The following is a 69,049-nucleotide window of genomic DNA, read 5'->3' as shown; positions in this document are numbered from 1 at the left end:
AAAACCATTAAAATACTTACTTTGATGCCTCTTACCTCTTTCTAATAACAAAATACACACGTTAGTAACTTCAAGGAAAATAATAAACAACAATTAAATTAAATAATGGAAAGAGAGATTTGGGACCAAACCCTCAGAAATTAAACCTTTCACGTATAGGGCGAAGGCAACTTCGAATATGGCTAGGTGTGTCTAGATCTAATGAATGTGGAATTTTGTATGAGAAAAGCTAGTTTAGAAAAAAGAGAGAGAAAATTATAAAGAAAATCTTGATGAGATGATTATTGAAGAGAATGAGAGAGAATTGATGATTGCGAATGAAAACTGATTGTAGGTGAATGAAAACGGAGTTTTTACAACGTTCTTTATAAAGAAAAATCAGCCAAAAAGATAAAATTATCAAAACAGAGTCTGGCGCACATGAATAAGGTTGGCGCCAATGCTGGCTATTGGCGCCAGACGCTGGCCCTGGCGCCAGGCCCTATAGCTGGCGTTTGGCGCTGACCTGGAAATTCACGCGTTTTCTTAAAATCAGATAAAAATTGTCGTACAGGAGGATAAATTCGTATTTTCCTCAAAAATGCTCTTTGATTTTAATTAAAACTCTGAAAAGTCAACAAAAGTCAATTTATCAATGCTAATTGAATTAGGAATGAAAAAAACCTTCTAGAAGAATCTAGAAGACTAAAACCATTCCTAATTGCATTAGGAATGATAAATCTATATTAGGCCCTCCCCTATATCATTGGGCCGCATATAAGGCTCAAACCGGGCCCAGTTTGGTAAATTGGCCATAACCTCCTCATTATCCATCGGAATTGGGCTTATAATATATCGTTTGAAAGCTCTTTTCAAACCCCATCTAACTACACTACTATTGGACCCATATCATGGACCAACAAAACTGGATTGGCTGCTTTCTTAAAATAAGTTTTCAAAAATAGAGAGAAGAGAAAAGAAATTAAAACTATCCGCAACACTAATCTTTCCACACTTTCACTTCATTCGATTATGATTCGACGTGAAAGGTACTCATCACTGGGTTTGGTTTTGGGAAGACACAAATGGGTGTCTACAGATACCGAAGGTCGATATTCCTGAAATAACAGCTCATCTTCGTCCTATTAGTCTCTGCAACACCGTATACAAATGTGTTTCAAAATGTATGGTAAACCGAACGAAGAAAGCTTTGCTGGACCTAATTTCCCTCACTCAACATGCTTTTATAACGGGTCGACAAATGACTAACAATGTTCTGCTGAGCCACACGAAGTTATGGATAAGATAAATAAGAAAACTTCAGAATATGACTTTTTTGTTGCGGTTAAGATAGACATGAGCAAAGCATATGATAGGGTAAATTGGGACTTTTTGTTACGTGTGCTTAAATGTTATGGATTTCCAGCGACATGGTTGCAGATGATTCGTTAGTGCATTTCGAAGGTTTCTTACAAAGTCCTTTTAAACGGTGGCATGAGTGACCGGTTTAAGCCGACCTGCGGTTTGCGCCAAGGTGATCCCTTATCACCCTATCTCTTCTTATTTTGCATGGACGTTCTTTTAAGAATGCTACAACAAGGTTGCAATATGAGACTCTTCGATGGTATTAAACTAGGGCGAAAAGGGTCGTCCATTTCACATTTGTTCTTTGCAGATGATGCCCTTTTATTCTTCAAATCCACGGACCAAAGTTGTAAAGTTGTTGCAGATATACTCACCAGATTTTGTAACTTTTCGGGCCAGCAACTTAACCTTGGTAAGTCTTATTTCAAGGTTAGCCCAAATACTCCTACCACGGTGCAGAATTTCTTCAAAAGTATTTTGGGAATGATTCAGTATACTCAATTTGAGTCACACTTGGGTGCCCCTATTGACTTAGTGGGGTGGAAGGGTATGTCCTTTACATTTATAGTTGACAATATTAAGAAAAGGATTTCGGGGTGGAATGCGATTTGCCTATCACAGTCTCAGAAGATATCTTATCAACATAGTCCTCATAGCAATAGCATCCCATATTCTAAACTGTTTTGAGATGCCGGTTTATATTGCTAATAAAATTGACTCGTTGTTAGCGACCTTTCTATGGGCAAACAAGGAGAACAAAGGAATGCACTAGGCTAGTAAGGATAAAGTGAGTCTCCTAAAGGGTATGGGAGGCTGGGGATTCGAAGTTTGGGGATAGTCATTTGGAAGCCACAAACAAACTCCTTCGAAAGTAAAAGACACATGTTACAGATGTGGCATGACAGGGCATTGGGGATGTACTTGTCGTACGGCCAAATATTTGGTAGACCTTTACCAGGCTTCTGTAAAAGGCAAAGAGAAAAATGCAGAAGTAAATTATGTTAACGAAGAAAATGCTCCTTGTCCCAGCCTCGATGCATCTGATTATTTCATGGAGAACGCTGAAATTGGAAATGATTTCATCCTTGGAGAAAATGACAATGCTTAGGTTTCCCATCTACTAACGTAACATATATTATGTTTTAATGTATTTTCTTTATGTCCTGTATTTTAAATATCTAGTCATGTACTTTTAATCCCTATCATCAATAAAACTTTGTGTGATATTATTCTACGCTAATCTCAAATTTATTTTATGAAGATATGGCTCTGCCTGAAATTAGTTCCGAATATCAATGCCTTTGGACAGTGGAACAACACATACTATCTTGAAAGATAGAAAATATTTTTCACAACTAAAGTTGTTTCAAGCAAATGTAAACACTATTTAATTTCCGGGTCAGCTAAATTAATTAAAGGATCTGGAAAGGCTTGTATAATAATGCTTCCAAATGGAACAAATTTAATAATCAATAATGCTTTATATTCGAGTAAATATCGAAGAAATCTCATTTGCGTTAAAGATGTACGCCAAAATGACCATCATCTAGAAACAATGACAACATATCAAAAAGAGTATATATGCCTCACAACAGAAAAACATGGCAAAAAACATATATGTGAGAAATTGCCAGCATATTCTTTGGGGTTATATCGTATAAACATATGACTCATGGAAATCAATATGGTATCTAACCAGAAGTTAGATGACAAAAATTTGATTATTTTATGGCATGATTGTTTGGGGCATCCAGCAAATGGGATGGTGCAAAGAATAATAGCACATTCGGTTGGACATTCAATAAGAAATGTCAAAATTCCTCGATTAGATGAATTAACATGCTTTGCATGTTCACTTGGAAAATTAATAATAAATCCATCTATGAACAAAATTGCTACTAAATCTCCAAAATTCTTGGAAAGAATTCAGGGAGATATATGTGGACCAATTAATCCGGCATGCGGACCATTTCGATATTTCATGGTTTTAATTGATGCTTCTACACGATGGTCACATGCCAGTCTGCTTTCAAGTAGAAATGTTGCCTTTGCAAAATTACTTGCCCAAATTATTAAATGGAAATTTTGTTAATTACTACCTCAAAAAAGGGGTCTTTATGAATTACTACCCCTAAAAAAAATGTTGTTAATTACTACCTTAAAACTGATGAATTCTATAGATTGCTACCCTTTTCCCTAATCAGCCCCTAATTAGGTGATTTAATCTACTAATGATATCATTATCCGACTAATTTGTAATTAGTTACTTTTAAGGCATGATTAATTAAATAAACCCTAACACCACCTCTAAACCACCATTGCACCGCCTCCGACAGCCCCCTTACTCTATCCCCACCATCTCTGGCAGCCTACCCCCACCCCGCCCACCTCTAAACCACCCATTGCACCACCTCTAAACCCCCCAACAATCCCTCCTCCCCACCCACCGGCGACCCTAACCCCCTCCCCCTTGCCAGAGAACCCTATTAGGCCCTCCCTAAGCCTCCTCCATCCCCTTCCCCCCTTTAATCACCACCCTAATGTTCCAAAATTAAAACCCTAAAGCCCTAAAATTGAAACCCTAGTGTGGTGATTAGGGGGAAGGGGATAAAGGAAGATTAGGGATGGTTGTGCAAGGTTTTCCGACGAGGGGTAGGGGTCAAGGCCACCGCGGTAGGGGATGGGGGTATCGTAAATGGAAGGTGGTTTTAGGGTGGGCAGATGGTGGTTTTAGGGTGGGGAGTTGGAGGAGGTAGGTTCGGTAGTGGGTGGTGGGTGGCCGGAGGTGGTGCAATGGTGGTATGGAGGTGGTTCTAGGGTTTAATTAATTATTTAAGGTTTAAAAACAACTAATTACAAATTAGCCGGATAATGATATCATTAATAGATTAATCACCTAATTAGGGGCTGATTAGGGAAAAGGGTAGCAATCTATAGAATTCATCAGTTTTAGAGTAGTAATTAACAACTTTTTTTAGGGGTAGTAATTCACAAATACCCCTTTTTTGAGGTAGTAATTAACAAATTTTCCTTATTAAATTAAGAGCACAATTCCCAGATCATATAATAAAGAAAATAAGACTTGACAATGCTGGGGAATTTCATCCCAAATATTAAATGATTATTGTATGTCAATGGAATTGATGTTGAACATCCAGTAGCTCATGTTCATACACAAAATGGTCTAGGTGAATCACTAATTAAGAGATTACAATTGATTGCAAGACCATTATTAATGAGGTCAAATTGCCATCATTTTCTTGGGGACATGCTATAATACATGCAGCAGCTCTAATTAGATTGAGACCTGCAGCTTATCATAAATTCTCACCACTACAACTTGTTATGGTCGAGAACCAAGTATCTCACATCTAAAAATCTCTGGTTGTGCTATATATGTTCCCATTGCTCCACCCCAACGAAAAAAAGGGGTCCACAAAGAAGGCTGGGAATTTATGTTGGGTTTGAATCCCCCTATATAATTAAATATCTTGAACCATTGACTGGTGACTTATTTACGACTAGATTTGCCATATTCACTTTAATGAAACAGTATTCCTAGCCTTAGAGGGAGGGAAAGTGGACCCACCTAAGAAAGAAATTGAACTTATTTGGAATGCAAAACAATTGTTGGTGTTAGACCCACGAACAAATATGTGTGAACAAGAAGTTAAGAAAATTGTTCATTTACAAAATGTTGCAAATCAATTGTCTGATGCCTTTGTAGACACAAAGAAGGTGACAAAATCACATATACCAGCGGAAAATGTCCCTGCACGTATTGAAATCCCAACTGGTAATAAGGCCATAGAAAATGAATCTTAAGCATGCAGAAAGCTTGGAAGACCACTTGGTTCATAAGATTCTAAGCTAAGGAAATTGAAAAGATTGGATGTAATAGAAAATGAGACTAATGATGTTCCCCCGTCAGAAGGTCAAGAAAGACCAAATGTAGATGAAAATGAAGAAAATGATGATAATCCAAAAGGGCACGAACAAGAAGACAACCCTACGGGGAATGAACAAGACGTTCAAAACATCGATAACAATGAAATTTCAATGAATTACGTCTCTACCAAGACTTGGAGGAATAGGAAAGATGTTATCGTGGATGAAATATTTGCAAATTCCATCGCAATCGATATTATGTCCGATGAAAATGATGTTGAACCAAGAACAGTAGAAGAATGTCGACATAGGAGTGATTGGACAAAGTGGAAGGAGGCAATGCTGGCTGAGTTAAATTCACTTGAAAAACGAGAAGTTTTTGGAAAAATAACCCTTACACCAGCAGGTGTAAAACCCGTTGGATACAAATGGGTATTTGTGAGAAAATTTAATGAGAAAAATGAGATAGTTAGATACAAGGCAAGACTTTTAGCCCAAGGATTTTCTCAAATTCCAGGGATTGATTACGAAGAAACATATTCTCCAGTAGTTGATGCAACTACATTAAGATTTTTGTTAAGTTTGACAGTCACAAAAGAACTACAAATGCGATTAATGGATGTAGTGACTGCGTATTTGTATGGGACACTCGATACAAACATTTACATGAAAGTCCCTGAAGGACTAAAACTACCAGAAAACCACAAGCCTAGACAATTGCTTTCAATAAAACTAAAAAGGTCACTTTATGGATTAAAACAATTTGGAAGGATGTGGTATAACCGTCTCAGTATACCATATGAGAGAAGGATTCAAGAACAACCAAGTTAGTCCCTATGTTTTCATAAAGCGATCACAATCAGGATTCCTTATCATTAGTTTATGTTGATGATTTGAATATCATTGGAACCCCAAATGAACTCGAGAAAACTGAAAATACTTGATGAAAGAATTTGAGATGAAAGACCTTGGGAAAACTAAATTTTGCCTTGGACTGCAAATTGAGCACTTGAGTCATGTTATTTTTGTCCATCAATCAAACTATACAGATGGAGTTTTGAAAAGATTCTTCATAGACAAAGCAACTCCAACCAACTTCCCAATGGTTGTTCGTTCTTTGAATATGAAAAATGATCCATTCAGACCCCGAGAAGAAAATGAAAATATTCTGGGTCCAGAAGTACCATACTTAAGTGTAGTTGGAGCCTTAATATACTTAGCTAACACTAGACCCGACATAGCTTTCTCTGTGAACTTGTTAGCTAGGCACAACAATGCACCAACTAATGAGTCTATTTTATATATATTTTATTCCCCTTCCCATGATCATATTTGTGCTTATTTGAGCTCTACGGAGCTATTTTTATTACTAATATACGCTTTCTAGTGTTTTTGTATATAGAGTTGGTATTATTTTGTAGGAATTTGCAGATTTATGATAATTACCGAGCTTATTGAGCCACTACTAAGACATTGGAGTCGGATCGTATTATATGACCGTACATTTAAAGCCCAAGATCGAGTTAAAGAAACTTAGTTCGGTGATTAAGGGCTCGATTAAGTGGAAAAGGTCCATATTTGCAACAATAAATACGGATCAACTAGTGAAGGAACTTGGACTTAGAAACTCTAAAGCCCAAGTGCAAGAGTTGCTTGATCAGGCGGCTATGAGGCTTTCTAATTGCTATTGGGCTTGCAAACTCCTTGGGCTACTTCGTTGGTTTGCTCCAAATTCCCACAGCATTGATTTTGAGTGGGAATTAGAAGAAGTTAATTTGGATTAAAAATCCTATTTCTTTTCTTATTTAAGGAGGTAGGAGTAGTACGTGGGGGGGGGGGGGGGAGCTATAGTTTAGTTTTAGTTTGTTTAGCTTTTTCTTAATTAGTTTTTAGATTAGTTTAGTTTTAGTTTTAGTTTCTTTTCTCTCTCTCTCCTCTTAATTAAACTCTTAGTATTACTTTCTCTCTTGTTTCTCTCTCTAAACTCTTGGTTTATGCAATTTTATATTTCTTTCTTTTGGTGCTATCTCTTTCCTCCTTATTTACTTATTTTCTTTGCTTTGATCTTAATCATGTCTCCTTTAATTGCTTTGTTTAGTTTATATTTAGTTATGTCTGAGTAGTTTTCTTTCTAGGGTTTATGAGGATCCATAAATAATATGAAGGGGTAATTTATTGTTGTTAATTATCAATGCTAGATTAATTTCCTATTGATTGATTTAATGCTCTGTGACTAGATTAGGCCTGATCTTTTATGCATGAGTTTGACAATAATGTTTCGAGATTCGAGAGATGAGAATTGATGTTTAGGTCTAGTTTCAATAGGTAGGTTAATTTATAAATGGCTAAGTCGAGATTCGAGAGATGAGATTTAATGCCGGTAAATTAATTCTGTGATTGTAATACGTAGCGAAAGCCCTTTATGATCTGATTAATTTATGTATTGATGATTGATTATTATGTTTTACCCTGGAATGTTATTTATTGGTGAGTCTATGTCCTAGGTCTTTTATTCATTGATTTTCTCTATTCTTATTCTTCTCTACTTTTACTCTTAGTAGTTTAGTATTCCTTTGATTACAATATATTGGTTACTTTATAATTTAGATTGCTTTAATTAATTAGGAATAGAAAGACCAGTTTCCCTGTGGATTCGACCCAACTTCTCTATCTACATAAGTTAGAGGATTTAGGAATATAATTACTTTTGACTAGTTGATACAACTTTAGCCTGTCACCAACAAAAGGAATATAATTACTTTTGACTAGTTGATACGTCTGGCGCTAACTTCGTTTTTTCACGTCAGAATTCTGGTTTATTTTTCTATCTTTTTGGCTGATTTTCTCTATATATAGCCTCCTAAAAACTCCGTTTTCAATCATCAATTCTCATCTACAATCTACAATATCTAATTCTCTAATTCTCTTCTCTAAAGGTTTCTTTCTCTCTCTTTTCTAAACCAACCTTCACACAAAGTTCCGCATTCACAAGACCTAGAAACACCTAGCATAATTCGAAGTTGCCTTCGCCCTAGACATGAAAGGTTTTAATTTATGAGGGTTTGGTCCCAAATCTCTATTTCAATTATTTACTTTAATTGTTTGATTTATTATTTTCCTTGAAGTTACTAATGCGTGTATTTTGTTATTAGAAAGAGGTACAAGACATCCAAGTAAGTGATTTAATTGTTTGATTGATATTTTGATATAGAAATCATGTTTAGGTTGTTATTATGATTCCTAGCGTCATGTTAGGGTGTTTTGATCTTCCTAGTATCATGTTCAGGATAATAACTAAAAATTCCTAATATCAAGTATGATTAAAAGTATGATGCCTTTTATATTCTTTCCTAATATTCATATAGTATCATGTTAGGGCTAAAGCTTTGATTTTTATTTCTTAGTGACATGCTAGTGTTTGTTATTAATCTTGTTAGTATCATGTCTAGGATCTTGCTATTATTATGCTTTAATATTGAACATATTTATTTTTATGATTATTATAATTGTAATAATTATGATTATTATTATGTTGCTTGATACTTATTGTTTTTGCTTGATCACACCTTTTATGCATGTTTAAAGGGAATTGGTACTTGTAATCACGCTTAATAAGATAATTAATAATCTTATTTAGGGTTAATTTGATTATAATTCAAGTGATCGGCAATAATAGATTTATTTGTGCATTAATATTCAACCAACATAGATTAAGCAGGTTTGGGGTAAACCTATTGATTGTATGTTAGTCAGGAAGCGCACATGAATACGATCAAAATAAAGTAGAGACCTATTATTAGGGCAGGTTCAATCTCTTTTAGGTTGGATTTGTACATTCATCCCCGAACTACCAGTCATGGTTCCAGACCTATTGGAGTTGACGATCTCCTGGATCGTTAAGGGGTGTAACCTTCAACCTGTGAACGGTTTACAAGTTCCTAAAACTTGTTGGCGACTCTTTTGCTCTATCTTCTTTCCCTTTGAACGCCACCGTACTATGGTGTATGATCACAGTGGGGTTCAAGTTTAGGGATAACGCTTGAAATATTCCCTACAGTACTGCACTCTATTTCCCTTTGACCAGGTTTTTATCCCACTGGGTTTTTCCGGACAATGTTTTTAACGAGGCAGTATAGCAAAGCATATAATACACTATCGTTGTACTCTTTTTCCCTAGTTATGGTTTTTATCCCATAGGGTTTTACCTAGCGAGGTTTTTAATGAGGCAACAAATACCTTTTTATGTGTAAGTATGGACATTCAAGGGGGAGTGTGAGAAGATAATGTGAATGCCAATTATTGATTTGATGTTACAATGCTCAAATGAGTGCAAACCCTTGTGAACTCATATGATATGACTATATGTATGTAATTATTGTACTCCTAGTTGAACACTCGGCTATATAAAAAGTGTCATACAAGTATAAATGACACAAAAAAATTTATTGAGCAACACTACCAATTTCCCCATCTTTTCCCGTCAAAAAATAAAAAAAAAAATTTCCCCATCTTCACTTTTTTTTTTTTGAAGGAAGTTTCCCCATCTTCACTTACTCCTTTATTTCTTTGAATAAAATTTTTTATCAGTAAATATTTAACAAAATATATATTATATTTAAAAAAAAAAAAAAAAAAAAAAAGAAGAAATTTAGATAGTAAAGTAGAAAACTAGAAATCTAGGATTTGCCGTTGTGTGATTGGGTGTGACTTTTGCTTTTCCATCCTGCAAATTCAAAGGCTCAAAGATATGTCTTTCCCGTTGTGCGCTTCCTCCGTTCAAATTCTGAAGTTTCTTCCACTACATTCTCCCATTTCAAGTAAGCTACTTTCCCTTTTATTTGAAATTCAATTTTGTTGACGCTTTTTAATTGATTTTAATTCCTGCATTTGGTCAATTAATCGAAGGAAAATGGGAAAATTGCAGATTAAAAACTGGGATTTTCTACTCATTGAACAATCACTCCAGAAATTGTAAGAAAATCAGTTTGCAATTGAATTGTTGTTCAAAAATGGGTTCAAATGGAGATTCGAAATTGGTTTGGATATGGACTGAGAATAAGCAAGTAATGACTACTGCAGTGGAAAGAGGATGGAATACCTTTATTTTTGATGTCAATTCTAAAGAGCTTGCCAAAGATTGGTCTTGTAAGTTCGCTTTAACATTGAATCTTTCTACATTTAATATTTCGTATCGTAATTGGTTAATTGTAAGTTTTACGGCCCATTTGGTAGGCGATAATAAATGGTTGTGATCATAATTTTGTTTGGAGAGCCTCATGCCTAATGGGTTGTTAATTGTATTAGCGGCTTGCAAGTTGTAATTGTGATTACAGTTTGTTAGTTTTTTTTTTTTTTTTTGTCTGAATTTGGTAAATTCATTGGGATTTCTGTTAAAAGACTGGTTTAGGTTTTTAGGATATTGAGGACACCATTTTTTTCCTTCTAGTTTTTATGATAATGAAAGAATCAATTATTAATCGGTTGTTATTCGAATGGATTATAACGAATCTACATAAATTGTGAATAACATGGTCTAATGATTACTTCTTGTAGAACGAGGTGAAAAACATCTTTCTCTAAGGAGAGAGTCGATATACTCCAAGAGTTGCTAATTGCACTTATATTTGTTTGTTTTGAATTGGAATAATGTTAATTTCTAGTTTGGAGTATGTGGGAAACAGCATTTTGCATTTGCTAGATTATGGTGATTTTATATCTACTCACCCCAAATTTAATAAAGCAAAACAAACCAACCTTTCTTTAAGACTGTAGCTCTGTGCAGTGTGCACAAGATTGATGTTTCCCCTTCTATGTCCCATTTCAATAGACAAGTTTCTAGTGTTTGAGAATTAATTTGGGAATTTCATGCATACTGCTAATTCTTTGAGAATGACGCTAGGTTTGTTTATGAAATCACTTGTTTAATAGGTGTTGAAATGTTGTCTCTTCTGATCGAACATCAATAGTTGTGTATGTACCTTGAGTTCTTGATTATTGAATAGTTTAATGGAAATAAAGTACTATCATATAAAATTTTACATCAAATAGAAGACACAAAAACTGCAGATAATTTGGAGCTATTGTCTAAAATTGATTAGGAATGTAATTGAAAGATGAAAAATGCAAAAAAAAAAAAAAGAGAACACTGAAACACTGCTTTACAAAAGTAGGAATCGTGCAGAAGTTAGGTATATGGTTGTAGAAGTTTACATTGATCTTAAGTGAATAGCTTAAAAAGTTAATTTTATCAATTATGTGTATGTGTATAATTATGGTGGGATAATTATACAAAAATAAGGGCAATCAGTATAAAGCCACATGAGAATATCAAGTGTCTAAAAGAAATTATTCATCCATCATATATTTTTATCTTAAATATCATCTGTGCAACAAAGGGCAAGTGGGCAGGTAGTTGAAGCAAAGAGAGTGTATATTATAAATTGCTTTCATGGATTGAATCTTGATTATGAGTTAACTCATCAGTATTGGGAATGGTGGCCTGAAGGGGGAATAAAGAACAAGTGTCTCGTTTTTGCATTGGGTAGATGTAGCATGTAGGTCTACATGTTCTCATAAGAAAGCCTAGGTTTTTTTTTTTTTTTTTCCATCTGCTATCTCATTTGTTTAACTACGAAGCCAAGTTGGAGAATCACGTTAAATTTGCGTATGCTTGAATTTTTGCTCTATTATATCTTTTCTCACAAAGGAAACATAATGTAGCTTTCACAATTCTGTTTATCTTCTGACTGTTTTGATGATTACTGTTCTAAGTGTTGCATATATATCATGCAGCAATTGCATTGATAAATCCTGTGTACGCCAAAGACGGAGCACTGTTAGACCCGGAAAATAGAAGTGTAGCTTCATTATTGGAGATATCATCTCCTCAACAGCTAGACCAAATGCTCCTCACAGATTTGTCCGAGAACACTGTCATTCATTTACTAGATTGGCAGGTATACTCACTACTACATAACGTTAATAGCTTATATCTATAGAACATAGGTCATATGCAGTTCCAGAAATTAGTTTACTTCCTGATTCTCTAGGACTGTTATTAGTGGGTGCGTAAGTGCGTTGTCATCAATCTTATTAGTTATTGGCATTTGTTAAAATTTAACATTGTAATACTTCAATAAGGGCATCTGCCTGTCTGGACTCCAACCTTTCCATTTGTTATATCAGATGATTGCAAAAGGAAGTTTATTTCATCCCCTCTTTTTTAAGAATTGATAAAATGAACATGCAATATAAGATCTCTGTTATGAAGGGTTTCTAACATATGAAGTATATTGGAATTGTGCACCCTATTGTTAACACTTTGCTACAATGATTCTAGGATGCAATGGTTGATAATCTCTGAATTTCAGTTACTTGACTGTCTTAACTGCTTATGTTACCCTGATTGATTTTATTTTAACATAGCTGATTTGCTTCTTTAGGTGATACCTGCGGAAAATATCATTGCAGCTTTCCAAGGAAATGACAAGAGAGTTTTAGCTGTTGCCGAAACTTTCATAGAGGCCCAAAATTTCCTAGAGGTATTATGCCAATGTTCTACAAAGTCAATGCTTTGTCTTGCAATACTCATCCATGCCTTCAAAGTGCAATTAAATGATACTTCTGCTGTTTATAAAACCTGCTTTTTATTTTTAGAAAATAAGAAACTTAACCCCTTTCGAAATCATTGAATGTGATTTTTAGGCACTAGAACATGGTCTTGGTGGCATTGTCTTAAAAGTTCAGGATATTGACCCGGTTCTCAAATTGAAGGTAAGTTTGCCAGATGTAGCTGCAAATCTGCAATGCTATTAATTGTGTATTTTGTACGCAATTTCATAATAATAGTTGTCAGGATTATCTTGACAGGAAAAATGAGGCCAGAAATTGCTTGACACTGATAAAAGCAACGATAAATCATGTACACATGGCTGGAATGGGGGATCGTGTTTGTGTGGATCTCTGTAGCCTTATGAAACCTGGAGAAGGACTTCTGGTCTGTTCTTTTTCTTGTTCTCTTGTTTATTAATAGTTTTGCTTGACATTCATATAATGTTCTGAATTTTGTCTTAGGTGGGTTCTTTTGCTCGAGGACTTTTTCTTGTGCACTCTGAATGTCTGGAGACTGATTACATTGCTAGTCGGCCTTTTAGAGTTAATGCGGTGAGTCTTGCAGTTTCTTTCTTAATTTTTTCAGTCATCAAACTTCATGGTTATTAGTAACGGTAGGATGCTTGCAATTGTGTTTAAAAATACAATATAAGATATGCACGCTATGCGTGTACAGTATAAGAAATATACTAATAAATTATTATATGTTCCTATGAAAGTTGAAAAACCATATGTCTAAAACTAAAAACACACTTCTTGTACATACTTGGAGATAATGAAATGACGCTATGAAATTAACTTTGCAAATATTATCCTTTTGAAACGACAAACATATTTTGTTACTTGCATTGTTTTGGTCTTAAAAAGATTTCATTAGTTATTTAAGACATTTCTAAGTATCTAACCATAGCTATGAAATTAGTTGATAAAAAATCTAATTACTATGTATGTAGAACGTTACAGAAAATAAGGGAAGAGAACTTCTCTATAAACAAAATATGTAGTGAACTTCTCAAGCATGTTTTCATAGGTAGGCGAGTAAGGTCTAAAGTCCATCGACTAAAGAAAATACTAACATATCATTAAAATCAAGAAACAAGGTGTAAGAAAAGTACATGAAAACCGTCGCTCATTCTCATCAATGGATTTTCAAATTTGAATCCCTTGTTCATTTATTTGAAATTTCGTTACAAATTTGGTAAGCATTTAAATTAACCTAAGGCTAATAACCAATTTATGACCGCCCCCCCCCCCCCCCCCCTAAAAAAAAAAATCCAACTATTTCAAAAACATTAGAGAAAGCTTAAATAGTTGATTAGGGCCTTAGGGGTAGCAACACCTCACTTAGACCACATTCTTAATTGATAAGGCTATCTATATGTAACCACTAAACCAATATATTCAAGAGCCATATATTTATCATAATTATAAGCCGTAACTAGATTAAACTAAGTATTACAAAATGTCTAGCTTTGATCTTGTGCGATTGAAGTTGAGCTAATGCCATTGCATCTTGGGTATCTTTGATCTATTTCTCTTGGACTTTCAACAAATGAATTTAATTTTTCTTTCTAGCATCTATTGTTAGTGATTTTGGTTTAGTATATTTCATGAAACATTTATAAATTATAACTAACAATAAAATTAGAAAATTATTCGTAAAGATCTACTTGGATTGAGTTTTTCCGCATCCAAACAATCTTGTTATGGTATCTAGATGGTGTCAAACCCATCTAAGTTATTGTCAACTTTAAATTGTTGGAATAATTGCCCTGCTTATAAGATGATGGAAATGACTTGTCATATGCAATAAAATGCATCTCCATAAATGTGTTATTAAATAATAGAAATAACTATGACCGCTTGAGATAGATACGTGCACATGACATATTGGGTTTTAATTTTGCTAGATGATCTTGTCGACACTTGGTTGATGCCATTGTTGTTAGGGCTGAGCAAAACTATCTGATAATCCGAAGATCCGATCCGCATCCGATCCGAAAATTTAGGATAACAGATCCGAAAACATTTTCGAATCGGATATCCGATCCGAAAATTTCGGATATCGGATCGGATATCGGATATAGGAATTTTAGATTTCGGATATCCGAAAAAAAGTCGGATATCGGATCGGATATCCGATCCGAATTTGAAAAAAACACTTATTGTTACGTATTATTTTTGGGTGAAAAATTGCTTGGTTACTTAAAATACTCCCCAAAGGCCCAAGACCCAAATCAACTATAACCCTAATTAATAATCATTTTCCTCAAACCCCCCCCCCCACCGCCTCTGATTATCTCTCTTCCTTTCTCATCTATCTGCCTATCTCGATCTCTAACTTTCTCTCTCCTCTTCATCTTCTCAAATATCAATCTAATGTCTCAGATCTCATAAGTAGCTAGTTCTTACTACCTTTGCGGTTCGTTCGTTAAGGCGGCTTCGCGGTCTCTTTCTCTTCTCTACCAATCTATCTCTCAATTTTAAATAAGAACTCCAGAAATCTCACTTAACCTTCGAGCGGTTCGTCCTCACAATAGGAAGCTCAACATCTCAACACGTGACTTCGCGTTACTCAAGATCTACTCTTTTTCTGATTTTTTTTTTAATTTAATTTGTTTTAATCGAGTTGTTCTGCATATAAGTTTTATAATTTTCAGGGTACTTTGATTTTTTATTCCGATTTAATGTCCACAAAAAATTTGTTCGTTTGGGTTTTTTTTTCCAGTTATATCAGCTTGATTTTGGAATTTTACAATAACTTGTAATATATGAAAGGCAAATTGTCTTGTTCTTTGATTTAACTTATATTAGATGCAATGCAATCTATAGTTTGTGCCTTTGTGGACGTTGAACCAATGTTCACATGTTCAGAATTTAGATAAGGACTAAATTTGATTGTTCATAATTTAATATATATTAATTTGCCTTTAGAAAAAAAAAATGCTATTAAACTAATATTTTAACAATATTATTCCTGTAAAGAAAAACCATAATATTATAAGGGTCGGGTATAGGATATTCGAACTATCCGATCCGAAATTTTCGGATACCCGAATTTATCGGGTATCCGAAAATTTCGGATCGGATACGGATATCAAATATCCTAATTTTCGGATACGGATATCCGATCCGAAATTGAATTTCGGATCGGATATCCGATCCGTGCTCACCCCTAATTGTTGTATGATAGTCGACTATTATTCAGCTACTTAAAAAAATGTCCATATAGAAACGGAATTCTAGTGACGGAATTTAATCCGTTTCTAATTTAGAGACGGAATTATAAAATCCGTCTCTAAATTAATTAAGAGACGGAATAAAAAAATTAGTCTCTAAACTAGAGACAGAATTAAAAATCCGTCTCTAAAGTAGAAACAGAATTCAAAATCTGTTTTTGGAAACGGATTTTTTTTTGTCACTAAATTTAGACTTTTTTTTCCCGTTGCTACATTAGAGACGGAATTTTTTTTTCCCGTTGCTGATATGAGCAACAAATTTCTAATTCCGTCTCTAAATTATTTTCAAAACGAATTATGTAAAATATTACTTTGGAGACGAATTATGTAAACTAGAGACGGATTTCCAAATCCGTAAGCTATAGACAGATTGAAAATCCGTTTTCAGCCTAGAGACGGATTTTAAACTCCTTCTCTAATATTTCTTTCATTTATTATCAATTATGTGCGTAGAAATAATCAAATAAATAGGCGTAGAAGTAATAAATAAATAGTATTTAGTATAATTGGTAAGAGTTTCGCTATGTGACTTTAAGGTCACGGGTTCGACTACTACCAATTGCAAGGAGCCTTACTTGCAAAGCCGCAACAATATATATATATATATATATACATATATATATATATACATATATATATATATATACATATATGTATGCATATATACATATATGTATATATACATATATATATGTATATATGTATGTATATATACATATATGTATATATATATATATTTTCCCGTTTCTAAATCCATTTAGCGATATATATATATATTTTCCCGTTTCTAAATCCATTTAGCGACAAGGTTTTTACCAATATAGTGATTCTGTCGATATATTCATAGATAGCTATGTCCAACGACGAATTTTTAGAAATTAGAGACGGATTTCACCCGTTGCTAAAAGGCCAAATTTTGTAATGCTTACTCATTGTTTACATTAAAATGATTTAGATATGTAACTATAATTTAGTCGACCCCGAATCATTTTGGGACTAAGGCTTGGCATTTCAATGATTAGTACCATCTCCATATTGCTTGTGAATCAAGCCACCGGCAATGGCCTCAACTACTTTCACAATCATCATATAGAACTACAAGATCCAATATAAGGCCAAGGCATAAAAGAAATCTAAGATTGCTTGTAATTGATTCCTAGTTTTGATGTATTACATTGAAAATTAGCCCAAGAAAGGTTGCACCCATGACTTAAATTACATAAAAAAAAAAAAAAAAACTCAAAGTAAAAATGCACCCCCAAGCATATTTATTTCCTAGGGGGTGGTCATTTATCATTGTTTTGCCTTTTCTTTTAATTTACTTTTTTTTAAAGAGTATTTGTATAAGTTGCTAGTAATTATAATGAACAAAGAGGTAAACAACTAGAACTAAAAAGCCGAAGAGCCTTTAACTTGCTAGCTTGAAAATGTATCATACAAAACAGTCTTCATCTCTAAAAGTAGTTTAAGTTGCGATCAGGGGATTTTGGACTCAAGTTCTACTTAATAAAAGAGGACCTTTATCACTCATTCAACATGTAGTCGGCTAGAAAAATATAAATTCTCACTTATGAAAATATTGTGGGATCAATTACTACCTTTTAAGGTTTAAATTATTTTGAGTTGGGTGACTCCTTACCACAAACTTAGACTTAAGGTGTCATAAATTTGGAGAGGTTATTCTCACACTAATCTAAATTTTAATTCTTTTGTTCAGTCAAGGGTATCTATTCCATCCTTAAAATCTTATTCCTAAAAGAAAACAAAAATTCATTTACATAATATTCAATATCATCATCGAGGACTACTTTTAAACAAAAAGGGTTTTTAAATTTTCCTTTTTTTATTCTTTTTTGTTTGTGCGTGTGTGTAACTAAGGGATACAATGTGAAAAGAAGCTTACAATCCACATCTTTTTTTCTTTTATTTTTCAAGAGAAGTATATACAAGATAGCAGAGGAGAAGTAACAATTGACTTTGGTGTAGTGCCTCTTAATTGTTTAAGATAGTAAAAGATGATTTGTGAGTATTGAATAGTAATAATTCAAACAAACATGATCATAAGTGAATCTCGCAAATAAGATCTCGATCTCATTACACCCTAGCGTGGTAATTGCAAGCCAATACTTATGAGGGTGTAGCTGGGTTCAAGTTCAACAAACATTAGATTCACATTAGCAAGTTTTAAATCACTACTTTCAACCATAATTTAAAGCTCTAAAGAGTCCACCAATCATTTCACAATCCACCCATGTACTTAAGTTTGCAAAAACTTAATACAATTCAACTTTATGCTCAAAATCAACTCCAATATTACCATTAAAGGACACTAATACCACCATCAAAACAACTATGAAAATAAGATATCACAAGAGAGGAAAGGAGAAAATTAACTATGAAATTTTTTCATTTATTAACTATGAAAATTTTACATTTAGGGTTTTAGGTTTCAAAGGAAGCAAGTATGGATTCAATGGGAGCAAAACCATCATCAAACGTAAGAAAAACACAAAATTTACTAATCATCAAGGATAAAAAATGTACTCACCATCAAGAACAACCAACCTTAAGTTACCCTAAATCCAATCCTAGGCAAATGAAGGATAATGGAAGAAAACCTACCCTCTCGCCAAAAGACTCTCAAACACCTACAAATCATACATCTAAGCCCATATATAGTTAAAATTAACACACACACCCCCGGCTCGACCGGAGCATCGTCCTCGGTGCAAAGCAATAAAAACAAGAATGGGGGGGGGGGGGTAGGGAGCGATAGGGGTTGTGTTGCGCCTAAGGTGCGCCTTAATGTGCCTTTTTAAAGTGAGGCGCATTATATGGCTAGTTAAAGAAGTTTGCTTCAAGGGTGCCTAACCAAAAATGTCTGGCCATGCCAAATTAAGCGCATACCCCTTTCGCTAAAGCCCCGTTCCTAGTTGGACTGGGAATAACAAACCCACTTACCCGTTGTGGTAAGTGCCCTCTACCCAAGTTAGAGCGCTTCATCCCTTCACAACTGGGAGTGTTGGCTATAGGGGTGACTCGAACCACTTTTTTGACCCCAAGGAACTCATTGTACTTTCCGAGTGTTTTGATCTTCCTTTTGAGTGGCAACACGAGATGCACCGTGGCCACTATGGGTGGTCCCAATGGGAAGGACATAAACCCACCACCTAAGGATAACTAGGCCTTTAGGCCTACCCCCTTTCTTCTTTACATAATTTTGTACCAAGAATGGTGCTCAGTTTAGCTTGGAGGGATGGTGCTCCGTTTTATGGGCTTTGGTGCATGGTTTGTTGGGTTTGGGAGTCTTGTGTGCTGAATAGGGGTAAGTCTTCTTCCATTATCTTTCCATTTGCCTAAAGTTGGATATTAGGTAGCTTATGGTTAGTGGTTTGTGATGGTTAGTTGATGGTTGATCCTTGATGGTTGGTGTACTCTGTGTTTTTCTTTTAGAATTAGATAATGTTTGATGATGAGATATTGTGTTAATGCTTTTACCTCCCTTTGTATCCAAATTTGCTTCCTTTGAAACCCTGAACACAAAATTCTCATAGGTAGTTTACTCCTTTCTCTCCTTCCTTCTCTTGTTATAGCTTATTTTGATTGTGGTATTAGTGTCATTCAAAGGTAAAATTGAAATTGATTTTGAGCATGAAGTTGTACTGTGTTAGTTTTTGCAAACTTTGGTATATGGATGGGTTGTAGAATGATTGGTTGGCTCTTTAGAGCTTTGGATTGGATTGAAAGTTATAGTTTAGAACTTGCTAATGTGAATCTTATGCTTGTTGAACTCGAACCTTGCTACAACTTGAATAAGAACCAATTTTCAATTACCACGCTAGGTTGAAGTGGGATCAAGATGTTATTCGTGAGAATCACTTATGATCATTTTTGTGTGCATTGTTAGCAACAAATCTTCTTTGACCATCTTATACAATCAAGAGACACCAAATCAAAGTCACTGGTACCTTTTCTTCCCTAAATTCTTGTACATATTTCTCTTAGAAAAAGGCTATGAGGATCTAGGTACTATATTGCGGAGTTTTTCGAGTCTTATCCGTTCAACCTAATTAGGATCAATATGCATAACACATAAGAATCACATAATAATGTTTTTGACGCGTGAAATCCACGTTATGATTAGCTATGCATTCAGGGAGAAATAGAACGCCAAGTGTTGCTCCTCTACTTGGCACACGAGGCTTCAATTGGACATCCACCAAAACTATATTGGTTAGGTGAAAGAGGTAAACCACCACGATCACCACCTTCCACGAACAACCGGCCACCACCAAACTACCATACGCACGTGAGGACGAGGGAGAAAGAGAGAAAGCTAGGTTTCATGTTTGCTAATTAGGGTTTGTTGAATGGTCAACCTTAATTCCAACCTTAGGCACCAAATCTATATATAATCATATTATATCTAGATTAGGAGTGTTAATCCCATCAAACTCCTTCATATGGCCGACCACCTAGAGAGAGGACCCATTATGAGCATTTCCTCTTATGTTCAATCTATGCCTCATAGGGTAACCTGATAGGATTGGTTCTAACGGGCTTTAACCTATTATACTAGCCCAAAGAAAAATGAAAACCCTTTTTATTTTAGAGTGGTTCCCAACGGTGATATTGAATTGTATGTGAATGGATTTTTGCTTTCTTTTAGTAATAAGATTTCGAGCATAGAATAGTTATCCTTAATTAAACATAATAGCAAAGTTAGGGTAGTGTGAAAATAACCTCTCCAAATATATAAGATTCAAAAGGTGTTAGTAATTGTCTAATTGATCCCTCAATGTTTTCTTAGTGAAGTTTTATATTTTTCTTGCCGACTACATTTTTAATGAGTTACAACAATTCTCTTTGATTAAGTACCTACATCAAGAAATAGAGTCCCAACTCCCAAGATTGTGGCTTAAACTACTCTTAGAAGATAGTTTTGTATGATACCTTTTCAAGCTAGCAAGTTTTAGGTCTTCGACTTTTAGTTTTAGTGGTTTGCCTCCTTGTTCATTGTAATTACTAGTATCTTAGCTTTATGTTCTCTAATAAAAGAAAAAGAAAAAAAGTGATCGAAAAGAAAAATCAAAAGAGTGATCAATAACCACCACTGGCAAATAATTAAATAAGCTTTGGGGTATACCGATGTACTTTTGCTTCAAGTTTAGTTTTGTTTATGATTTTAATCAAGAATACAACCTTTCCTTAGGTTAGTTTTCAATATATCACATCCAACTTGGAATCATTTGTAGACAATCTTATACTTCTTCTATGCCTTAACCTTGTTATGGATCTTCTAGTTTTGTATGGTGAATTTGTGAGTAGTTGAAGCCATTGTCGGTGATGGAAGTTGGTTCACAAGCATATGGAGATGGTACTTTCCAATGAGATGTTGAATAAATAACCTTCTAACCTGCTTACTTCCATCTCTTTTTGAGAAGTCACGAGATGCTACTAATAGGGTAAATTTAAACTTTGGTAGGGAACACGGTAAGTTGGTTCACAAGCATATGGTGATGGTACTTTTCATTGAGATGTTGAGTAAAATAACCTTCTAAACTACTTTCTTCTATCTCTTTCGAGAAGTCATGAGATGTTACTAATAGGGGAAATTTAAACTTTGGTAGGGAACACGGTTTGATGGGTTGAATATGCCTAAGTCGAGTATTTTTTTGGGAAGGTTAGCTAGGTCTAAAATAGTCATGCTCGTGGTTAATCTTAAATAGTTACCTCATGCTTGATTTTTATTGCTCAAGGATTCTTATATCTATGCATGTGGTAAAGTGGAATTATGAAAATTACTAGGCACCAAAGTGGAATTATGTCAAATCTTAGGGCACTAAAGTGAAAATTATCCTTATGACCATGTATTTTCTTTAGAGAGAACACATGAGAAATTTGATAGTATTTTTAATATCCTTCACAAGTATTATACATTATGAAATGAAAATCACTTACACAAATGTTTCCCCTTGAGGACGTAAAACCAATTACATTGCTTTGCATAATTGCATATTTAACCATACTACCTTCATTTCCATTTGATCTTAACGTTTACAATTTGCATAAATTTTAATAAAATTGATGAGTGAGTCTGTGAGTGGGTGGATGCTAGAAAAAAGTGGTTCAAGTAACAGAGAATGTAAAAAGGAAAAATTAACACTACCAGTTTTAAATACTGACCTTTTTCTTTAAAAGGTCTTAACTATCTATTAACTCATAGCGGTCCCAACTTAGGGGGATTCTTCTTCAACCAATCCCTAACTTATTATGACCAGGTACACTAGTTAAAATTGTCATGTGTTAAAATTTTAGTGGTCCTAAAATTAATGTTGTAAGGTGAAGAGAACAAAGCCTAAAGGAAAGGGGTGGGTGTTTAGAGTAGTGGAGGATTAATATTTAACGCCTAACTAAAACTAGATATGTGGCACTATTTGCTGGTTAAACCAGTTAAAAATATGTAAGGGACCGTTTAAAAAGGACTCTCCTAAAGTTAAGACCGCCATGAGTCAATCGATAGTTGGGACCTTTTAAAGAGCATCGGCCATAGTTGGGAATCCTGGTGTCAATGTTTTTTCATGTATAAAAAGTGAACTGGTTTAAGAAAAAAAGTGTATAAAATAAGAGTGTGGAAAGGTGAAAATATTGTGGGTAAAGATGGTTAATGTAGTAAAAGGGGTTTTTTGCTAAAAATGGAATAAATTAAAAGTGTTAAAAGCTTTTAGACACACCAAAATGGAAAGTGTCAAGATCATCAAGAAGCATAGGTATTTTCTTGCAACTGTTGCTGGTTTAGAGAATTAGAGATAAACAGGTCTGAACTACACCTTGATGATATTTTAAAACGTCATTTCTCAAAATATTACTTACGATGAAGGTCATATATCTGAATGATCATCCCCCAATGACTGCTAGTCCATTATCCACCAAAATCCTTGCAACATAAAACAATTTATCAGATATTAGCTCCATTAACTTCCTCATGCATAGAGGCTGCATCATACGAATAATCCAAACAGTATCTTATCCGAACCATACAATGGCCTTGTGTATATGATATGGTATTCGTAACATATTTAAGTGTGCACATGAATTTTTAGGGACCTGTACATGCATATGTTGCTGTCCCTGGTGGAAAGACATGCTACCTGTCTGAGCTAAAATCAGGGGAAGAGGTGCTTGTGGTTGATCAGAATGGACAGCAAAGAACTGCAATTGTTGGTCGTGTTAAGATAGAGACTAGACCATTGGTTCTAGTAGAAGCCAAGGTATGTGCTTGTCTTCCATCTGCCAAGCTTTGATTCATGTGTCTTTGTAAGCTGTCGTAGTAGTGTTTTCTCATGTCTTCTACAAAACTAGTATCATAATTGTCATGCTGTATAACTGGGAAAGGGCAACTAAAATTTTTCAAGTAACATCCTACTAAGCCTTCTCTTCTATGTTCAATAAAGTTGACTGAGTCATCGCATCTGTAAATTTTGCAAACTCATGTTCAAGTTTGTGAAGCATGGAGATGAAAGGGCGGAAAAAATGGATGGCAGCTATTCTTTCCATTTTGGTGGGCAGAGGTTTTAAACAGTTTTCTGTACCTTTTTCCTTCCACAAGCTCAAACACCTTTGGGGCATTCCGTAAAGTATACAGCTATGAGCTATCCCCCACTCCTGAACACCCTAGAAAAGAGGACAAGGGAAAATAAAGAAAAAAGAAATTGATGTTAATTTTTACATCCACAAAAGGCTCTCCAAATTGTGAGCAATCCAGTTGTTACTGGCTGTATTTAAGGAAAAATTATAGCTTCTGGGTAAGATTGTTTACATTGCTGAAACCAGACTACTGAAGAAACCGAATTACATTGCATGCTCTATTCTCTCTGCCATTCTGAGTAGAGTATTTTGAAGTACTTTACCTGGTGGATAATGAAGGAGACTACATTATCTATTTTATAGTTCCCATATTGACTTTTTGCAGTATTCATGTAATCCACTTTGACCATATATTTATTAACTATATATAAATGTGATTGTTATCATGGAATACACTATTGGATTTTTCTTAATGTATAATAAATAAATAAATAAATAAATAAAATCAACTTTTTACTGTGTTCTACTTGTAACCTTATAGGTAGCAAAAAATATTACTCCGTAATGATTCAGTAGTACATTGACAAACATTTGAAGACAACATGATAAACTAAAGAAAGCGGTGGAAGTGTATGTTATCACTGATACATCTTTAGCCATTTCTGTGTGGCATCCGGCAGAGATTGCTGAGATAGGTGAAATTGCTATCCTTTGTAAAAAATGAGCTGTTTTGTACTGACAAATACACTAATTTTCTCTAGTAGAGAGTATCAAATGATTATATTATGCCGGAAGGCCCGGAAGGGGTACTGAATAGGGGAAGCTACTGAAAGTAACATAGTGCTGATATTGTGTGTTTTTGAATAGAGAATTGCTGCTGTCTTGTATTCAACAGAGCACTCTGTTCACATGATAGTGATTGGCAGAAAGGAGGAATTAAAAAGTCGTTGACTAAGATTATATCGACAGTTCCTATCTTTATTGAAATAGGGTGTTCATCCTAAACACATAATGAGGTACTTGGGGAAAACTTCTTAGGTGAATCCACCTGACACTAATTAGAAGATTAATCTGGTGACGGTTTCAATTTTTTTAGCTTGGTGTTGCAAATCTTGCAATCTTAATACTCTAATATGTCTTTGATGTCCATCTGTTCAGTAAGTGTTGATTATATATATATATATATATATATATATATATATATATATATATATATATATATATATATATATATATATATATATATATATATATATATATATATATATATTTTGTTTCTTAGTTGGATTGTGGGTAAATAATTTTATACCTTTCATCTAATCACTATATGCTCTCTACTCAATGCACTTCTGCTGATGCCTATTGTTCTCGTTTGCAGGATTCTGATCAAAGTTCTTACAGTATACTCTTACAGAATGCAGAGACGGTTGGTTTTGTTTCTCCTCATGGAGGTGCATATTCAGATTCTCTTGCTCTTAATTTTCTTACTCATTTTTTGTTTTTGTTTTTGGAGATGGATTTATCCATGCGTCACTTTACTGCAGGACATGGTTGTGAAAGAACTCCAATTCCCGTGACTTCTCTGAAAGTTGGTGATGAAGTTTTGCTCCGGGTGCAGGGTGGAGCTCGGCACACTGGGATAGAGATTCAGGAATTTATTGTAGAAAGGTAAAGATGCTGCTGATGACCTCTTTGGGCAGTTTTCGATCTATTGTCTGGAATTTAGTACCCCTATTATGTTGTTATCTTCTAGCAATCATGAGGTATATGTTATTTGATTTGTTATTTTGGTAAAGAGCTTGTGCACCCTGCGGCCTTCACCCAGCTTGGTGTGTGTATTCATTGTCACGTGCGTAACAGTGGTGATAGGGCATGTTTAACATCATGTATCACGTGCCGATGCATGAGTGAGACCAGCTAGTCTAATTTGGAACTTTTATTGTCTATATATATATGCATGGGTAAAGAAATCAATAAATTGTGTGACAAAAGTTGTAAAAGATGTATTTTTTTTTCTTTATAACATTGTAGATTTGTAGGTAATATAATTTTTTCATAATGTGGTGGTGTAAGTTTTGATGTTATACCATGGTTGTTCGAGACAAATTTTAGATTAGGTTTTAATTCATTTATTTTGAGGAGTTTGATAATAATCTAATAACAATGAGGGTGAATAACCGAATAATACAAGTATGTTAAATTAAAAAGGGGAAAAAATATAGATTTAAATAAAAAAAACCGAGTTATTTGGGATAAAAAAATGAGTGCAATAATTTAAAATATATCAAATGTATCAATAATATTATTGTGGACCTAAGGTATATACATACGTAATTAACATTAACATAGTGATCCCTAATTTTAATATTTAACATAGTGACCTTTTTTAAAACTTGTGTAACCTACTAACCTTTAATGTTATTATGAACTTAAAGTACGACATTATGTTGAATAGTAACCTAATTTTAACATAATATTTATTATTTATATAAAATGTTATATTAAAATTTTCATTTCAAAAATTAATCTCTTATAAATTTATAATGTCACGCTAACTTTTATTTCAACATAATAACCTTTGATTCAACCAGGTCCATTTTTCCCTTAAAAAAAAAAAAAAAAAAAAAAAGGTCCATTTAAAAATTTTTAGGAATTTGGATATACTTGTACTTCCTAAATCTCAAGCAGTCAAGCCTATTACATATGATAGAAGATTTTAGTACACAACAATGATCTACAAAGTTAATTGTATGATTGCTAGAGTTTAAAAGTGTATTTCTTATAATGAAAAATAAATATTTGGTTAGAAGTTATTGGCTATAACATAACTTTCATAATTTTCTAGTCTTTAATTAGTAAAATTATATGTATACAGATTATTACTCCATCCGTTTCAGAATGATATTCCTGTTTCGTAAATCGATGCAAAATTTTACACATCTTTGACCACAAATAACTTTCATTTCACACTAGCAAAAATTATAAAAGTTAGATACTACCTCGGTTTTTTTTTTTTTTTTTTTTTTTTATATTTTTTTTGCAACTTTGGAATATTTTATATCTCTGAAGTAATATCCCAAAGTTGCAATAAAAAATAATCGGAGGTAGTATTAATAATCTACTCACTAAGACGAATCAAATAACATCTCACATGACTATATTTGTTTGTATAGATTAAGAGAAATTTAGAAGATTTTCTCTTTTCTAAAAAATTCAAAAATTCCAAACAAGAACATCATTGTAGAACGAATGGAGGACTTATAACTGATTTTATTTCTAATTTTAAAAAGGATACTAACGTTTTTGTTTTTTTGTTTTTTTTTTTTTTTTTTTGAAGACGGATACTACGTATTATTATGTTAACCATTACTTTTACTTGGTTGTATCTGTCTATGCATGTCATCTTATTATAGTTTTAATATCGAGAACCTACGCAGGATTTAAACTCAGCATTTGTGCAATTCAAGAACTTCAAATCAAAGGGGGCATTCACTAAGGTTTCCTCCCACTTCAATTTAGTTAGCTAATTCTTTTTCTGGCTGCTTCAATAAGCCAATAATTGTTGGCACCATCTCAACATTTACTGTGTGTTTCATTTGTAAATAAGTATTGTACTTTGGGGCATCCAAAAAATGAAATTTGACAATTAAAGTAAGACAATAGGAACAAAATAGATTACTTTCTAATAATTACGTGGTAAATAATATTGTAAAAACGGGGTTTAAATAAACTAATAATCTCGCTGTATCATAACCTTCAATAATCTCTTGCACAAAGGATATTGGATATACTTGTATTTCGTCTTGACAATTTTGACCAAGATGATTGATATGTTCATTGGTTAGACATTTGATTTAGTTGATTTAGGCCTTGTTCTCTTCACCTTTAAAAAAAAAAATATTAAGTAAAAATAATTTCAGTTCAGCAAAATTAATTTCACTTCAGTAAAAATAATTTCAGTTCAATAAAAATAAGTTCGTAAAATTCACTTTTCTTAAAGAAGAATTATAATAGAGAATCAATAAATTCTATAAAAATAATTTAAATTCAGTAAAAATAATTTCAGTTCAATAAAATTAAGTTCAGTTCAGTAAAAATTAGTTCAGTTCAGTAAAAATAATTTCAGTTCAGCAAAATTAAGGTGAATCAAACATGACCTTATATCTTTCCAAGATTATGAACTACTTAATCAAGAATTTTTTATGCTTATCCAAGGAGTCATTGTTAGTTGTCAATCTTGTTATTGACAAACACAATCGAGACACATTGATAGCTAATTCTAACATATCAAATTCAATGATTATATTTTCTCACATAAGATATCTTTTTTTGATATCCTGGATATTTATATATTTATTTACGTTTACCATGTCTCTTTTATTCTTTCTTCTTTTAATTGATAATTTCCTCATTGATTATATTCTAGTCTCTTATTAGCACGATCATCTTAATTAGTTGTATTTCTAGATTCATATAAGCAATGAATAGGGTCAAAACAAGATAGACCATGCTTTTCATTAAATACTTGGTACAACTTTTGAAAATTCCTAATCTTATCCAAAATGAACTAATGAACTTTACTAGTCTAGAATCTAACTTATCGTATTTAATTTGATCTAATTTTATGCTTATCTAAAATATGAACTTACTTTTTAGATATGAATTAAACTTTGGAGTAATAATTTAGTTGCTATAATAAAAACTTTAGTGGTCACTAAATATAATTATACTTATTAACATGATAAATCTTCTTTGAGCTTTAAGTACATACATTTTCTTGCCCTACATTGTTCAAAATTCGTTTGCTACAAACAAAATCTTTCATTATGTGATCTTATTGGCCATAAACTTAATTTTTGTGCACACGAATATCATTATCATTATCATTATTATTAATTATATTATTTCTAAGAAAAAATGGTTTTAATAATCAACCGATTTATTTTTAATTATTATATTATCTATTATTCTTTAATAATCCAACGTAGTATTAGGCCATAATATTAGGGGATGGGGCCATATGCAAGATCGTTGATGATGAAAAGTCATACAAGTCTTGTGAACTTGGATACAAAGTAGTCATACAGTCAACTTAAGTGGCGTAGTATTAGGATAAGACTGCATTGTTACCAATATTAGTTACAACACCTAACTGACTTTGTTAAAGATTAGCTTCATAAGTTGGAAATAAATGTATGAAATGGTGTATAGTATATTAGGTACTGTTCATATTTTCTTAATTTCAGTTCATTTTAGCTCTAATCAGTTTAGTTCCAATCAGCTCAGTTTCTAATTTCCTTCTCTCATAAAATATTCATTTCATTTCAGTTCAGTTCAGTTCAGCTCCAATCATTTCAGTTTATTTCAGCTTCAATCATTTTAGTTCAGCTCAGCTCAGTTCAGTAAATGTGAACAAGTCCTTAGTATGATGTATGACATGTTATGTGCCTTGTCTTCAACTAATCGTGTTCAAGGTTCAATTTCAAAGCTTTTAACTTATAATTCTTGATCTTGAATTAATTCATTTGTCAAATGGTGCTGAGAATTAAATTTGGAGCTTTTAGTAAAGTCGTGAATAATATTATAATTTTAGGTAGATATAAACGAGATTATTGATTAAAATGAAATTTTTTGTATACCGTGCTTAAGGGTCTATTCAGTTCAGCTTAATTTCAGTTTAGTTTAGATCTAATCAGTTATGTTCTGTTCTGCTCTGTTCAGTAAATGTGAACATGCCCTAGTTCTTATGCCTAAAAATCAAAGTTTGTTTTTTAAAAATTTCTAGTCAATTGATTTGTATTTTATAATCTATACAATTGTTTCAAGGTGTGATTCATTTTTTTATTTTTGAAACTTAAGAATATTTTTAGTGGTGATATGAATCATCATGTATATCAGTATATTAGTTATATATATTATCACCAATGATTTGAAATAGGTCAATAATTGGTATAGTTCAAAATATTTTAATTTACACAACTTCAAATAACGTAAATAGCTTGGACTATATTTGGAATTTGTTATATATATTCGGGTGCACCGTATACCCAACTAATCCAAGATTAATTTTTATTTTTCATTTGATAATTAATTGAAAAACAATCATCAAAATGAGAACAATATACTCTTAGGACCTGTTCTCATAGACTGAACTGAAATGAATATTTTATACGAGAAGGAAATTAAGAGCTGAACTGAACTAAACTAAACTGAAAATAAACGTACGAGAACATACCATTACCCAGCTATATATAACAATCTCTCAACTATATTAGTCAACCAGCCCAACCAACCATCTCGACAGATCTACTCATATCTCATAATCATCCATCACATTAATCCAATTCTAATGCCGGCAAAAAAGATAATTTCTTTCTATACAACTCAAAGTTTAAAACAAGGATCAGCTTGTCATCATAACAATTTTTTTATCCTTGATAATCCTATCTTACCTTTACTTTTAATAGATTTTATCTTTCAAAAGATAGAGCCAGATTAAATTACGGAGTATAAATCCAACAAAAAAAAAGTATTCCTAAGTGGGACCTATATATTCTTTTAAACCTCCCAATTCTATATCTCAAATAAACCTTTAACACCATAAAAGCAAAAATATAAAATTCTTTAAGGTCAATTCTTCAAACTTGAAGCCTCAAAATGGCTAAAAACTCTAATTTCATTATTTTGTGTTTAACTCTGTTTTCTTTGAGTTTAATTAGTTCAATTACAGCAACAAATCCTGAAGTTTCTCATATTTTAAACCACCAACATCGAAAAAATCACTCAAAAAGTAAGCCTGAAATTGGGGTTTATGAGTTGAAGAAGGGAAATATCTCTATTAAGGTCACTAATTATGGTGCTACTATTATGTCCGTCATTCTTCCTGACAAAAATGGTAAATTTTTTTCTTTTTTTTCAGTTTCATTTGTTTTTGATTTCATGATTTTTGATTGATTTATTTATTTATTTTATTGGGGTTTTAAAGAAGTGTTACTCCGTATTTCTTTCTGTTTGGGTTTTGCATTGTTTTGGGTTTTATTAGATTTCTCGTGAGTCGTAAAGGACAATGATGTATACAAAATTTAATGATCCCGATTTTTCATGAATTTGGGTTTTCTAAATACATTTTATCTTGCAAGAGAGTTTCATGTGTTTTACATTTGTTCTTTATGTGGTATAATTTCTATTTTTGGTTGCGAAATTTATGCAGTCTTGCCGTATTGGTAAGAAAAGAAGAAATTTGGTTTCTGTATTTGTTTTCTTGGTTTACTAGTTGCATTGGTATCCTGGTTCTCCACCTTAACAAATACAGAAAATAATCAATGAAAAAAAAAATGAAAATTGGATTAAATGATTAAGTGGTGGCATTTGAAAATATGAATACTACTCTCTGTTTTTAAAGACTTTATTAGAGTCGATAGTATATACAATGTGTTATTTTAAAAGTTCTATCATTTAGAGAATATATTTAATTGTCTTTATTGACACATTTCGACAAAATACTAAATTACTCCCTAATAGAATTGCAAAATTTCTTTCCTGATAATTGAAGAAATTAAAATTTTATTAAAATAGAATTAACTAAAGATTTTTAGAAACAAATTATGTTTAGTTGGTCATATAATAATTTTGATGTAAACCCTCCAATAAAGCATTAAAAAGAAATGGAAATCATGCGTTGATATTTTTATTTTTATTTTTTAAAAAATTTTGGTGACATTAAATAATGTGTTTTAGTTCTATTGATGTTTGATGACTATTATAATTCATATTTTTCTTTTTGAAAGATTTTTTTTTTTTAAATACTTTTCAATAATGATACTCTGTATTGATGTCTAATTATTATAAACATCTATAAATACAGGGAAGCTGGCTGATGTGGTTCTCGGTTATGACTCGCCAAAGGACTATGTGGTACGTATATTATTCACCCAAATCAAAATTTCTCAAAATAAATCAAGTTTGTTTATTTTACCAACTCATAGGCTTTTTACAATGACCATAATGTTTTGGCCATTGGGCAAATGTTTAAATTTATTAGTCTTTATCATATCCGATTTTTACATATGGAGTATTAATTTAAAATAAGTTGAAGTGTAAGGAGTAATTGGTATAGAGGTAAAGTTTGTATTTAAATGTATATCAAACTCTTATGAAAGACTCTTAAAAATGGGAATTCCTTCCGTGTATCCACTTTCAAAGAGTCTAGCCTCTTAAGTTTGACTAAGGGTATGTTCTCATTGACTGAATTCAGCTGAACTGAACTTAACTTAACTTATTAGAGCTGAACTGAACTTAACTTAACTTATTAGAGCTGAACTGAACTAAACTAAATATTTTATAAGAGAAGAAAATTAGGAGCTGAATTGAACTGAACTTATTAGAACTAAAATGAAAATAAACGTATGAAAACAGACTCTAAGTTGAACTATGTCGCATGTGCGGATATTAGTTAATAGCACTATATCTTTAATAGTGCATCAAATAATAAGAGATATCGACGTATTGTCTTTAATTAAAACCATGGACCCCGTAGGAAAAGAGATCTTGAGAGCAATGATATGGGCGTGAGAACCTGACATGATTTCTTTGCATCTTTGCACGTTGGTTTACTTGGCTAAAAGCCTAAAATATGTTGTAATTTGCAACTTTGCACGTAATTTGCTTGGCATTTATTAGATGATTTTTCCAAATATTGTTCTCAACTCTTGTGCATAATGCATTACCACATTTTATTGCCCACCAAATTAAAAATTAAAGAAAATAAAGGCAAATTATGAACATTTATTTATTTTTTTCTCGTGATATGTGAATTAACTTTTGTACCTATTAAATATTGTATTTTATAGTAACTGTACTAATTTAGTTTTTCATTCTTTTTTTCTTCAATGTTTGGTACTCCTTATCCTAGTGAATTTTATAAGGGTCAATCTGTTGTCTTGAGAACTTGATTGTAGGCATACTCATTAAACAATTTATGTGATTGCGAATATTGTGTTTCCCCATCAAGTGTACAATAATGAAACCATATAGGCAAATATTGATTTTTTTTTGTGAATTGCTAAATACCGCCAACATTTTTTATCAAACCGCCAACAAAAGTGATGAAGGGACAAAACTACCCTTACTCATCCCCACTTTGCTTTCTCTCTCTTAAGTGCATCAATCCTCAAACTCAACCGTCAAACTCGCTCCACAAAAGCAACCATCATTGCCACCACCACTCACGCCTCCACAACCACCACCACTCACGCCTCCACAACCACCACCATGCCACCATGACCACAACCACCACCATCACTGCCCGCAACCTCCAAGGGGTACCAGTTTTTTTGTTTAATTTTTTTTTTTGTTGCTAAAATTCCCAAAGAACCAGGAGCAACAACCATTGAAGAAACAACCCACCACCTACCCTCGTCGGTAGGAAGGTGGTGGTTTCCTTTTAAATTCAGCAACCAGCACAACCGATACGCAAAACCGGTCATCCGGGACGGTAACCGGTTTCCAGAGTCGGTTGACCATGGTAACCGGCGTGCAAAACCGGTCACCCATGACGGTAACCGGTTTCGAACGCCGGTTACCATGGTCAACGAACTCTGGAATTCGGTTACTCTCCCGGGTGACCGGTTGTGTTGGTCGCCGGGGATTGTTAAAAAAAATTGAGTGAGATGACAAACTGGTATTTCCGACCACCATGATGCCATTTAATCACCTCCAATCCTTGCTGCCGCTGTCCTTCTATCTCTGACGAACAACCGCTGCTTCCCTTCACCTCCGACGTACAGCCGCTGTTGTGGTTGGGAAGTGGTGGTTGACTTGCGCCCCTAATAGGTGACGAGAGAGAAACAATAAAAGAGGAAGATGGAGGTGGGAATATAGTAAGGGCATTGGTGTCCATTCACCTTAAATGTTGGCGGTTTTGATAAATATTGTTGTCGGTATCCTCTTCAAAATTCAAGTTCTTAGTCACTTGAACGTTGTGCCGACATAATTTAATATAGGAGTTGCGTTTAGTATTTGCTCTATTTTTAATTATATTTTGATTTCGGAATCACTAAAATGATGATTGAATTTTCTAACATGCTCTCCATCTCACCAATGGGTGAGATAAGACGAATATGCTTAACCTAACCTATTTTGAGGATAGGCTCCATCACTTCCGTGATGTTTAGATTATGACCCCACCATCAAACCACTAACCCAACCCAATTACTCTGATTATTTATAGTCAATTGACAAAGAAGAGCCCCATATGGATTAGCCCAGTTACTCTATTAACCAGTTTTCAAGGCCACATAAACTAAGGGTTTGTTCTTTTCGGCTTAATTTTATTTCAGTTCAGCTCCAATCAGTTCCTGTTCAGCTCAGTTCCAATCAGTTTAGTTCAGTAAATCAGAACATACCCTAAGAGCCACGAAAAAAAAAAACAAAAAAATAAAGAAAACCTTTGCCACCATCTTTGTCTTATGAGTTGTGAGGTTGTGCACCTAAAAAACCGTAATATTGCGTATATGTTTAAGATATGAGATATAATATAAAAATTATTGTTAGAGATACCAGAAGTATATAAATATTAGTACAACACATTAACTGGAAAGTACAAAGATTTTGTTGGTCAACCAAGAGTCCGAGACAAACTGCATATTTTATGGTTGATACTCTTGGAGCTCAGCATGTGTACAGCACATTAATCACATGCATTGGACTTTGGATCAACATGAAGTTAAATGTTATTGATACTATAATATTATTAATCTTCACTTCTTTGGAAAAATCTAATAAATACATTAAACATCTAGAGCGTTAGGTTATCCAGAAACAACACAAGAAAGCATCCTTTGTATGTCCGCATTGTTGTCACATTATTTAAGAATCGGGATTTACATAGGTGAACAATCTTGTAAAATTAAAACCTAACTATTTATGAAGTATATGATCGAAACTGTACTCGTTTTATGTATACTAAAGACTGATCAGTATTTATGTAGATTATGAGTAAATAAATACCTGGTTATTACGGAGTAGTTCTCAATGAACTAAAAAAAATGTAACAATGATTAATTTGTTCAATATATCAGATAAACCCGTACTCAAAACATAAGAATTCTACATTTTAGACTAGTAAAACTTGATATGAATGTCGTTACATTACACTGTAGCCACTGAACAAAAATGAATGAACATGCTGATATGTTATAAGGAATTTCGATCTGACATGGTTAAATCTTGGATCAACCATTGTATTGTCGTGACAAAAGTTTTGAGTTGTTAGGGGGTGTAAAATAAGGGTGTTCAACTTCAAGAAAAAATTTTAGTTTGATTGTAGGAATTGTCTTGTTGAAGCCGTTTATAATTTCCAGAGAAAGCTGTATGTATCTTTTGTCTGATATAATTTCTACTTAATTCAGAATGACACAACATACTTTGGTGCTCTTGTTGGGCGAGTTGCTAACAGAATCGGTGGTGCAAAATACACTTACGAAGGGGTGACTTATAAACTTGTTCCAAATGAGGGAAAAAACATTCTTCATGGTATATATTATTCCACTGTTAAGTTCTGCCAAAACAAAAACTTATGCTGTATTTTTCAGCTTCATTTACATTTTTTCATTGTTACAGGTGGCCCAAAAGGATTCAGTACGGTTACCTGGGAGGTAGATCAGTACTACCCGAAAGCTCCTTCTCCATATATTAGGTTCAGTTACTTCAGTAAAGATGGAGAAGAAGGTTAGTTGTGACTCTCACGAGCATTTCCATGATTTCTAATGTAGCTTATGATATGTAGGCAGTAGTTTTTTGAATGCGATTATTATAAAACTAAAAACAATCAGTACATGCTGCTTAAGATTAATTATGGAAGGAAAACAGAACTTCATTGACTCACTATGCTTAAGACAATGAACTTTATTGATTAGGAGCAGCTGGTTTTTAGTTTTATTTTTTTATTTTTTTTTTAAATTTTTTTTTACATATGTAACATAAATGGTGCCACAAAAATTTGCAGGTTTCCCAGGTAATCTTAAGGTAAAAGTGGCATACAAGATAGTTGATGAAAACCATCTGTCTTTCACGATGACAGCAAAAGCTTTGGACAAGGCAACTCCAGTTAATCTAGCCCAACATACATATTGGAACCTTGGAGGCCACAACAGCGGCAACATTCTAGCAAATGATGTTCAAATCTTTGGTTCCCAAATCACTCCTGTTAACGATCAACTCATCCCAACTGGCAAGCTCGAGAAAGTTCAGGGAACACCATACGATTTCCTCAAATCCCATGCTGTAGGAAGCAAGATTAACGAGCTTCCAAAAGGATATGACATAAATTACGCGCTTGACATTTCTAATAAAACAGGTCCTATGAATCGAGTTGCTATCGTTAAAGACAAGAAGTCAGGGAGGGTGATGGAGTTGTGGGCAAACAAGCCTGGAGTACAGTTCTATACCGGTAACTTGTTGAAGCACGAGAAAGGTAAAGGAGGAGCCGTATATGGACCTCATGCTGGTTTGGCTTTGGAGACTCAGGCTTTCCCTGATGCAGTCAATCACCCGAATTTCCCATCAGTGATGGTTTCCCCTTGTGAACATTACAAGCATCACATGTTGTACAAGTTTTCAACCACCAGTTAATAATCAGTTTATGGAGAGATGGATCGAGAATTTGTGTCTTACGGCATTTAACTGTTTTTTAAAATTGTGAATTCCTAAGCTTGGTTGCTTAATGTTCATTTTGATAGGCCATTCTATTCTCCCTGTTCTTTCTTGTGTGTATACCAAGGGTAAACAGTTTCAATAAAATTGTTTTCTAATAAATTTCTTCCCCCTTTAATTTTGTTGAGGCTGATGATGATTTGATTTCATGTGTATCTTGCAAAACTAATCCGATGTAAGCAGTGAAGTTCAAGGATGATGTTGAGGAAACACTATCTTGTCTCAAACACAAGATATGAAACTAATATTACATTGAATGAGACTACTCACACAAAAAGTGATATGAAACTAATAAAAAATCAACACTATTATTGTACATTTTATTTCAAGTAACAGGTTCAGGCATCGTCCGGTTTGCACACTAGTTATCATTTCAAAAACCGCAATTATAATAACTATGATAATTCTTTTTTTTTTTTTTGTAACTAGTATATTTGCTTGGGCACATATTAATTTAAACCTATACAAGAATATCCTATACCTTTAAAAATCGCATGTTGATCGTCATTAACATTATACATGGTATGTTTCTTGGGCTCCAATTGCTGACATTTGTTCCGTTTTTTTTTAAGGGAAGCTGACATTTGTACCGATCTCATGAGAAATGATTGCATATATAGGAGTATTCTCTACTTGAAAGTCCACATTAATATATCTAAGGATATAGGATAGATAGTACTTGTAGTTGACTTAAACTTCTTTGTGTTGTCCAAAAATGATTAAAATTAAAATAAAAGTGATTTATTAATTTTTTACAGCAAAAGTAATCTATACTTATCGGAGGGTGATACACATTCAATGTATGTAGAGCCCACATACATTCCCAATTAGGTGATGCCACATAAGCTTGAGCCAAAAAAAAAAGGGAATATTAGGGGGGAAAATTTCACCTTCAATGGCGCTAAGGAGTAACTTAAGCGGAAAAATGGGTGGCGAAAATTCTTGACGCCTAACTTCATTTAATGCACAACAATGAAGTTTTGTTTTTTTTTTACCTGAAATTTCTATTACTTTATCCTTGATGGTATCACAACCTTTATACAGGTTAATATGAAAAGGACGCCGACAAAGATGAGCAGGACGTCGGAGAAGATGAACAGAGTGGGTGAAGATTACGGAATCCAACGCCGACAATTATTTCTCAGATGAAGTTATCAGAATTTTCTATTCGCGAGCATGTTTACTGGACAAACAAATTCGATTTTGGACAATAAAAAATCCACCATGATCGATTTATTTCAAACATTTCTTTAATTTAATTAAATAAATTTCACTGCACTTATCTATCTCGCTTTTCCAATTAAACAATTGATGGTGAACGACTAATTAAATTCCAGTATATGATATCAATTTAGATAAATTATACATTATATTGAAATAATGTCATTCATTTCTCGTATTAAGATTTCTACTAATTTCCAAACTAGATTCTGAACTTGAACGGGTAATTAATTTCCAATCACTGCAACTTTCATGGCTGAAACATGATACATATATATTTAGTAACAAGAACAATTGTTTAAGTAAAATCATATTTTTCCACTGATCATATACAAATTCAAATGTGTTAAATTGTCTAATCAATTACTAATTAAATCAGTAACTAATCCTATACCGATCTTTATCAAGAAAAAAATTAACTATTTATATTAGTATATACTAAGTATACTTAAAATAATTAACTATTTATATTAACAATTATTTGCACAGTATACCCTGAAACCCCGAATACAAATGGCTTGTTAGGTTATTTTATAATTAAAAATAAATAAAAACTAATCAAACAGTTGTTGTTACTACGTAATAAAATAATAATAATAATAATAATAATAATAATAATAATAATAATAATATTATTATTATTATTATTATTATTATTATTATTATTATTATTATTATTATTATTATTATTATTATTATTATTATTATTATTATTATTATTATTATTATTATTATTAGTGAGCTATTGTTACTTAAGGCTTGTACCGGAGTTTCTAAACTCTACTTTGCGTTGCGTACTTGTCCCCCTAGTACTTTTGAGGCGGCTCAACGCACTTTTGACGAGGCTCTTCGATCTTCTTTGGAACGTATTATTACTGCTTCAGGACCTGGATTTGGCGATTGACAGTGGCGGCTTGCCACTTTACCATTTGCGTTTGGAGGTCTTGGTGTTTATTCTGCAGGTGATGTTCGGCATTATGCTTTTATTGCTTCTCGGTTACAGTCTACTGGGTTGCAGACAAAGCTTCTACGACATGCTGACATTATTGGTCATGGTCGAGCTTTTGAAAACGCTTTGGGTTTGTTTAATGGCGCGGTGGAGTTTGATTTTTTTAAGTAATCCTAGTGAGGTCGATGCCCCGAAACTCATGAAGAAATTGGCAAATATATATTTCACGAAGGTGACCGATTTTTCATTATCCACCTTTTCATTATCCCCTCGTCTATCAGCATTGTGGAAATCTCAACAGGGAGATCACACGTCTGCTTGGCTTCGGGCCGTTCCTATTTCAGGATTGGGTCAGACTATGAACACAAAGACTTATCGATGTCTATTATGCTACTGATTGGGTGTTCCGTGCTTGTTCGAGGGTTTTTCCAGGGGATATTTTTGACGATCACGCGGTGTCGTGTGCTGGTATCGTGGGTATTAAACATAGACATAATGTTGTTCGGGATACCCTAGTTGATGTTTGCTATCGTTCTGGGATTTCAGCAGGGAAGAGGTTGATATTGGGTTGTTTGGAGGGAACGACGAGGCCCTCAGAGTTGCTGATGTGTTACTTTATTCTTGAAATCGTGGTCGCGATGTCTGTGTAGATTTGACAGGATCTTCTCCTTTGAAACAGTCAGGGCTATCTAACTTTATTCCTGGACGGGTTGTGGCCGATGCAGCTCATCGGAAGCGGGTTAAGTATGAGGCTCGTTGTCAGGCGATTGGATATGGGTTCATTCCCTTCTCCTTTTCTTCGTTTGGTGAATTAGAGAAGGAGGTTGTTGCGTTGCTTATGCGAATTCAGATGTTCTCGACGACGCAAGACATTGGAGCACGTGCTGCAACTCATATTATTACTAGGGTAGGCTTTGCTATATCTAGAGGAGTGGGGGCTCAGATTGTATCTCGGCTTCCCACTAATTTATTGTAGGTTGTATGACATTTTGTTTTTGAGATATAATAATAATAATAATAATAATAATAATAATAATAATAATAATAATAATAATAATAATAATAATAATAATAATAATAATAATAATAATAATAATAATAATAATAATAATAATAATAATAATAATAATAATAATAATAATATGGGATCGTGGTCGTGATGTGTGTGTCGACTTCACAGGGTCTTCTCCTATTACACAGAGAGGGCTATATGGCTTTGTTCCTGGACGAGTTGTGGATGATGCGGCTCATCGGAAGCGGTTTATGTATGAAACTCGTTGTCTGGCGATTGGATATGGTTTCATTCCCTTCTCCTTTTCTTTGTTTGGGGATTCAGAGAAGGAGTTTGTTACGTTGTTCAAGCGGATTCAAAGTTCTCGACGACACAAGACATTGAGGCTCGTGTTGCAGCTCATATATTCACTCGTGTATGTTTTGCTATAGCTAAATGAGAGGGGGCTCAGATTGTATCTCGGCTTCCCACTAATGTATTGTTGGTTGTATGACTTATTTTTTTTGAGATATAATAATAATAATAATAATGATAATAATAATAATAATGATAATAATAATAATAATAATAATATATATTTTAAAAAATAAACTACCCAATCCCATTTATATATAGTACTAAAGGGATGTTCTCCGCAACATATTTAAAATTTAGTTTAGTTTAATTCGGTTTTTAATATAATTCTATTAAAAAAATAGTTTACTTCAGTATAGTAAATCAGAACAGACCATTACAAAAATTCTATTCGATAAGTGCAAATGTATTTCGTATGGGACTTCCTCGACAGATCCAGAGCTAGATAGTTATATAGTAACAATAACAAATGTTTAAGAAAAATCATATCATTTGATTGACCGTGTAAAAATTTAAATGTCTTAGATACAACCTTCGTATTGTTCATTTCATATTTAATTGCTAATTTATTTAGTAAATTTACCTATGCCGACCTGTATTATGTACAAATTGACCATTTAGTAACCACTTATAAATATACATAACACTAAAAGTTATTATCTCTTAAGTATAATAAAATAAATTGCAATGTATTGGTTGTTTTACGAATGTATAATAAAACTTCACTTATATACATTGATAATATCGTGTCTTTAAATTATATTTATTATATTTTGTTTGATGCCATCGAGGAAAAAGGAGGTGGTCTGGAGAGGCTAAAATTAAAAAGAAAAAAGGAAAATGCTGAATTAAAAAAGGGAGCTGAAGATGAAGTATAAGTTTAATGAAAGACTTAAGAGAACATGTGTGAAGTTGTAATGGGATGGGAACATGTGCCGTTACTAGTTATATTTTTTGAATACTTTCAGATTTAGATAGATTAGATTTATAAATTTGATTTTGACAAACTATTAATACATAACATTTGATTGCAAAGGTTTAGAGAACCCCATTAAGAACATGTGTGAAGTTGTAGTTGATTTTATCAACTTACATATTATTTTGGTAACGAGGTACAAACTTATAGTATCAATAAATACTAATGTGAACAATGTTTTAAGTTTTAATTGGTCTTATAACTATCTTTAATATTTTATAAGTAACAAGAATATAAAATATGAGTCATAAACTATTAACAAAAACGTTATTATTGTATCCTAAACTATCTTATCTTATCACTTCATAGTTAAAACACTATTGATGTTCGAGACAACTCCCATAATAATAGGTTCAAACAAATTTATCTAAACGACAAAAAACTAGATCATTCAGCGCATACCTTAATGAAAACCTACATTGCTTCATAATTCAGATAAAATTTGTTACGTACATGATTACTTTGAAGTTAGTTTAAAATTTCATTACGAATGAACAATTTCAAATGTGTTAAATTTTCTGTAGATAGAAAGACCATATACGTACATCTCTCATTATATGATTGGTCCAAAAGTATTTATTGATTATATGTATAATTCAAAACACTACAATTCGAACATGCTAGTAAATACAAAAAATTCTAGTAACCTCAACATATTAATTGATGTTCACACTTCATAAAATTATAATTTATAAATTAATACATTAATTTAAATAATAAATCTCCCCAATTTGGTTTTTTGTACTTACAAGAAACCTATGAATTGATTGTACATATTTTTCGTATGTGACGTTCCCGAATGATCCAAAAATACTTATTTATTTAGTACCCATAATCATATCATTTTAACTAGAATATGTACGGAATTGTAATTGATCTCTTATTATTATTATTATTATTATTATTATTATTAGTATTATTATTATTATTATTACTATTATTATTATTATAAAAACACATACTTGTGTTATATTACAAATGAGTCCTATTTACATGTTACATTAGTAAAAAAAAAACAACTTATAAATACATATGCATGACATAACATATCTCAATATATAATGATAATAATGAATTAACACAAATAATATTAACAATATATCATAATTAATACAAATAATTAACCAAAGAAATCTATATACAATTGCACTTAATTATTTTTGTCCATCATTACTATTGGAATTCGATTCTTCATCACTACATGGATAGATTTGATTTATCTATTTGATTACAACGATTTAGAATAAACTACTAATACATAACATTCGATTACAAAGGTTTAAAAGAAAAGTATATCGCTTAATCGCTTATTATTATTATGTAGATTCACATGTTGCATTAGTAAAAAAACAACTTATATATACATATGCATGACATAAGTTATCTGAACATATAATGATATTACTGAATTAATACTAATAATATATCATACATAATACTAGAAATCCTTATACAATTCAACTTATTTTTGTCCATTATCACTTTCGAAATTTGTTTCTTCATCACTGTCGGAATTTGATTCTTCATCACTGTCGAAATTCGATTCAACATCACTACATGAATCGAAAAACTTTGGTCTTTGAATACATGGTGGAATACACCAAGGCTCACCCATGGAGTACCTCCAATGGGGTGTAGCCCTTCCCCATTCCTTGCAAACTGTCATAGACCTTGCAAGATCCTTATCGCATAATTTAAACCATATATGGTGCATAATAGATTCATCCAATAAGAAAGGCGCTAATCCATTTTCATCATTTGGTAGGATATCGTGCCTGTCACAGAATTGAAAGAATAAATCTTTTGGCTTCGGTGATGCACCAATTGAAACCAACTTCCGCATCAGTTTGATCCTCCGTTTACAACAACATTTTGTGTTACCTTTAGTGTTTGAACATTCTCCCTGAACATGCAACATTTATCATAATTTACTATAATATAAACATTTTCTTTTTTTAATAAATTAATTGTAATAAATTTACGATAATATATAAAACTACCTTCTCGAATTTCTTGGGCTTCTTATGTACATTAGAATCAGACTTTTCTAATGCTTTATCTTCCATCAGCGACCTCTTTCCTTTGTCTTTTTTATTCCCATCTTGTGGTGATTCTTATTTCCCATGATCACGACCCTCCATTCTTACTAAACTAACCTCTTATGTCGATAAGTTTGTGTATGTCATTGTACAAATAAATGGTATATATATAGGAAAACTCCACGGTTTATTTTTATGTACATGAAACAAAATATGTACCGCTTGGTGAACAAATTACATATTACATATAACAGTGGATAGTAAATTAAATAGTAACGGAACAAAATTAATTGGTATTTCCTTTGTCTTTTTTATATCCACTTGATAAAAAGCATAAATACACTTATATTGAACACAACCTTATACAATGGTAATGTAATAAGATGTTACAACCAAACTAGACAAATAAAAATTGTTATAGTTTTTTATTATTAGTTTTTTTTTTGTAAAAAATATAGAAAAATTCACCTGTTGTATGGTACTCCGTATATACAGATAAATGATGATGCAATGGTTGGCTATTATGTAAATAGGTACTTGGTGGTGACCAATTCACATATGCGATGAAATACTATATTTTCAAGTAACCCATAATACGTGTCCGGTAGATATATATAATGACATTCTAGTCTTTTAAAAATAAAGATGTATAATTTTTCATTTCTTTTAGGTGATTTTAAATTTTTCACACATTAAAAATATATTATTTGAAATATGATCATAAATATTTTAGGATACATTATGTATATAATGTATACAACATTATTGTATTAAAATAAAATAAAACACTCGTCTACTAATTGATTTGCTTACATAACCTATTGAGGTATTGAAACTGATTAATAAATCAAATTAAGATATCAATATATATAATTAGTTACCTCATTCCAAGTATTTCTAACAAACAATCAACATGTTACCAAACAATTATGTTACTAGAATTGAAATACTCCAATCACCATTCAACAAAATATTACCAATATAAAATGTTACTGGTGAAAAAATGGTAGCAAAATATGTTATCAAAAAAAAGAAGCTTTAGTCATCAATTTGATTACATACAAAATAAAATAAGTTCAGGAAACTCCCTAAGTACCAACAGGGTCCAATGAAACTGTAAGAGCATATCTATTACTGAGTACTACATAACCAATATGGATCCCTCTAATTGATAGGAACCGAAAACTCTGGATTGTATCCAGACTGCTCAGACTGGTCAATATTCATTGTTGGTTGTGATCCATACGACATTGCGTTGCTGTCTCTGATTATGGACGAACTACCTTTTCTTTCCACTATGTTGGTGTTGTTATTGCTACTTCCACCAACGTTAGGGATTCCACTGATGTTGTTGTTTGGAGCCGTTCCATGGCACCTCCCATTTAATGTCCCAAATGTGTTTCTTATTATTTCCTTTGTAGTGAAAAAACAGGATGGATTAGCGAATACTAATTACAATAATAATAATAACAATAATAAAAGAATTAATAGTAATACAGTAGCAGAAATAGAAGTAAATTAAATTGGTTTTTAATTGCAATAATAATATGTTAACAGAAAAAACAAACAAATTAATTAGAAGTAATATTTCAATGCTTTTGATATACTAATTTTTACAAGAAATACACTTTTTAAAATAGGATTTCAAGTAAAACAGACGAGGTTATGTACTAAATCAGACTTACAGTCTATGGTTACTAATATTATTACTTACTATAAGCCAATGTTACCAAAATATCATCTTTCGTTATAATAGTAATATATAAAATATATACGTAATTGTTTTTAATAGAATAATAGTCAAATTCACTAGGTTACCTCGTTATAAGCAATTTCTTCTGGAGTATATTTAAACTTTTTCTTCGACTTTCCTTTCTCTGCTGGGTTAGGGATTCGGGTATTTTTACCCCTTCCAGCTTTTCTCTTATCAACAGGGTCCTTTGTGCCATCTTCAATGGGTACTACACTTTTTTTAAGTGTCTTTCGTTTTGTTCCCTTGGACGTACCCTTCGACGGCCAAATACTTTGCGTGAAGATTCATCCCACCAGCAGTGTGCATCATTATCTTTATGCTCAATACTCATTAAATCCTCCAACTCAATTCCAATCTTATCTGTCACTTATACATAGCAAATGTAGTGTCGTTGTGCATGGCTAGCGTGCTCAGGTATTTGTTTCTAAGGCTTATTTCTTTTACCTTTTGAACTCGATTAGAGTCGAGGTCTACATGAATGCCCTCGCATCGCCTCACAACATCCTTCCTCCAGCAATTTAAATATATTTCTCTGGGATGTGAGCAATATCCTCTAACTCTATTACTCGAATGATATGCTTACACAATATTCCCCTAAATTCAAACAACTTACATGAGCATGAGAAATCACCTTTTTCTTTGTCAATTGTCAGCGTGTAACTCTTCCACCTCTTCCTAACTATGGGGGTCGGAATCTTCTCAACAGCTTTGTAAAAGGTGGTTGTACCAAGCGTTGAGGTCTTCTTGATGTATGTATGCCGCAACCCTAGGCACTCGTGTTTTACCTCTCTGAACTTTTCATTGGTGTACTTGCTGTGGGAAATGTACTCGGCAAGTATAGTCTTGTCCACCAGAAGGGGTTTATCGGATGATGCAAAATTCAACAATTGCTCCTTATATGTTAAGTCCCCCATGGCAGCCTCATAAAGCTCAACAAATTGAGCCAACGGGGTATCAATGTTGATGAAGCCTTTTAAAAAATGATTTATGCCTTCACTTCTCTGGGTGGAAGACATTCCAGCCCAATAATTGTCTCAACAATACCCAGGGGCCCACCAATCCTTCATTTTATAGGATTCCTGTATCCAAGTATCTGAAACTTATTTACCATTGCAGCCCATGCTTCGTCGAATTCATCCTGGTCTAGACACTCATGGACAACTACTCTTAGTGCTACCTCAATTTCTTTCCATTTTTTGTGCGATCCCAAATTATGTGCATCATTTTTCATAATATGCCACAAGCATAGCCTGTGTGGTATCCCCGGGAATACTATACGCACATCCTTCCCTATTTCTTTGTCTTGATCAGTGAGAATGCCTAACGGTTTCTTACCCATACACTTGACCCATTCATTGAATACCCACACAAAGGTGTTAGTATTCTCGTGTGAAATCAAAGCACAAGCAAGTACAATTGAACTCCCATGATGGTTGACAACAACGAACGGTGCCAAAGGCATTTCATATCTGAAATGTTATGTTCATGTTATATATCTAATAATTATATTAAATTTACAGTCACTGACTAAAAAGAATCCTTGCAAATAATTAAATTCATCACCGAATGGTACCTTTAAACCATTTTATGTTATCAATAAATTATCTATTCTAAACTTAAGCTAATCACCCTAGCCATGTTATTACTGTTATAATGATTATGGTTACTATAAAACAATGTAATAAATAGTTAAGTAGCCTAACCTGTTGGTTTGAAATGTTGTGTCGAACGTTATTATATCGCCAAAATCTTCACACATTTCCCTACACCTTGCATCCGACCAAAACATATTCATCAACCTTCCATCGCAATCCCTTTGGATTTCGCCGTAAAACTCATTATTAAGCTCATGCTGCTTCTAGGGCAATGGCATCTCCTTGAAACCTTGTTTTACGACGCTCTAAGTTCACTACATTTCGCAAGTCCCGTTGATTGAATGTCAGATTTTCATGACCCCAATTTTCAACTAAAAAGGAATTGAAGTTTTTCACGATCGATATACCACCACAGTCATTAGTCACAATTCTATCAACATTTGGGTCATCGATGCTTCTGTAATTAACCATTAGATGGCTACTTTCCAAATGAAGTCTATGGCCGTGGTTCAATTGACATGTTTAGATTCTCATCTGACCATTTACCATATACCCGTGCACAAACACTTTACATTCACTTACAGAAGATCCCGCGGTTTGCTTTCTACCACCTTTCGTACAAACAAGTCTTAGTTGTTTCATCATGTGGTTGGATGTCTGATTTTTCCCGCCATCTGCCTTATTGATTCCTTGCGACTAGTAGCAATCCATAAATGTGGCAGTTCTTACGAAAAAAGTAAACCCTTTTTTGTATGCATATTTATAACAAAAATTGGCAAATTCTTCCCCTGAAGGAAAGCACATTCCGACTGCTAGCTCGTCTATTTGGTCATGCTGTCCTTCATTGTCATTGTCATTATCATTATGTTGTTGGTTATTTTGTTCTTCATCGTCATGATCAATATCTTGTTGCTGAAAGTTCTCTATTTCGTTATCTTGAGAGAGGTTGTCTACATCCACATCTGCCTCATCAACGATGACTTGTTCTTCTACATCTTGGTTAAGATCTACTTCTACATCTTGGTTAAGATCTATGTCTAGGTTGTTGTCCATATCACTGCATTTAGGTGAATAGAAGTTCATACCATTCACTTTTGACTTACATGAATGGAACTTACAAATAAAAATCATTGCCTTTAACATACACCACATCACATGAAAATATTTCAAATAGGATTGCAATATTATTAATCAAATTGTCATATAATTGTAATTTCATCGTGTGGTCTTTGTTGAATACATAAATCAAGCTTCATTATTAGTTATATATTTAGTATTGTAAACGTTTTATTTTGTAATGACTTCCAGTACCTATATTAATCATCATATGGTCTACGTAACATAATTATTAGTTATTTATTTAGTATCAATACAATTTTTATTATGTACAGACTTCTAGTAGCTTTATTCATGTATTGAATTCTTACCTATGTAGTTTTACTTTATGGTAGACATGTCAAATATTTTGGCAGTACTGCATCATTATTAGTTATATATTTAGTATCGTAAACGTTTTATTTTGTAATGACTTCCAGTACCTATATTAATCATCATATGGTCTACGTAACATAATTGTTATTTATTTATTTAGTATCAATACAGTTTTTATTATGTACAGACTTCTAGTAGCTTTATTCATGTATTGAATTCTTACCTATGTAGTTTTACAATATGGTGGACATGTCAAATACTTTTGTTTTGGCAGTACTGCAGTAGTTCAATCTATTACCAAGAAATTTTGTTTGTTACTAGTTTTAATGTGAAACAAGTTTGTACCTAGCCCCATACCAGTTATGTCAGTAGAATTTTTGAATCACTTTATAACATATGATAATTTACAAATTTATTTAAAATTATTCAATTAGACTTGCAGTAACCATTTTACTCAAACCCTATATTACAACAGTTTTAATTTTTGTCAATCGAATTGTCAAAGAAGATAAACATTGTATAAAATATGCAAACTCAAATATAGTGATAATGCATTGTTGTTCAAAATATATCAATAGAGACTACGACATACCTGAAGAAATTCAATTATAGTGTATGGCTTCTATGGTGGGTACTTCAATCAAACACTTCAGTACTTCATTCCGTTGAAAAAGTGCTTCGAATGGTTATGAACGATGTTTATGCGTAAATTGATTTCGATCGGTTATGAACATAGTTTAAAAAAGAATACGAAAGTTTATAGCATATGATCATAAGAAATTTCTTTTTTTTTTTTTTTTTTTTTTTTTGAAAGAATAAAATCTAATTAAGAAATAATTAATGGACCACAATACCAATGTAATTTCGCTTTTATTTTTAAAGGACCAAAGTACTTAATTAATGTAATAAGGTTGGTTGTTGGTTGTCTTACTTTAAAGTACCAACTCTTGACTCTTGCACCATAATGTTCTAATTATTTTTCCATATTCATACTCAATGTCTTATAAAACATTTGATAATTACTAACTGCAATTAAAATTCTAATCTATTTTGATGATTTTTTGGTTGTAAAATAAAATTATGATAGCCAAATTAAATAAAAAAACGCTAGCCTCCTCTACTAAATCTACTAAACTCCATCCTGCAGTTGTCAATTTTGAAGAGATTTTTATCAAATTTAACCATTAGAAAGCCCTAATTTATTTTTTCTTATAAGCTTTTTGTTTCTTAGGTTACAATAATAATGTTTCCCCCAAAAGAAAGGTTTTATCTCCTTCGATAGACAAGGTTTTTTAGAGCTCGTTCCAAATACAAGGTTTTACAGACTCCTTCGAAAAGCCATGGTTTTATTTGTGGTTAATGTGGTCTCTGGTTATGCGAGGCCACGATTGATTATGACACAAATTCGGGTTATGGAATAGCACGAGAATTATCTATCTCACAAAATTGTTTGAAACTACGACAGATCCGCTTAAAAAGCTGTAAGAGACATCGAATTGAGAATGTATCGAATTGATATATTTATGTGTTTGGATTTATATCCCTTCCCCGATTAATTCTTGTTCGATGTTGTTAATACGTTTTCATTATCGTTAATTGTCAATTGTAGATGTTGTATGACTTTATTTAATGAATTTTAATATCCTTTAAGACTTCTTTCAAAGAAAAAACAAATTAAATAAAAATGATTTGTATCAAACAAGATAAACAAAATTAAAAATTAACTATAACTTTTTTTTAGTTCCGTGTTGAAATTTGAATTTTTAAAATATAAGAAATATATTTATGAATATAAAAATTGACTATAACTGCAGGCGGTAATTATGACAATTTTTTCCAAAATGAATATAACATTCAGCGGGAAATATCAAATAATCATCTCATGTTTTAACAATAAAATATATTGTTTTCATGTTTTTAGTAAGTGTTCAACTCAATACTATAAATATGTAAAATATACATAAATATATTTCTTATATTTAAAAAATTCAAATTTCAACACGGAACTATTTTTTTTTTAAAAAAAAAACGAATTAACATTGAATTAGTCCGAAGAGTAGATTTATTAATATTGAATTAGTTCGAAGAGTAGATTTATTAATATTTGATGAAAATTTAACGTACATCGTTTAATAGTGATTTATGTGACATTATTATACTGTTTTGACTCAAAGTATAAGATATAATTCGTTTTTAAGCAAAATATCGGAAAGAGATACTCTACATTAACATATATCATGTACAATAATTTGATGGCACAATTACATGTTTTTTTATAAAATCAATTGTATTGGCGATCGACTTACTACATAATCAAATGAAAAATCCGAGCATGGAATGGACATTAACTAGTTTAGTAGAAATAATACATAATGCAGTACGACCTGATTAGATTTTTAAATTAAAATGACCTTACAATTATTAATCACTAAACTATTACTAGTACATTTAATTTAAAACGCATCGGTTACTAATATATTAAGTAATCTGATCTTTGAACTATAATGACCTTACATTTACTAATCACTAAACAATTAATAGTACGTTTAATTTAAAACACAACGATTACTAATATATTAAGTAAGTTATGCCTATGCCCGTCCAAAGTCCAAGTTCTAATGTTATAGGTGCAGTCTTAAAAACATAAACGAATGATTTAGTGATGTGTCATCAATAAAATTATAATTATAAAAATAAAAATATAATTGGATTTTCAACAGTTTGCACAATGGGCAACTATAAAGTACGCAAACTATATACTGAAATAACAAACAACAACCATGTTCATAGTTGATTAATTATCTATTACTTACTAATACAAATATAAGTACTTCATGCCAAAGAGGTAAATGAAACAAACAACAATGTAAGTTGTATCTAGAGGTGTCAATCGATTTTTCGGTTTGGTTTTCGGTTCGGTTTATCAGATTTCGATTCGTAACGGGTCGGTTTATAACGGGTTTAAATAATTAACGGGTCGGTTCAGTTCGGTTTTAAATAAAATCGGGTCAGTTCGGTTTGGGTTTTTTTAACTATGGTTTCTATTCGGGTTCGGTTCTAATTAGATCGGTCTGTAATCGGTTCGGGTCATAATTGGTTCGGGTTGAATTCAACAGTTTGAAAATGGTTTTTTTCGGTTTTAAAAGGGTTTCGGGTCAAAACAGATTAGGTCCTAATCGGGTCGGGTTGTAATCGGTTCAGGTCATAATCGGTTCGGGTTAACTTGGTCAGTTTGAAAACGGGGTTTTCCAATTTAGAACGGTTTTCGAGCCAAAACAGATCGGGTCCTAATCGGGTCGGGTTATAATCGGGTCGGGTTATAATCGGTTCCGGTTGAACTCAGTCGATTTAAAACGAGTTTTGGTTCAAAACAAATTGGGTTAAATCCTAACTCACAAAGTCACAATTAATTAATAAGGGTCATAAAACAAGTTGGGTTGATTGAATAGTAAGTTAAACAAATCAAGTGAGTTAGGATATAATTGAGCAGGTTATGAAGAATTGGGTAGAATCCTAACTCACAAAGTCACAATTAATTAATAAGGGTCACAAAACAAGCTGGGTTGATTGAATAGTGAGTTAAACAAATCAAGTGAGTTAGAATATGATTGAGCAGGTTATAAAGAATTGGGTTTAGTAGGTCATATAGTACATATAACAAGTTATGACTCATACATTTATACTCATACACGAATTCAAATCAAATGACTTAGGTTACGACTCATACACGAATTCAAATTAGATCAAATTAAAATCGAGTTATGAGTTAAACAAGTTAGGTTGAATAGGTAACGAAAATTAGAACAAGTTGAAATTTGGTTTCAGTCATAAATATGCTCGGTTAATTAATATGAGTTAAAAATAAGTTGGGTTAATTGAATAATGAGTTGAAATGAGTCAATTGACTCAAGTCATAATCAAGTCTGGTCATATAGATAATGGATTTATCGGGTCATAAAATATTGAAATGTACGGGTACTAAACATGTCAAAATTGAATAAAGGTTTAAAGACAACATTGATCGAGTAATGAATTAGAACGAATTGAGTTGTATACTTGTAATTGGTCAGGTTATAAACATGTTATATATTTATAGTAATAATTATAATTTATACTTTAATTTTATTAGTTATAGACTTGAATTTATATTTTGTTTTAACTAGCAAGTTAGTAAGTTACTAATAACAGCAAGCTAGTAATAGTTAGTTAGTTAGTTTGCTATAATCTCTTTAATAGTATTAAATTGAGTTATAATTCATTAATTCTCATTGGCCACTCGATAAAAACACGGATTAGAATCCATACCCCCTCATCAAAACACCCTCACAACCGCTGATTAAACTCATCTTTAATCCAATGTCCTTATTCATCTTCCCAATAATGAAACCTAATACGTAGTAAAAAAAAATCCCCTCAAAAAAAAATAAAAATAATTAAACCTAATAATAAAAAAAAAAACCTAATCAAAATCTGCAAACTTCAACTCTGCTTCAATTTTTTTCATTCAAACCCTATAATCACGGTTATCCTCTTCAACTCTCCTTCAATTATAACTTTAATAGCACGGTTCATCACCAATTCACCACCCAATCAGGCGATCAGCAAGAACTCACAAGGAACGCGCCTCCGCTACCCACCAATACGCAGGTAATAATTGAACTTTGAAAACCCTTTTTCTTGTCTCTTCTTTGTGTTGCTAAATTTTGCTTGAATCTATAAAAACCCAGAAGTAAATTCTTGAATATAATGCAATTTTATGTAATTCCCACAAAATTTGGTAGTGAAAGTAAATTTTGGGTCTTTGAGACATAATGTCGAACAGGTGGTGTGCATATTGTATTAGATGTATACATGAATTCTTAGGTTTTAATTTGTGACAGCTTTAAGTGATAAATTAATTACATGTTTATAGCTTTAAGTGATAAATTTGGGTTGCTCAAAACAGGTTAGTCATTGTGAATAAGGAGCCCATTGCCGGAGAAGTGGTGCGGTATGCTCTCAAAACAGAGGGGTGGCAGCGTGTGTAGTTGTGTACAAGAGAGTGGTAGGTTGAGAGGGGGAGGGTGTTCGCTGGGATGTTGGGTGATGTGAAACAGAGAGCATTTGATTTTTATAGCTAGAAATAGAATAGGTAGAAAAATAATATGTTGCATCATCTAGAAGTAATACAAAGGTGGGTTGTGGGTATGTAAAGTATGTCCAAGGAGAAATTAAAAATGATGTGATAAACTGATAAAAGTGATGATACCAATATTGATGAAGATGTTCTTGAAATTGGTAAAGAAGTGTCAACTGAAACTGATAGTGCAGCATCAAATTTGTATTTTTTTGTCTCTTCCACTTGGTGCCACTAACTTGCTGGTTATGCTCTTGTTTCTTTTTTTTTTTTTTTTTTTTTTTTTTTTTTTTTTTTTTTAATTTTTGGCTTTTGCTCTATTTTTTTGCCATGGAATATTTATGATTTCTTATGTTAGTTATAGTTATGATTTCTTATTCACATTTTATTTTAGTTACTACGTCTTTAATTTTAGGGGAAGAGATGTTTGCTTTGTTTTACACCGTGTTTTTTACTCTTTAAATTACTTCTTCCTAGGGAAGAGTTAGAGTTGCAATTGAGCAAGGCACGTACTTATACATATGTTGATCTTGATGTGCAGCTGATTTTTTGGTTGAGGTTCCTAATGCATCTGTTTCTGCTGCTATTTTTGGTTGCTGCTACTCCACTGCCTTGTGGATGTTCCTCTAGTGATTGAGTGTGGTTGCTGCTGCTGCTCGACTGCATTGTGGATAATTTTTGTTTTATATAATTTCTGGTTAGTTTTCTAAAGTAAATTTGATAAGTGGTTGGTGTTTTTGTTTACTGATTTGTGGTTCTTACTACTACCTAATAAACAGGTTACTATTGTCACAGGACTTCGTATAAATTCTATGGTTGATACACTCTTGTTTTGAGAGAATCTGATACTTGGGGAGCCATTCATTTGTGATTTAGCCTTCATCTACCATACATTGAAAGTCTTAGAACTCTTTAAACTGAAGCTAATGAGAGCCATTCATTTGTGATTTAGCCTTCATCAGCCATTAGGCATTAGATTATTCAGTTATCAACTTACCATACATTGACAAAATTAATTTTTCATAGGTGATTTTATTAATATGTTACTAGTTTTGTTTCACCTCAAGATACTTTAGTTACACTTTACTTAGTTTCTCAATTTACTTTAATTAGTCTCTCAATTAACTTTTTACTCTTACCAAGTTAATAAATTATGAAATAGTCATGTTGTCGTTTGTTTACTAAAGTATCATGATTTGAGTGTTTTATTTTATTTTTATTTTTTTTATTATAATAAATATAATCTAAAGTTAGCTATAATTTTCAGATTTTTTAAATACAATATATATTATCCAATAAGCCATTACTCATAAAAGGAATTTATATAGGGTTAACGATTTGGTCATAATAGGTTATGGACTTATGGGTTATAACTTGATCAGTCATAATCGGTCACAGGTTGTAAACATTTCGGTCATAACCGGTTACAGGTTATAAACGGTTCGGTCGCAATCGGTTACAGGTTGTAAACGGTTCGGTCATAACTGGTTATGGGTTATAAACGGTTCGGGTTAATCAGGTTTTTGTCGGGTTTTAACAGTTTCGGTTTACACTAGGTCGGGTCATTATCGGGTTCGGCAGTACTCGGTTCGGGCTGTTCTCGGTTTCGGGTTGCATCGATTCGCTTGAAAAACGGGTACGGTTTCTTAACAGTTTTCAAACATTTGGATCGGTTCAGTTTCAGGTTTTATAAAATCAGGTCGGGTTAGTTTACGGTTATAACATAACGGGTTGTTAACAGTTCGGTTCCTTTTCGGAACAGTTCGGAGTCACCAGTTCGGGTCAGTTTTTGACAGCTCTAGCTGTATCCAAATATAAAAATCAATATCCAACCCTTCTTAAACACCCTTCACTAAATCTACTAAATCTCCACTGAGCTCGTTCACTTCATCCAGCAGAATGTTGGTGCACAGTGTCTTCCTGTAGAGATCTTCATTCCCGTTGTAAGACTGCATTCAATTGATTGCTAACAAATCTTATATTACAAACTTAAAACTACTGGCACTAAAGTATGTACTTAGTTAACTACTACTTACATGCATCAAGATGTTGTATAAAAACAGCAGGCAAAGCATCCCTGAGTCATAAGCTTTCTTTTCCTTGGGTATATTATTGAAATTTGACACTTCAAAAGACTCTAATCCACTGGGTACACTTGTTAATATTGAGGAAAAAACACCTTTTGCAAATTCCATCTGAATAAAATAAAAGCATTAATTAAGTTACATAAAACACTAATCAGTGACTATTTTCCAATCTATGAAATTAATTTTAATCTAACAATATACTAAATGTGTCAGTAACTCAGTAATACTAGTCAATGGAAGGATATAGTGATTTACCACCATAGGGAGAACTTTCGAATGAGTTGGGTGGGGATATGCTTGTCTGGTGTCAAAGACAACAATTTTTTTTTTTTTTACTTAAACTTATCAAGTACAATTTCCATCTTCCATTATGCAACACCGGAAAGCAGACCTGCATGTGTGTGAATTCACACAAAACCAAAATGAAAATATTTTGGGTTAACGAAATGAAATCAACATGTTTAATATTTAATTAGTAACCCAAAAAATTTACTTAATAACCGAAAAATAGATATATGTTAAAAATAAACAATCAAACTAAATAGTTTCATAATTAATAAGTGAGCATGATTATACTACCCTTTTATGGTTTTCCAATCTTTGACAAACTGCAGTATCCTGTGCAATGGCCTCCACACATCGCTTCACAATGTCCCCAACATCGCCTTGGGCCCTTGGTTTCTTTATAACCTCTTCCTGCATGGACATGGGTTACAATTTGTTTAGCATATTATTACTAATTGCTTTATACATTCCAACAACTTATGATACTAAGTTTGAAAGTATTTACCATATAAGTTGATGGCATCACGTAAACATGTCTGCCATTCTTTAGATCTTCACCAGTGAATTCATTCAACATATTCCCAAAGGCCTCCATAATAATCGCAGATATTGACCCGTTCTTCTTAAACGAATCGTGTATCATGCCGCGAGTCAAAGAGAATGTTCGAAACTTAAACATAACTGAGTTTCTCGACCTTATTATTAAAAAAAAAAATTGTATCAAAAATATAATTAACTTCTTTGACACATAAATTATTAGTATCAAAACAGTCACATTATTATCTCAGCAACTCTTTTTGCAGTTAGGGATAGATGAAATTATAGAAATATTCAAGTTTTACTACGCATGTAATATTGTCTTTAATACTGAAACTTACGATTCATCGCCTTTTTTCTGCAGTATAAAATCAGCAAGTCTTCTAGCGGTTGGGGACATAGTAGGTAGTTGTTTAGATCGAGGTCTGTCGAGGTCAACATCAGCAGGTGCTTGAGGTCCATGACTACCATCAGGTTCATCCTCATCAGAAGTTCCTTCTCCATTATCAGCTTCATCTGCCTCATGAGGTCCACCTTCATCAGGAGCTGGTTCATCTTCCTCATAAGGTCCACCCTCATCAGGAGCTGGTTCATCTTCCTCATAAGATCCACCCTCATCAGGAGCTGGTTCATCTTCCTCAAAAGGTCCACCCTCATCAGTAGGTTCATCTTCTCTGCCAGGTTCATTTTCCCCCTCAGACTTCCCTTCTCCATCTTTGTCATCAGATCTATCTTCTGTTTGGGAGCCATCGCCTTCAGTTCTGTCATCCTTATCATCTTCTTCTTCGGTTTCCCTACCTGATTCAGTATCCTCACTATCATCTCTTTTCTCCTTGGGAGCCTTCTTTAACAACCTTCTTTTTTTTTTTTTGTAGATTTGGTCTTTTTCCCGGCTTTCAATTTTATCTTCCTGCTTAAGATTTTGTAACACGACTAAGCAATTAAAATAATACGCATATCAAAGCTAAATTCATAATTATTCCAAACAGGAAAACACCTCATCAAAGTCTGACTTAGATTTGGATCTTTTCCTCTTATCACCTAATTTGGCAGATAATTCCTTTGTCTTGTCCTGCCACATTTAACAAGAAATATACTAAGTGTATTTATGTACATTATTTAAGTAATATTCCTATATTCATTGTAAAAATAAATAGTTACATAATATTCTCTAACAATCACCTCATCCTCAGAATCTGAAGGTGTTTCCTCATTTCTTCTCTTCTTACTTGACTTTCCTTTTTTCTGTTTTTTTTGTCTGCCACATTGATAACCATATTAATTCTGATAAAATTAGTGACCATGAATTATTCTAAGTGTTGTTATGTACAATATTTACTTAAATTTCCTATATATTCATTGTAAATATATATCATGATATGAAATATTCTATTTCACAAGATCCTCCTCCTCAGAATAGGAAGATGTTTCCTGATTTCTTTTTTTCTTAGCCAACTTGCCCCTTTTCTTTTTTTTTTGGTCTGTCACATTGATAAACATATTAAATGTGATTAAATTAGTAACCATGAAATTTTCTAAGTGTTTTTATGTACAATATTTAAGTAAAATTTCTATATTCATTGTAGAAATATAGAATTCCATAATATGAAATATTCAGACAATCACTTCATCCTCCTCCTCAAAATCGGAAGATGTTTCCTCATTTCTTCTTGTCTTACCCAACTTGCCTTTTTTCTTTTGTTTTTTGGTCTGCCACATTGATAAACATATTAAATGTAATTAAATTAGTAACCATGAAATTTTCTAAGTGTTTTTATGTACAATATTTTAGTAAAATTTCTATATTCATTGTAGAAAAATATAATTCCATAATATGAAATATTCTGACAATCACCTCATCCTCCTTCTCAGAATCGGAAGATGTTTCCTCATTTATTCTTTTCTTACCCAACTTGCCTTTTTTCTTTTGTTTTTTGGTCTGCCACATTGATAAACATATCAATTGTGATTATATTATAACCATGAAATATTATAAGTGTATTTATATAAAATATTTAAGTTAAATTCCAATATACATTGTAAAACTATATAGTTCCATAATATGAAATATTCTAACAATCACCTCATCCTCCTCCTCAGAATCGGAAGATGCTTCCTCATTTCTTGTTTTCTTACCCAACTTTCCTTTTTTCTTTTGTTTTTTGGTCTGCGACATTTATAAACATATAAATGTATTTATATACAATATTTAAGTTAAATTCCAATATTCATTGTAAAACTATATAGTTCCATAATATGAAATATTCTAACAACCACCTCATCCTCAGAATCAGAATTAGAAGATGTTTCTTCCTTTCTTCTTTTCTTACCCAACTTGCCTTTTTTCTTCTCTGTGTTGGCCTACCACATTGATAAACATATTAATTATGATTAAATTAGTAACCATGACAAAAATAATTCTAGATTAACTGACACAATGATAAACATATTAATAATGACACAATGATAAACATATTAATAATGATTAATTTAGTAATCATGATTAACATAATTCTAAATTGACTACCACATTGATAAGTTATATTAACTGTGATTGAATTATTAACCTTGAGAAATATAATTGTACATTAACTAGAAATGTGTACTCCAAGTATTAAACTGTATATCTTTTATCTATACAGAATAAATGTGATTACAGTAGTAACCAAGAGAAACATAATCCTAGATGAACTAGACATTTGTACTATTATTAGTGACACAAAACAATACCTGCTTATCTCTTGAAGATGAAGTTGCCTTAGTTTTTTTCTTCCCAATTGAAATGCCCTTTTCCGGCTGTTCTAGTTCCCCCCTAAAGAATTTAAACGGAGAAATGGTTGTTAATATTAAAGTACTAACAATGTCAATTACAATTCATTGAATACCATGATCATATAATGTATAGTAACATTTCAACCCAAAATAATATGAAAGTAAGTTTTATCACCTCTAAACTACTATCATCCTTCGATCTCTTTCTTCTAACAAAATTTCCCTTCTGGGCATACAAATATGCATACAAGTTACTATTTTAGTTAGAATTTTATCCAACACAAACCTACATTAATAGACTAACAATAGAAACAATAACTAAACAATGATTCAACACCAAACTACAAAATTGGCTATTAAATCACCTCATTTGTACTTGCATTTTTCGACCTTCTTTTACCAGCAACCGCTTTGCCCTTTTTCTTGCGGTGTTCATCCTGCCAAATAGTCAGAAACAATGTTAGTAATTAACATAGTAACCAAACAAAAATAATTAAAAATTATTGCTCAAATGCAGATATCACCTCATCATCACTACTTGATGAACTACCACTCTTTCCTTTATTCTTCTTCTTCAACCCTTTGGCCTTTCCTTTTCTTGGTGGCATTTTTCTGATATTCTCCACTTTCATCTCACGTAAATTTTCTTTTTCTGAATCCTGCAAGACAGATTTTATGTTAAGCGTGGTAAATTTGGAAGAAATTCAATACACATGTTAGCATATGATAATTAAACTTACAGTTTCACTAGTTTCAGAACCAGAACTGACATCAATTAACCATATTGGAGACACGAATGACGGCCCGATAGGATAGTCTCGTCCATAAACGACATCACGCACCACCTAAAATTATGACACCATGTATTAATATTATAAACACACTTACTATAGTTGTTATACCATATTGTTTGCTTGTATGATCCATAATCAAATAAACAATGATGTATCATACCTCAGCTGCACCAAAATTTCCATCTTCTCCTTTATCAGCGGCAATAGCAGCATCAATAAACCTTTGTTCCCAAGCCCCTACCCTAGGTACACTTTTGTCCCACACCATCCCTCTACCATCTATGTTGAGACGGTCAAGGTATGCAATCTGCAACATATTGTGCGTAATAAAATTTAGTTTCAATGACGAGGATTAATTTTTGCAATTAACATACACAATTTAGCATTATAATTTTTTAATAAAAAAAATAAAATAAAACAACATACCAAAATAAAAAAACCAGCTGCACTTACCACAAGAACCAAAGGGGATCCCTTAAACCCCTTCATAGGATCACCTCCCCCATACTTGACCATCCAATCAAGTATGTATTTGGACCAGTTGTACCTCCTTGCTACATAAGTGTACTTGTCTTTCAGGAGCCAACAAAGGCTAGGGATAATGTTGTTGCTTGTTGTAGTGCATAAAACATTACCAAAAACACAAAGGACAAAGTGTTTAAGGAATTCTTTGGTTTCCACAGATGCATCCATGCACTTGTTGCGGACAACTCCATAGCTGATACCCCCTGAATTTTCGTAACTGTTTTTCAAATTTATGAATTTCTTTCGATGACATCCACCTCTGGAATGCTTAAAGTCAGAGGACCATATGGAAGTCCAGTGATCCAATCGACCATCTCCTCGTCTATTGTTATTTCGTAGTCGTCTCTGATTCGTAACACTCGTCCTTTTGGATCCCATTGACTGTATAAATATGCCAAGAAGTCCCTATCATATTGCTTCATTTTGATGTTGAGAAAAGACTTGAAAACTGTTTTCTTCACATAATTCTTCCGCTTTTCGGTCATGGTTTTTACAGCAACACGGACATCTTTGGGATATGACCGAATGATCGGGTACTGTAAGCCCAAAACAAATTAAAAAATTAAAATTATTTCTTACCTGATATACTTTAACTAATTTGTTTCATAATTACAGATTGAAATAAATTGTACATTTGAATTTGTTCTTACGTTCTTAGGTTCATTTGATTGTTTCGGTCTTCCACGCGGTCGCTTTTGTACTTCCCCAGCTTGATCAGCCTCCTAAAAACACATAAGATATCAATCACAAAGTATGTTTATGAATGAAAAGTTTAATTTTCATAACAGATTCCATGTTGGATCCAAACAGAGTTAACATTAATATATACACAATAATTCATAAAATACTGTAAATATATATCTAGTTACTAATAAATAGACATTTATATATAAAAACACACCTTTTAAAGCGATGTAGTAACAGTAATGTAATAATATGATTATTATCATAATCCGAGTTTTATTCATGGATACAACACCATTTTAATAGTATAGTTAGGAACCTTACTTCTTGTGAAGGCTTCATCTTTGGTCTGCCCGGTTTCCTTTTGGGTTTATTAGAAGTTGAGCCTTCTACTACACCACAAGCCTGCGAGGATTCAGTTACTTGTATAACAAATGAATGAAATTGATCTCTAAGCATAATAAATAACACATGAGCTTATAATAAAGTTGCTATTAACATTACACACAATTACCAATTCCCTATATTGTGTTACTACAATAACATATATTCTTACTAAACAATAAAATATTATCACATACAATCAAACCTCTTACAGGGTAGAGACCTTATATAATGTGTGTTACTACAATAACATATATTGTTACTAAACAATGTAATATTATCACATACAATCAAACCTCTTACAGGGTAGAAACCTTATATAATGTGACTGTTATCATCTACAATATAAACAGATATTCATGCATTACTATAAATATGAACTTTGTTACTAATAAATAAACATTTATATATAAAAACACACACTTAAAGCGAAGAGGAACTATTCTATCATATGGTGCCACGCAGTAAAGTATTAATGTCATTTTTATCATAACGCGAGTATCATTCATTTATAGAAACACCATTTTAATAGTATAATTTGAAACCTTACTTCTCTTGTAGGCTTTGTCTTTGGTCTACCGATTTCCTTTTTAGCTTATTAGTAGTTGAACCTTTTGCTAAATCACGAGATTTATCCACTTAAATAATCAAACAACAAATTAACCCTACAAATCAATTGTAATGTGGTCTCTTATAGGTATCTGGTCAATGTCGCACTTACATTCGAAGGACCTTTATTTGTTTCAGATACACCTTCATCATTATTCGACGAAGTAGTTTTGTCAACGGGAACACCCTGTGAGGATTCAGTTCTCTGTATAACAAATGAATGAAATTTAGCTCTAAGCTTAATAAATAACACAGGAGTTTACTATATATGTGTTATTAACATTACACACAATTACTTATGCTCTACATTTTGTTATTACAAATATGAAAATTGTTACTAAAAATTACACTATTATCACATATTCACATACATGAAAGCTCTTAAAGTGTTAGAAACCTTGTGTAATGTGACTGTTATCATTTACAATATAATAGTTACCAATTAAGAAACTAATTATTATGACAAAAAGCATTAAGCCATTTACCTTTTTCTGAGTGCCTTTACTGCCACTCCCTTCCTGACTTGCTTCTGGTTGCTTGCCCAATCCCATTTCCTTCGATACAGTAAACGCTGCACTCAGTAGAGCAGCAGCAACACGAGATGCTTCTTTTTTATTTAGCCCCCCCATGCTTAATGCAGTCTACACATATATTTTTGCATTTACCACACAATTTAATCAGTACATATCACAAATTCTTCTTTTTAAAAGACATTCAACAATCAACATTTGCTTCAAATCATTTAGTATTATTATATGTAGCAAAAAAATATTCAAAACAAAGAAATAGTAGCAGGATACAATTTAAGAGCTATTAATCTTTAGCTAAAAGACCATACTTGAGTGGCCGTATCAGTTGTTTTAACGGGGGGGGGGGGGGGCGCATTATCCAATACTGCACCTTCTTTCGATGCATCTCCCGTCATCTTACTATCATTATACAAAAATATTTCACTAATTATCGATAGAAACATAAGTCAATATCACCTTCAACTAATATTCAAAATAAAATTAACATATAAATTTAATTGATTTACCTATTAGTTGTTGTAATATAAAAAAGGAGCTTAAAATTTTAACTAACATACAATATAAATCTTTATACCATCCAACATATAGCATTCATCATTTTCTTTTAATCATTTTGTATTAACATAATATAATTTTATAGTATAAGAAATTCAACCTAAAAAACTTTAACCACAACAGTACCATAGTCCCGGTTAAATATCTAATAAATTGCTATAACTTGTAAAGCTAAAATAACATACTTGCTTGCCCATATCTATTGTTTCGGAGGGTACGGTAGCCTTTGTTTGCGGTGATTGTCGTTTGCCTCCCCCTTCTCAGCGGCTATATGAATGTTGTCATGTCCCTGAAATAGTTGGAATATGACAATTTATTTTACACTCAAAATAAGTATTTAGAATAGTCATCCAACATACAACAATAATCATTTGCCTTTAATCCTTTTGTACTAATATAAGATAGAAATCATTGTCAAATGATATGTGAGACTAAACAAATAGTTACATATTACAATTTTAAGAGTATTAATAGAATATGTGATACTAAATAATTATGTAAAAAATACTGTTAATATAAATCTAAAATCCATACCTGCATGGCCATAACCGTTGGTGCACTTGGTTGGGAGGGCTCATCATCCTTCTGTGGAGCAAGTGGTTGTGAATCTACTGTCCTGACACTACCAGTGTCTTCTCCAGATCTTTCTGAGGTAGCCTCATTTTTTGTCAAATCTGCCTTATCTGACTCATACGGAACATCCTAAACCACAACAGTACCTTTAATCCTTTTGTACTAATATAAGATAGAAATAATTGTCAAAGGATATGTGAGACCAAACAAATAGTTACAAAATACAATTTTAGTAGTATTAATAGAATATGGGATACTAAACAATTATGTAAAAAATACTGTTAATTTAAAGCTAAAAGTCATCCAACATAGAAAAATCATCATTTTATATTATAGAAAAATCATCATTTTATATTTATCATTTTGTATTAACAGAATACAATGTTATAACTAACAATGTAAAACTAAAATACTTTAACCACAACAGTACCAAATTCCCTGTTAAATGTGTAATAAATTGCTATAACTTGTAAAGTTATAAGAACATACCTGCTAGCCCAAATCAATTGTTTGGGAGGGCACAGTAGCCTGTTGTGCATCTATTGGTTGTGGACCTCCTGCCATCATATATTCCTTTGTTTGCGATGATTGCCGTTCCCCTTCCCCCTTCTTAGCGGCTGAATGAATGTTGCCATGTCCCTGAAATAGTTGGAATATGACAATTTATTTTACACTCAAAATAAGTATTTAGAATAGTCATCCAACATACAATAACAATCATTTTCCTTTAATCCTTTTGTACTAATATAACATAGAAATAATTGTCAAATGCTATGTGAGACTAAACAAATAGTTACAGAGTACAATTTTAGGAGTATTAATAAAATATGTGATACTAAATAATTATGTAAAAAATACTGTTAATCTAAAGCTAAAATCTATACCTGCATGGCCATAACCGTTGGTGCACTTGGTTGGGAGGGCTCAACATCCTTTTGTGGAGCAACTGGTTGTGAATCTACTGTCCTTACACCACCAGTTTCTTCTCCAGATCTTTCTGAGCTAGCCTCATTTTTTGACAAATCTGCCTTATCTGACTCATATGGAACATCCTAAACCACAACAGTACCAATTACTCTGTTACATATGTAATAAATTGCTATAAATTTTTCATAACAATTACTCTGTTACATACGTAATTGACATTAAAATTCATTAACAATTATTTCCCGGGGCTTAGCCCCTCATGTGCACAAAAAAGATAATATATCAAGTTGTTTACAAAAAATAATTAAAGCCAATTACGTAACAATTTGGTTTGTAAGCAAACCTTGAAAGTCGTGTCAGCAATGACGCTGTCTACAACTTGATTTGGTAGTGTTTCTTGCGAAACTTCCTCTGTTCCACTTGCATCGACTTCTCTGTTGTCCCCTGACCCTTCTCCGTCAACAGTTTGTGCATTATCTTTTAATTTGGCCTGGTTTTCTTCCTCCACTTTCGCATCCTCTGTGTCTTTTGTATCATTATGATCTTGTGGCGGGGCAACTACATTATCTACTGAACTGTATGTCGAAAAAACCAAAAATTTAAACTTTAAATTTCAATCGGTTTCCATGGTAGTACATGCTATTATATCCGGGACATAGCGACAATGTGATAAATATGGTAATTTTACTAGATTTAATTTTTGATAATCAGGTAAAATTAAAGTACAATCCCCCAGCAAACACTCTACAGGAGATGTTTTTGGAGAGACTTCTTGATAATTTGTACAAACAAGCGATTAAACCTAGAAATTTAAAAGTAAATTCAAAACTGAAATGATTTAGCATTTTGTAATCGACGAAAATTGCGTATATTTCGACTTACCATGGCGGTGGTTCTTCCATACTTTACAACTATGGAAATCCCTCAACCAAATTTGCTACTGAAGTTGAAAATAATATAATACTCAAGATTACTGTTTTTGATAATAAAATATAGTGGTTGAAGTATATTTGTATATTAATATTTTGAGAGAAAATTAGTTTTTATGTTGCTAAGTGTGGGTTTCTTGATTTGAGAAGGAACAATTTTTTTTTTGGTCTTAGAAATAAGGAATTGGTGGGGATGGTGAACCGTCATAAATAACAATTTTTTTAAATATATATATATATATATATATATATATATATATTTTATTTGTCATAACTGCCATTAAAATTAGACTATAGATAAACACTTACCAAAAAAATTGAATCTACCACTAAAAATTTGAATAAAAAAAAAAAAAACAATTTCATTCTAGGACAGTGTGAAAACATCAGCACTGTGTACAATATGTTTACCAAATTCACACTCTTCCTTTACCATCAGTCAAATCAACAATTAGTCTTTTTTAGTTATTAATTTTGGTTCTCAATATATTTTTTTTGGGTATTTTAAATATTAGGTAATTTATTGGTTTCAAAAAGGATACAAAATAATTTTATTTAGGAATAGATCTATTGTTAAAGCAATAAAAACTATACTAATTATACTTTAAAAAAATTTATAATTAAAATATAACCCTGCACCGTACCCTCTAATGTTTCAAATTTTAAAAAAGCATAACTAATTAGCAAACAGTTATAATATTCTTAATTTACATCTTAATTTGAATATTAGTATAATTATTTAAATAAATGTCACATAAAGAGTATAAAATTATTTGATAATGTTTGGGGATTGGTTATTTGAATTATTGACAAAAGGAAAAACAAGTAGATCGTGATAATTGAATAAATTTAACTATAATATATGTTATCTTTTTTGGGCATACTAAAATTGTGCTTGAATACTTGATTAATTTGGATTCAACTATATGGGGTCACACCAAAGTATAGGGAAACATGTATTTGGAAATAAGTTATGGGTGGCGCTGTCAAAATGGTTCTGTGCATATAGGTAGCAGTTTGTTAACGGTTCAGTGTAAACGGTTTTTATCCCGGTTAAAATAGTTTTCGGTTGGAAACGGTTTCAGGTTAGAAACAGTTCGGTTCTTTTTCGGTTCATTTAATAAATAGTTCAGTTCTTTTTCGGTTCATTTTATAATTACTTCAGTTCTTTTTCGGTTCAGTTTATAACTAATTCAGTTCTTTTTTAACCTACTTTCATAATTACATTTCATTTGACACACCTTTAAAATTGATTTTAATATTCTCGTTATAGTAGGCAGTTTGTAGCCGATTCGTTTATAAGCGGCAGGTTAAAAAACGATTCGGTTTGTATGCAGTTAGATTTTTAAACGGTTCGTTGCAAACAGGTCGAGGGTTCTTAACAATTGGAGGTAAACGGTTTTTATCCCAATTGGTGTTGCGGGGGATTGACCATGATTATCCCCTACCAAACGTGGTCTCAATCCCCACTATACCAACCGCAAATTGTTTTAAGACGAAAATTGAAATATTCAATCTACCTATCAATACAAATACATGAACAAATAAAAGATTAGTGCTTTGATTTTGAGATTGGGGTTTGGAGTGTTGGAGTAGAATCACTTGAATACAATAATATCTACCACAAAGTGATTAATAAATAAGGCCAACAAACATTAGTGATAAATTTAAAAAAAATATATTTTATTTTTCAAAAATTAAATAAAAGATAACATAATTTAATATTATAAAAACATTATTACTAAAAATAAAACACTGTTACTCTTAACCAAAAAAAAAATATTTAAACAAATGTGTCATACATCATATTCACGATGAGGTCAAAAAATATAGTTAGAAAAAAAAAAGAAAATAAATTTAAAAAATTAAAACAAAATTGATTTTTAATTAACTGTTTATCATTATCCAACAAATTATAAAAAAAATAAAAATAAAAATAAACCATATATCAAAACTTTATAAAAAGGCAGTTTCTCATTTTATATATCACCCCTCTCAATTCCAGATCTATTTCCATATTACTTCTTATCTCTATCTTAACATTTACCTTTCTCTACCCAATTACCTTTTCATCCTTGCTCTTTAACTTAAATGGCGAAGTAAACCATGTGGTACGACAGTACACTTGAACCAAATCCCATTCGTAGGTATGTCGGCGGTTCGGCGCATACGTTTACATTCGACAAAGAAGAATTCACTGTAGATAATTTTAAATCAAAGATTCATGAGTTGGGGTTCCCTGGGTATAAATTAAGGTATGTAGCGTCAATTGAAGATTTGCCAATTCAACTTTATCAAGTTGATAAGAAGGGGGAATTCAAGCACCTCAAACAATTGGCTTTCTCAACCGGACAAATGAATATTTTTATCGAAGACAAATCAAAGAGAGCCAAAGCAAATGAACCGCCTGTTGAACCCCCCATTTCTCATGAAGGGCAGAGTTCAACAATTTGTACTCAAAATCCTACTTCTGGAGAAGATGATGAAAAGGGGATTCTAATATAAATGATATGTTCATTTTTAAAAAAAATTATATCTTAAAAATCTTAGGGCGACTATTAAATACTGAGTATGAATTATAGCTGTTTTTTCATTGTCCTTACTTTTTATCGCGTAATACATTTCAAAACTTATTATAAAGTTTGGTTGATAAATATATATATATATATATATATATATATATATATATATATATATATATATATGTCATTGTTGTAGATTACTTTTGTTTGTCATGAATGTTGACACTGTTGTATCCAAGTGCACAATAGTGTTACTAATAAATGATGTAACTTAGTCAGTCCACTATCATCTACGGTAGATAGGTAGTAAAGTATTTTCGTCAATCATAAAAGAACTGCAAAAAACCATTCACATGTAAAAAATCGCTAAACCAAATCTAGATTCCATTTTTTTTGGTGTTTACCCAAGTGTATATTCCAGATCAAATAGTTTTAATATGTAATCAATAGTGTGACAAAAAGTCATTAGTGTTACTATATATTCTTCTATCAATTATAATAATACCTATTGGTGATACTAAATAATTTTCTATCTTTCCCAGTCCAATACAAATGATGATAGTAATGTACACAGTGACAGAGAACAAGTTCCAAATGATGCTGCCAACATGCCTCATCCTCCTGCTAATAACAGAGTACGCTCATTTAAATCCGAATTATATATGAAATTACTCTTGACTTCTTTGTTCATTGATTTATTATATTTAACCTAACATAATTTTCGCACTTGAAAATGTAAACAGTACCCCTCTGTGAATTGTGATGTCGCGAGATATGCAAAACTTATAAGCAAACTGTCAAGTGGTCAACGAGAATGGGTTAAAGAGATGGGGTTCAGACTCTTGTTAAAAATTAAAATCACCCACATTGAACCATCATTTGTTGTCTGGGTAACATCTATGTTTGACGCTCATACAAAGACCCTTACCATTAGGGACAACATAACAGTTCCCATAGATGATGCAATGGTAGGTTGGGTATTAGGATTACCCGCTGGCCCCAGTCTATTTATTCCCGAAGAGTCGAGTTCAAAACAGTTCAAGGATTGGAAGATGAAATACAAGCAAGATACTACTACATATGGTGCTATAAAGGGTTCAGTTGTGTACAAAATGGTTTTGGCTGAGAAAGATAACAAAAAAAGGTTTCAACGACATTTCTTGATGTACAGGTTAGGGATTCTTCTATGTCCAACACAGAAGCATGGTTGGATTAATGCCCAGCACGTGTACTTGTTAGGAAATGCGTCTAAGGGATACAAATATAATTGGGGGAAATACGTGCTTGATTGGCTAGTCAAATATCGGATCAAATTAGACATGGGAGTTAAGGGTCTAGGAGGATGCACACTATTGCTTTTGGTACACCGAATACACACCCCTTTTTTATTCATTAACTTTGTTCTATTGCCACTGTACATGACTGCATAATTATTTGCCCTTGCCTAGGTAATCTATTTAGATCGCATTGCCCATGGGAGAGATATTCAATGGAACACAAGATCATGCAG

At 32.5% G+C, this 69,049-nt stretch overlaps 2 protein-coding genes across 3 annotated transcripts; both read left to right on the top strand.

Annotated features, from left to right (window-relative positions):
* The first annotated feature begins 9,857 nt into the window (after nucleotides 1–9,857).
* Nucleotides 9,858–25,753, top strand: LOC110723403 (3-dehydroquinate synthase homolog). 2 transcript variants are annotated; one of them, XM_021902757.1, is made up of 10 exons: nucleotides 9,858–10,049; nucleotides 10,157–10,377; nucleotides 12,025–12,188; nucleotides 12,675–12,773; nucleotides 12,937–13,005; nucleotides 13,088–13,228; nucleotides 13,306–13,395; nucleotides 23,186–23,353; nucleotides 25,048–25,120; nucleotides 25,214–25,753. In XM_021902757.1, the coding sequence occupies exons 2-10, from the start codon at nucleotides 10,242–10,244 to the stop codon at nucleotides 25,339–25,341; spliced, it is 1,068 nt and encodes a 355-aa protein (XP_021758449.1). In that variant the 5' UTR covers nucleotides 9,858–10,049; nucleotides 10,157–10,241; the 3' UTR covers nucleotides 25,342–25,753. The 2 variants fall into 2 exon arrangements, with proteins under 2 accessions (XP_021758449.1, XP_021758448.1); XM_021902756.1 differs by having other exon boundaries at nucleotides 10,138–10,377.
* Nucleotides 25,754–30,003: 4,250 nt separating this feature from the next.
* On the top strand, nucleotides 30,004–36,498 carry LOC110723401 (aldose 1-epimerase-like). The gene is made up of 5 exons (XM_021902755.1): nucleotides 30,004–30,564; nucleotides 31,534–31,583; nucleotides 35,078–35,201; nucleotides 35,289–35,396; nucleotides 35,674–36,498. Exons 1-5 carry the CDS (start codon nucleotides 30,327–30,329, stop codon nucleotides 36,297–36,299), a joined length of 1,146 nt encoding a protein of 381 aa, XP_021758447.1. The 5' UTR covers nucleotides 30,004–30,326; the 3' UTR covers nucleotides 36,300–36,498.
* The last annotated feature ends 32,551 nt before the right edge of the window (nucleotides 36,499–69,049 follow it).

The sequence above is a fragment of the Chenopodium quinoa genome, unplaced genomic scaffold (genome assembly GCF_001683475.1).
Source record: "Chenopodium quinoa cultivar QQ74 unplaced genomic scaffold, ASM168347v1, whole genome shotgun sequence".
In the NCBI taxonomy this organism is placed as follows: Eukaryota; Viridiplantae; Streptophyta; class Magnoliopsida; order Caryophyllales; family Amaranthaceae; genus Chenopodium; species Chenopodium quinoa.
This window is presented reverse-complemented; position numbering and strand designations above follow the sequence as displayed.

Bases quoted from the DNA above. Each gene is read 5' to 3' on its own strand.
- LOC110723401 (XM_021902755.1), top strand. From the start codon at position 30,327: ATGGCTAAAAACTCTAATTTCATTATTTTGTGTTTAACTCTGTTTTCT. The intron at 30,565-31,533 runs GTAAATTTTTTT...CTATAAATACAG, and splicing joins CATTCTTCCTGACAAAAATG to GGAAGCTGGCTGATGTGGTT. The intron at 35,397-35,673 runs GTTAGTTGTGAC...AAAAATTTGCAG, and splicing joins CAGTAAAGATGGAGAAGAAG to GTTTCCCAGGTAATCTTAAG.
- LOC110723403 (XM_021902756.1), top strand. From the start codon at position 9,980: ATGTCTTTCCCGTTGTGCGCTTCCTCCGTTCAAATTCTGAAGTTTCTT. The intron at 10,050-10,137 runs GTAAGCTACTTT...AATTAATCGAAG, and splicing joins ACTACATTCTCCCATTTCAA to GAAAATGGGAAAATTGCAGA. The intron at 12,189-12,674 runs GTATACTCACTA...TTGCTTCTTTAG, and splicing joins TTCATTTACTAGATTGGCAG to GTGATACCTGCGGAAAATAT.